Source organism: Atractosteus spatula, chromosome 11, assembly GCF_055471065.1.
Source record: "Atractosteus spatula isolate fAtrSpa1 chromosome 11, fAtrSpa1.hap1, whole genome shotgun sequence".
Lineage (NCBI taxonomy): Eukaryota > Metazoa > Chordata > Actinopteri > Semionotiformes > Lepisosteidae > Atractosteus > Atractosteus spatula.
Window position 1 is genome coordinate 6,055,887 of NC_142716.1, and position 64,349 is coordinate 6,120,235.

The 64,349-nt window shown below is 36.6% G+C and overlaps 2 protein-coding genes across 3 annotated transcripts; one reads left to right on the plus strand and one right to left on the minus strand.

Moving 5' to 3' along the window:
• The first annotated feature begins 9,503 nt into the window (after positions 1-9,503).
• On the plus strand, positions 9,504-37,484 carry tnn (tenascin N). Its single transcript, XM_088927828.1, has 20 exons — positions 9,504-9,905; positions 10,297-10,671; positions 14,633-14,896; positions 15,876-16,058; positions 16,210-16,299; positions 17,941-18,204; positions 18,789-19,052; positions 19,597-19,860; positions 20,627-20,890; positions 21,665-21,928; positions 22,669-22,932; positions 23,699-23,962; positions 24,468-24,731; positions 24,933-25,063; positions 26,530-26,668; positions 27,203-27,354; positions 27,483-27,579; positions 28,007-28,171; positions 28,801-28,964; positions 35,742-37,484. The coding sequence occupies exons 1-20, from the start codon at positions 9,506-9,508 to the stop codon at positions 35,895-35,897; spliced, it is 4,428 nt and encodes a 1,475-aa protein (XP_088783954.1). The 5' UTR covers positions 9,504-9,505; the 3' UTR covers positions 35,898-37,484.
• A 1,827-nt stretch (positions 37,485-39,311) lies between these two features.
• On the minus strand, positions 39,312-55,393 carry kiaa0040 (KIAA0040 ortholog). Of its 2 annotated transcripts, none has more exons than XM_088927874.1 (2): positions 55,376-55,393; positions 39,312-42,278 (listed from the first exon to the last, which is right to left on the minus strand). In XM_088927874.1, the coding sequence occupies exon 2, from the start codon at positions 41,598-41,600 to the stop codon at positions 41,265-41,267; it is 336 nt and encodes a 111-aa protein (XP_088784000.1). In that variant the 5' UTR covers positions 41,601-42,278; positions 55,376-55,393; the 3' UTR covers positions 39,312-41,264. The 2 variants fall into 2 exon arrangements, with proteins under 2 accessions (XP_088784000.1, XP_088783999.1); XM_088927873.1 differs by lacking the exon at positions 55,376-55,393 and adding an exon at positions 45,444-45,737.
• Positions 55,394-64,349: the final 8,956 nt, after the last annotated feature.

Sequence of the window (64,349 nt, forward strand, 5' to 3'; positions counted from 1 at the left end):
TTGATGTTACATTTGATTGAAGAGTGTATGTTATTAGTTTTCATCTCCTACAGTTGGAGTTTAATAAAGTCCGCTTTGTAAGAAATGTGGCATCTGTGAAAAATTTTGCTACTTAAAGCAGCTGCAGTAGAACATGGATCAAAACTTAAATATTCCGAAAGGCTAACATTGTAAAGCAACGCTTCAATGTGAAGACGTTGGGAAGATTTTTCTCTTAATAGCTTTCAAAGTCAACTGGCATTAGTGACCAGCACGTTTCTCTCCTGTAACTTGGAAACCTACCCAGTTTAGATGTCTCACTGCTCACTGCTCTCCTCTAATATACACCTTGTTTTTATATAAAAAGGTCTCTCGATTCTGTGAGCCTAGAAATATTTGAAGTATTTTGTAGTTTCTTTAAGTTAGTAAAAACAAAAACTCCAATATGCTAGGAACATCAAGAGCAATTTTGTGGTTGTCACATATGGTATTCTCTAAGACTAGCCTTGCCTTTTTAATTTGCTGATGAATGTATAGTATGTAATTAATGCAGAGAAAAATGCATCAGTCAGGTTTTTTTTTGTAAGCTCAGAAACACTTCTCAGAAAATGCTCTAGGCACCTTTTGTGTGCACAGCTCTGCCTTTTGTGTCTTGTTCTTTTTTTTCTGTTCAGCTTGTCTTTTTGTTGTTCTTCCTAACAAAACAATTTAATTAATAGAACTGGACCTATATTTTATTTCTTTTGCAGAAGCATACACAATTTAACTTTTTCTACACTATTCTCCAACTAGAAAAACTCACTTCATGTGACCTAAGTCCTCACACTAGACTGACTCAATTGGACAGTACATCTACTTAGTCTATTTTAAAGTAAATTAATACAGTAAGTTTATTCTATGTTGATAAAAAGTTAATTACATGAAATACACTCATTGTGGTTTTGTATGAGTCAAGAGGTTGGTATGTGACCCTCCCTTTGTATCAGTTAAGTTTGCTTCAAAAGGCCGCACAGATTGCGTGACTTTTCAGTTTCCGATTTTGAACAACATGAGACTGGACAACAAATTTACAAATAACCACCAGTTCTCCATTCCATCTTAATATGTAGCTGTATGCGACAGAAAATAAATTCTACAATTATGTCTTTTCGATGTCAGTTCATCATTGCTATAAACAGGGTTGCAACACATGGCTCATATATAAAACTCCCCAATTATTTATAATACAATCTTAAAAAGGAATAAATACAGCTGTACTTCTAGACTACCTTAGAATTTATATCTTGCATTCCTTGAAAGATTATAAAGTACTGTAAATATTGGTGGATGTCGTGACTTGTTTGTTTCTTTTCTGAGAGCCATATAAAGCATATTCTTAATCTGGCTTTGCGACCAATAGACAAAAAAGTTTCAGTGTTGTGTGTACTATTTCACTGAAGTCAACAACGTTTAATTGCCAATAAAGTATTCACTAAGAGGATAGTCAAGGAGAGTATTACCAGGTTTACTTAGAAACTGCCCAAACAGGGTAGTAAACAAGCTTTAACAAATAATGAAATACAGATGAGATAACTGAATTAAATTGCCTTCCTAGGGATGAATAAAGTACTTTGAATTGAATTAAATTTTGTTTTGTTCTTTTTTTTTATTTGCGTTTGTGTTTGTGCTTCATTTCTTAAAAAAGTTAATGAAAAGTGACATAGCCATAGTAATGAATGAATGAAGGATGGGGCATCTGTATTGACCATTTTCTGTGTACTATGACCTTTTTGTTGCTTAATTAAAATGCACTATTCTAAAAAATATTCCAAAATCAATCATCATTCTATTATCACATTTAAAATGCTGTAGAGCAGTAATTTAAAATTTATTTATTTATTAATACCTATTGCAACATGTTCTCTTGTACACATTGTTTTGAATAAAAATAACAATAACAATGTAAATTACTTCAACAACAAATAATAATTGTACAAATAAGGAAGTGGAAAATAGTGAATAATGTATTGAGCTACTGCTAAGGAGCATCTTTATGGACAATCATTTTGTACATCCCAATATGAATGGGCTTTATGCTCTTTAATGATATTTCTGCAGTGGTATGTTCACAGCTTATACCAACTCAAAGACATTTCTTCCATTGGACCATTAGGAAATAAATTGATGGGCTATATCCTTCTCCTCCTGGATGAAGAACGCCATAACCGAATGTGGTGTATTTCACATTATTTTATCAACATAAAGGGAATATAAATATGTTCAAAAGAAATGCAGATTGAAGTGAGAGGAACATAAATATCCAGGCAGCCAAAATCCTCTTCCAGACCATTAACATTCAAACACTCAAAAAATTGTTTGACTGGAGCATTCGCTCTGATATCCACTCCAATATGTAAACACAATTTGGAATTCAACACAACATGTCATCAATGGAAGAGTGTGAATACTTTTACAAAGCATTCTAGAATATAAAATATGCAATTTTTCAATGCACTATAAAGTAAAATAAAAAAGTAAGAATTAAAGCTTCAGTCAACTAAGAATATTATACCCTACATTTCCTACAGATGGACGACAGGAAGCAAAATAATGTTTCAGTTGCACAGTCCTGCACTCTCTCTTGCCTCCTACAAAAAGGAAGCTTTTAAAACTATTACTTTTATCTGATTTTAAAGACAAACTCTTAACTGATTACAGAACATCCTGAGTTAGTAAGCTCAGTTAATTAGAGGGGCAAATCAAATCTCTCATCACAAACAACACAAATGGCTCTTTCTCCAATTACATTTCAACTAAATAGACAGCTAAATGTATGAAAGGTCTTAGCAAAATGACACCCTGTGTATTTTGCAAAACACAGATACTTATGAAAAGCACATGTCAGGCACTTGAAAGGAAGCCTTTAGAGAAATTACATGCCAATCAAATTGAGAGTGATCTACACTGGAGTTCACACAGTATTTAAAAACAAAATAACAGCTAACAAATCAGATATAACAATTTTGGTATTACAGATTATTATTAATATTTATTATTGTTTAATGTTAATATTTGGTTCTTGAAAACAGAATTATCCCAATCAGTTTGAAATTGCAATAAATTGTTAAAAAACAAACAAAAAACGTCATATCTAGACATTCTTTATTTTTTTTAATAGAATTTTTGCTAGTAAACCTTCCACAAAACATTTAGAAACATCAAAATTCTAACCAAGAAAAAGATGTGGCATTTCTGCATTTGGAAATAAAATCATACATCGGGTAACCCCTTTAATTTCACCCCAGTGCTTTAATTGCAGGATACCTTATACTGTATTTTTTTCTTATTTTAATGATCAGTTACACTTAGACATAAGTTGTACATTTTTCAATGCATTAAATGTATTCACAGTACTAGTTGAGCTAATACTAGGAATATCAAAAGAATCTTGACTATTTGTAGCACCCTTGCAGTATGTGAATATATCTATAGTTTAATGTATAAATATAAAACAGCTGTATCATCTAAATCATTTGAAAAATGATTACCTTAAACTAAATTTATAAACTAGCTATCCACTAGGAGTAACATGTACTGACTCCAGTTTTAAAATAAACAAAACAGAAAAAAACATTTTTATTATATTGATATAATATATATCAATATATAATATATAACATATAATATAGATAACATTTTCTCACAGAGGACATTCACCATCTCTTAAGGACTTACATTTCTGATTTTACTGAATAAATTCAGGAGAGCAATGCTTGCTTAGTTACAAAAGAAACTATGAATAAATAAGTTGTAGAAATAAAGTTTCTCCATGTAAGTGTATTTTAGGTTGATCTTGTATGTGTGTTTCATTGGCTGGGGATTCTCCACTTGATCTTTGCTTTCTTTGGCTGTTGTACATGATTATTCTTTGTGAGGAAAAAAAGCGTCTGCAGCAACTCCTCCTGCTACTGTGGCAGGACTCATTTAGCCAGGGAAAAATAAGAAACCATATATTTCCCTCCCCAGCAACCAATGTTTCAAAACACAGATAAGGAGAGAAAGAGGGGAAGAGAGGCTTGCATTCAAATGCCTGATTTGTTCCAGACAGAAGGAGAGGAATTTCTCATTATCTCTCCTTATTTTCATTCTTTCATTAACAGGGCAGAGGACACGCCCAGAGTGCCCATTGGTCGCCAGGGGTAGGAGAGAAGGAGATTTAAACACTTCAGAAGAAGCTGCAGAAGGAATACATAGAAACACTGTTTAAAAAAAAAGTTCCCCCAGTATCCACAGTCGGGCTTGTCAACAGGTGTCAAAAGACCCTAAAGACACTAAGCTCAGGCTTGAAGAAGCAAGAGATTAACTTGTCAGAGAAAATTACAAAGGTAAGAAAAGGCAATTAATGCACTTTTAGTTTCTCTCTGTCTCGGCAGATGCACTAGGGATATATAAAGATGTGTATTGATTTTTTTGCATGGTATTGTACAAGGTGATTTTCTAATGAATAGTTTTTCACTTTTTATTCCTACATTTTCAATTGCAGGTTGAGTGTAGCAATGAATAAAGGCAGAGTACAGAATTTACTTCTTGTTGTTTTCCTCAGAGCTTGGAATAAACTATATTAATGCTGCATTCAATAGTTAAGGACATGCTGGGCTTGTTTTCATTGATTGTGCATTTTATCTCCTTAAACATTTGTTTGCGATGGTATTTATTTCCTATTGTTTTTTGTTTGTATCTTTTATGTTTTCTGAAACTTTTTTATAATTCAGTAATTTAATTTAGCCTCTGCTAAAATGGATTGAAGTTGTATGCAATGTTTTCATTTAATATAAAAGAACACTATTTTGGCAGATTGATGAAGTCTCCTGTAGGTCCTATTAAGCAGTGACCAAAGTAAAATATGTTTTATTTGCTTTTATCTATGTTTATTTTTTATTTTTAATATCTTATATACAGTATATATACATTCGCTAGAGAGGAACAATGTTTGACCAAAAGTTACAAAGAACTCAAATAATTATGGCTGATTAGATGGTACTGTAAATGTTAAATTATGAATTTCCTGATTTATTATGAATGAAAGTGATTAATGATTAAATTATTTGTTAAACATTTATGTTTGCATTCATGGAAAATCAGAAAAAAATATAATACTGAAATGAATTGCTACTTTTTGAATAATATAAACTAGGAAATCAAGAAACTCTTTTGCTTATAATATAAATGATATGTTGAAACAAAAGTTGTTACCAGAATTTGACTCGTCAGTGCTTGGAGTTTCATGTACAGTAGCTGTTTCTTCTCTTCGATTATACACACCCTAAAACTGGTAGCTTTAACATCAAATGCAATTCCAATAGAAAAGATCCTTAATTGGAGATTAATTCTGGGACCAATTGCACACTGGAAAGGTGCCACTAGTTTAAAATGTTGTGTGACATTCAATGCAAACTAGCAGCAGATGTCAAGCATTGCTTGCAGCTAACAGTCTTTGAACGGTTCATTATACACAATATAACATTCCACAAGCATTATGATGTTAGCAAGGGAAACAAGTGCCTGAAACTCTCTCAATCTGAACTTTATCAAGGTTTTGTGGTTTTAAATTTCAGCAGTGTAGGCTGGAGATGGGGCAGTTATTGGAGTCTGTCGCTTTGACTGCAATTTAATTGTTCTCAGATTCTTTTGATTGTCCAAAGGGAGAATTTATGAAGAAATATGTGCTGTAGACCACATATAAAGGAAGATTTTTTTGTGCGGAACATATAAATCTGTTTGTCATGTCAGTCCCAAATTATCCCGTTTGACCTTCAAAAACACAGGATGTTTTTCTTTTGTTGCTCTTTCTGTGTTTCTGTCCCTATTCCTCCTTTCTTTTTTAATTCCAACTTCCTTTCATACCCTTAAGCTGTTCTTCACAATGGACTTTTCATTATCCATTGGTCATCTGAGTAAGCAAATGAAACCAATTGCACTTGTGGACAATCACTGGCCTTCCTTTGAGAACTCCAGAGGATTCAGGAACATCTGTGAAAGCACTTCCATAAAATGGATGGATGTTCATTTCCATGAGCTGTAATAAGTAGCTTGAAATGGTTAGATTGCCATTCCAACAATTTCTTCATTACATTTTTAATTATTTTGTCTTGGCAAAGCAATCTACTTTTAGATCTCACGGGTTCTGGTGATTGGGTATTGTTTCTGCTTGGATCTTGTCTTCTGCTATTAATGAAGATCTCGTCTCAATTATGGTAACAGCTAATTTGATTGTTTTACAGAAGTCACACATTGATGTTCGTTATGGCTGTGTCTTCTGATAACCCCTTTAGGTACTGGAGGTCTATATACAGTATGTCATGACATGACAGGTTAAAAGACAGAAAAACACCTTGTATACACCTGCCATCGTGAAAAAAAATCCTCTACAGTTAATGAACAGCATACAGGATTACAAAACCTTCTGCAATGTTGACATAACTCATTATTGTGATAGCCTGAGAAGAAGAACACTTATTTTAGTCAGTGAATGAAAACAATTTCAGAAACAAATAATCAAAGCAATTTTGAATAATACACACATAAATGAGATGAAAACCCAAATTCTAGCCGTAGGCCTACAAACCCCACCAAGAGCCTGTCTGGAACTGACAGAAGAAGACAGCAAATCCTTTGTCTGATCTTATTGTATGTAACTGGCTAAATCTATAATAGCCCCACCTACTGGTTTGATTCATAATTTGGTAGAATTTATCCTTTTCCTTGAGGGCCAACCATTCTGTATGAGACTCTGCCTTCCCCAACTCCATGCTGAATTTGCTACACCCTTATTATGTGGCTGACAAAAATATAAACGTTCTTCAATAGTGAAAGCAGATGTGAAGCAGTAGCAGTGACATGGGTTTGGCTATGTTTTCCTGATTTTAATCTTAGAGAAAAATAAACAAGGTTCTGATTAACAAGGTACTGAGTGTTGATTATATGTTTGAAGAAGTTATAAACAGTGAGTTAAAGCTCTCTTCAGCAGTGGTGTGTGGTACTTTTAGGGAAAATATATTGCTCCTGATGTGGTTTATTAGCAGACTGTTATTGAGCCTCGAAACTATCTACCGGAACGATCTCAGTTCTCCTAAACTGCTGATGGAGAGCCATCTTCTGTAATTATCGTTTGAACAGCGATAGAAATGTAGCAGCAAGGGTGATGTCATGTTTCACTTTTTAGATGCCGTCTGTGGTGCTGAAACCAAGCCACAGATTTTCTGGCTATGTCGTATCGTCTTTGCAGACTTCCCCTTAAACTCTTTCTTTGTGGAAAAGCACACAAATATTACATTTAAAAGCAATCCGATCAGATGAAATATGCTGTATTAGCTAACATATTTATACTTACTTCTTTTTACACTGCTTGGTTTTATGGAAACCTTTCTATGATTGTCTGAGTGTATGCTTATACTTCACGAAGTTATTTTTCTGCAATCTTTACAAGAGCACATCATATCTAGTTACTGAGGCTTATGCCTTGTAATGTTTGTTTCATTGCAAGCTTTTGCCTGTATGGTGTCTTTACACTTTGGATATGGAGCTGAATCGTCTTCTTTTATAAGGTCTAATGGGTTTAAATTTAGTATCATCAATTTTTTTTGGTAAGAAAACCACTCCATTTGAGATAGTCAGTTTGCGTTTATTAAGTTTTCACTCACAAACCTCCAGCCTCGCCTGGGGGAGAATAAGGAAGTACGGACAGACTGCTTCAACCCACCCATGTTCGGGACACTCAACTTTCAACCTGTCACAGACGATGCAGCACCATGCAGAAGGTTCAGCACTGGGGAGAGAAGAAATGCACAAGTAACCAAGAGGTCACAGGATAGCTCTGCTAACTATTCCCAACCCTCAGACAATGGCACACCACACTGTGAATCCTGGTCACAAATGGCTGGTGGCGTGAGCCAGCAATGCCAAGATGTGAGAGCTCAGCATGTGCTTCGGCAAGCATCTTTACCAAAATGAACCGTTTCAGAGCCTCGTTTTCAAATCCTGCATACTATTCCTATGACTTCAGTGGCTGTAGAATCGGCTAATTACATTCAGACTCATAACAATCTGCTGCAAACCTGAGATCAATCTACAGTATATGACAGATAGCCATTACTGTATTCTACCACAGACTGCCACGTCACCAAACTTCCACTAGAAATGTCATGTCAAAGAGGGCCAAGAAGCATAAACTAATTTTGCCACACCCTTTGGGAAAGATTTTTTCTCAGATTCTGAGGTTTGCCCCAAATGAGCATTTTATTAAAACATAGATTTTTAGGGGATTTGTTTGGCCTTTTATTAAATATTACTTTTTACATATATAATTTTGCGTCCCTCTGAAGAAGAGAGTTTGGATGACATCACTGGCATCTGGCGCTGAGTTACATCGTTTTGCACTTAAGTGTGTCTTGATCCACAGAGTCATTGTGGGAAATCCTGTACAATTTTAGGCCTGGCGAGAACTTGGCTGGTCAGAGAACGTGAATGTGCAAGTCTGTGAGGTTTCCTCTAATTGTAGGGGTGCTTCCATATGATAGGCGAGGCTTGCTATTTCTATAATAAAGCATATTTTTAAAAAATGTATTAATATGTCAATGAAGTCTCTAAATTAAAGGTTTGAACTTGTTTTCTGATACCCCACTCTAGTTATTAACATTGCGAGCCAACAAAAACTATTAAGAAACACATACTGTATATTATACAGTTATTACATATGACCAGTACAGTACATCAGGATTTCATATTAGACTTTCATCTTTTATATTATACATTCAAATTAAATTAAACTTTTCATGTAATACAGTGCTATTTTAAAAATGGGAAATATTATGTTTTATTTACACTGTTTTCAAATACAGGGTATATGACTTAATAAACAGAATATCAGAAATTTACTATTATAATGTTTTTTTTAATAGAGATCTTTGACAGTTACCACCAAAAGCGTGAAATCTCAGTAGTCTATGAATTCCCCTTACACTGGGTGAAATTAAAAGTTTGCATCAGTAAGTAAAGTAAACAGGTTAAGTAAGTAGTAAGTAGCAAGATTGGTAAGTAAACAAAATCTAAATGAATCAGGAACACTCAGTATTCTGTCAATATTTTCAATAAGAAATTATGCTATTGTGCTTTGCTGTTTCTGTGAACACTTTGGGGTTATTTAGCTAGAATGATCAGAAACAGTACTGAAAACTTCCAGTAGGAAATCAATTAGGGTTATGAACCCTTTTCCATTCTATTTTCCCTGGGATTCTAAGAGACTTTCCAGATTTCAGGAGGGACTTTATATTGAATACATATTAGATTTGTCTATAACTCACTCCTTTTAGATTCTCTTATGAACAACAACTTTCATTGTAGTACATCCAGATTATTCAAATTTTCATTGAAAATCTAATGTATTAACCTACTATAAGTATTTTTTAGCTTTTTGTGTATCCACAACATTGCACTCAATGTCTTATGCAGAAATTTAAATATTTTTTTCTCTTCACTCTAAGCAGTCAAGATGTTCTTCAGAACAACTCAAAAGGTTAGGGTCTTGCTCCTTTTGGGTTCTCTGTGCATCTGTGGAGACTTCACTGCTGCTGACGACCCTGTCATCCCTGCTAACAATGGAGTCACTTTTAGCCACGTTTATAAGATCGACCTGCCTAAGGCGTCTGACTGCAAGGTGGAGATGGACACCATCCCTGTACAGGACCAGGGGACAGAGCAGATGGTCTCTTCGCAGGGCATGGAGGGAGATAACAACATTGTCTTCAGGCACAATATCCGCTTGCAAACTCCAAAATGCGACTGCGAGTCATCTGAGAGCTTCCAGGCCCTGTTGTACAGGATTAATGGTCTGGAGGAGGAAGTGACCTACCTCAAAAGCCAGTGCACGCAGGGTTGCTGTGGCGGAGGAGGTACTCATCCTGGTTCATTGATATTCCACAGGATAGGTTCCTTTGCCGCTATGAATCCATGGCTGTCTAGAGTAAGGGAAAACAAAATCAGAGCTGTAGGAGTTTACCACAAAAGAGGTTTTGCATGCATATTTAATGTTGTGTGACTAACATTTTGCTTGCAGTTTCATGATTTCAGGTTATAGCTCTTAAGATTCTAACAGTTCTCAAATCCCGATTGACTGATGAATGATCCAAAGTCCCCAAAAAATCTTTCAATCAGCATGACTCTAACTTCTCTTCCAAAACCAGCTTCTGTCACTGCATAAGGGTGATTTAACTTACTCATCTGAATGTCTGAACAGCAGCACTGTCACAGCTGTCTCAGCTTAACCTCACTGTTGTTTCTTAGGCTCAGACACCAAGTGCAGTGGCCATGGGACTTTAAAACAGGACACGTGTAGCTGTGTCTGTGATGAGGGCTGGGAAGGTGAGGATTGCTCCAGGAGGTCCTGCCCAAATGAATGCAGTGACAACGGACGCTGCGTGGATGGGCAGTGTGTCTGTTACCAGGGGTACGCTGGGGCTGATTGCAGTGAGCTCCTCTGCCCCAATGACTGTAACGACAAGGGCCGCTGTGTGGACGGAGTTTGCCAGTGCTTTAGCAACTTCATGGGTGAGGACTGCAGCCTGCGGAGGTGCCCTAATGACTGCAGTGGCAATGGAGAGTGTGATGATGGAACGTGCATCTGTGAGGATGGCTTTACAGGGATCGACTGCTCCAAGGGTAAGTACCTCTCTGTGTGTAGATACTGTACACTGACTCTTATTAATAACAAACATGAACTATATTAACACACATATGTACTCTTACACAAACATAACCCCAGGCAATGCTATATTTAGTCTTACTGGTAAAATACTGATCAGGAATACAGTACAGTATGTGAGTCCTGTGCTGTCGATACTACAGACTGCCACTTGAGGTCAGGGTCAAACAGCAGCGTGGAGCTCTGTTGCTAGTTGGTTTGGAGCTGAAAGTAGGGATTCTGGGACAGTTGGTGCAGAGATGGCTGGAGAGTTATTGAGTGGTTAGCGGAGGTAGATATTGGAGATAAACTGCATATGACTCTTTTTCACCATGTTTCAAGACTCAGTGTTTGTCATTCCAGCTGAATCGCCGTAGCTAATTAATGACTAACTGATTTCTTGTTTAGGCTTTGGGTTTTTCTCAAGAGTACTGTTACCAACAACTTTGACATACAGAAGAGAAATTCAAGTTGCTTTCTGAATAATCATTTCATTTCTTAGTAGAACACTGAGATTTGTATCCTTCTGTTGAGGTCCAGATGGTTACATTTCAGGCAGCACACGTGAAATAAGCAAGTTTTGAAACTCAAGACTGGTACAGGGCTGATACAAATTACCAATCTTATTCAACCCTTAAAAGGGGTGAAAGCAAATCTTAAAATATGTCCCAAATAGAAAATTGAAACCAAATAGCCTATGAATAAAAACTTGGCTCTGGCAAACACCACAAGACACAGCAGTCCCTCACGTCCTGGGTTGGTAACCACAGCTCTACAGGATGAATTTACTCAAATGTGTCTCCAGTCTCTCTGAATTTTTTTTACTGGGAGACACAAGTTAGATCATGCAAGCTTATCTGTCTTGTAAACTATGCGCAAATAGTTTGAAAAAAGACAAAAAGACAATGAAAACACGTTCAGGTTTCGTATCGTGTTGATCTTAATGGGGAACAGAAGAGGGTCAGAAGAGAGTAGGCTCAAAGTTAGATGCCAGGTGTGGTAAAATCGGGGCTTCATGACAGATTTAGCACTGGGCTAGATTAAAGCACCTTCCCAGGGCAGGGTGGCTGTAAAGTGCTAGACTTCCCAGAAGAAGAATTCACATGGAGCAGGAATGTGGGATGTTATGTCTGGGACTAACCTACAACACGAATAACTGCATAACCAAATCTCAGATTATATCAGAACTGCAAACGCTTATCCCTGTAGTGCTATGAAAAAGTTCATATGAGCAAAGATAAAATATTTCATCATAGGTTGTTTTTTGTTTCATGATTCTAGCCACTTATAACACTTGAAAATGCTCACATGTCCATCCATATTCTTACAATTCTTGTCTTGCTTGTTGAGAAGAAAGCATTGGCCAGTCTAAGTTTATGCGTTATTAATATTTAAAGGTGTATGAGTGAAATATTGCAATGAACTGGCATCCCATCCAGGGTGTATCCTGTCTGGGCTCCAGCTCCCTTGCAACCCTAAATCAGACAAAGTGGTTAGAAAATGGATAGATTAAATATTGTAATCTACAGAATTTCCAGCTTGTGCTCAGGGCTTTATTCATTATATTTTTCTTCTTCAAGGGGTATAGAATATGCTACATTCCCCTGTATTTTCACCTTGAAATGTTAGGCAGTATTGTCTTAGCTGTCTTAGATAATTGATCAGATTCTCCTTACCATGAAGGAACCTTGGAATTTATGTTTCCCATTCTATAAGGAAAATCAAGCAATTTTCATGCTAATAAGATTAGAGGCTCTTGAAGCTCTTGAAGCTCTTGCTCTAAAGCAAAACAATTACAGCATGAATTAAGTAGTAAGTGGGTTTATGACATGTGACATTTTTATATTCTCAGAGGTTTTATTAGAGTATACAGTGTACATTATCTCATGCTTTTATTAGCATTAACATGACTACCAGTTTTTAAAAATATTATGCTTATATTGGCTCATCTGACAGAAACAGAGCTACAGTATTCTTCATATTAGGCCTTACCAGAACATGAGAGCTAATCAAACTGAAACAAAGATTACGGCTATTTCTCTTCTGTCAATGCAATAATCAGGAGATTCACACAGAAAGGCTATAAAGGTGTACACTATTTTTCTACAATCACTTCAACACTACTATCTTTTTATTTAGTCCAAGGCATTCTAACATTTTCCAACATTCTCCATAACATTTAGAAAACACAACTGTTCTTGGTTAGATTTGGTTAAAAATCATTAAAATCATTAGACATGTATGACACAACCTGAAAACTGATCACCCTGCAGCAAATAAGAATCCACAATGAGAATAAACCCCAGCCCAAATAAATGTGCAACAAAAAGGGAAATCATTGTTTGAAGCATTGTAAATAACAATAATGAGATAAAATCTCTGAATTCCAGTGGCTTTCCCTACCCCAGATCAATGCCTATTCTACACATCTGCTGGACGTTTTTATACTACAGCTCATTCCCAAACACTGTCTTCAGGGCATTTGTGCATTGCAAGATGCAAAACCAGGATAAACATGGTTGTCATTGGAAAAAAATTAAAAGCCTCTTATTTGGTTTGCCATGGAAATAAAGGTCGGAACAAAATGAGGTGTAAAATCTGCTTAAGATTGTCGTTACACCTTAATAAAGATCCCTTTCTATATTACATTTCATTTAAACAATAGTCCCATTCTGCAGTGCCAAAACTTTTAAAATGACCGCAATGTAGTTACTAGAGGTTATTGTGACCACTTCCAAAAATCTGGAGTAACATGCCTCCCAAATTACATTAGCTCTATTTTCAAATCACAGAGCAATACCATACTGCTGGATTGGTTGGATTCTTACAGTTACTCTATAGCTGTGACAATTAACTTGTGATATTGCTCACTTGGTCAACCTTACTGCAAAAACATGCTTAAGCAAAAAAGCTATTGTCATTATTTATCATAGTGTCATTTGCGAATCTTCTGGTGGTGCTGTACATTCTGATCATCCCATTTCATTCACTTTAAGTACTTTAAAAACATCCCCATCGACAAAAGCATTACGCAAAGGGAGTGTTTTATACATAGAAAACACCAGTCTTTGTTAAGAAGGATGTGAAGCCCTTTGTATTAAATGCAAATAGTCCATTTTTGAGTGAATGACTTTCAGTCTTCAAGGTTTGTATACTTTAACAGTAGTCAGATGAGATTTTGAGCTTTTGGGATCAGTTCGCCAATCGCAACTAAATGGTTATGACTGCCCTTTTCAGTCTGAAAGATTTCCTTTGTGAGTTTCTCACCTATGTAAGCTATTTTACTTCTTACTGTCAGAGATTAAGTTATTTTTCTTAGCAGTCTCTCTGAATTATTATTTGTTCTAGAAGGTGTTCCTAGAGGGAGCCAACGTAAAATACAGAAACAGACCTATGAACTGTCACTAAATGGAAAGCCTGCTGCTGAACAGAACAAAAACACACAGTTTCCTGTACTCGTGGTGTGGAACAATGTCCTAACCTGTTACACAGACTTCCCTTCTAACTGTGGTCTCCTCATCACCAGTTTCTCTTTCCCCACTTGCCCATTTCTGGTTTTCACTTACTTTATTCCTAATGTTCTCCTCTCCTCTCCTATACTTTTACTCTAACCCACAGAATAATTTTGAAGTGGAAATTTGCGTCTAGCTTTGCTGACTGTCTGTCTCCAGGATTACATTTTGTTTTGAATAGTCCCCCTTTTAAATATTTTTGCATGTTTTCCACTGTCTTAATTGAGGGAACCTAATACATAAGCATTTTCAATGCAGCCAGACTTTCCATAAATTACTTTTCTTCATTTTGCAAAACCCCTGTTTGCCCACAAAGGTCTCAACTGAAGTAATACAGTTCCTGTGCTTTCAGTAGAATCGTGTTCTGTTATGTACATAAGCAATTAAGATAAAGCCAGCCTAAACCTTTTTATTTTGTTGGATTCAGTGATGGGCCCCAATGACTTGCGCTTACTGAGATCCTCAGAAGAATCCCTTTTGGTGGAATGGGACGAAGTACCTGGTGCCGAATACTACCTCCTTACATATCACCCTGAAGGAGATGAAGGCTCCATTAGGGAAATCAGAGTCCCCAGTGACACAAACTCCTATCTGATCACTGGCTTAACTGCTGGAGTCAAATACATCATAAATGTGTATGCATGGATCAAGGGCATTACTAGTGAGCCTGAATCATTGGAGGCCACGACTGGTATGAAAACTTTAAATTCCTCTCTTTACGTTATAAGGATGTCAATATAATGCTGATTTTGTTTTCTTTTAGGGCCACACAGTGCCCTTTGCCAGCAAATAAGTGGATTCAGTTAAGACTGAAGTATATACTGAACTTTGTGCACAACATGCACATTTTTCATACCAATAAAAAACAGGTTTAAAACTCTGTAGGAGCTCTATAGTTAGTTATGCCTGTGGTCTAAACAAACTTTATAATGTTAGGATAGGTTCATTTAAGCCTTTTAGTTGAATTTATAAAAAAAAGTCCATATAATTCATAAGACTCAAAGAAAAATGACAAAAAATACACAGATATAACAGCTCAAAGTTTTCTAAAATTGTATGAAACTACTGTATATGCACACTTTCATATTACAAAATGAAAAGGAGGTTTTGTGCTACCAGATTATTAAACTACTTTTTTTTGGCCAGCTGGCTTAAAGAGGCTATGGTTTGCTAACCACCAAGGTAATTAGATTTGTTTATATAATTATTAAGGATGCCAAAAAATACATTTTAAGAAACATATGTCAGTGTACCAATGCAAATTGCAAGATATTGTAACTCTGTAAGGAACACAAGCATTCTAGACCACTGGAATTACGCATATATACATTCTTTTTGTTGGTTTTTGTTATTTTATTATTAGCATGATTCTTATGTTAATGCAGAAATTGAGACAAAACTTGCTTTATCAAATTGTTTATTAAAGCTTACTATTTTGAATGGATACTAGAAACACAGCTCTTTATATTGTTTCATTTTTAGTATAATATTTTCTTTTTGTAGCCACACATACTGTATTCCCAAATTAAGTAAAAAAAAAAAACATCACAAAAAGTAAAATGTCTGAACCCTTACAGCAACGTAAAAGAACCATTTCCATGAGACTATTTATGTATTGTGAATGAAACAGTAAAAATGAGTGCATGCTCATATCTGCTTTTAATTTTCAGAAGTGTCAACGGTGCAGAAAATCAGAGTGGTCAGTCAGACAGAGGACTCTATCCTGGTGGAGTGGCCAAATCCCTCATCTGAAGTTGACTACTTCAAACTGACCTTTGTCACTCCCGAAGGCCAGGAGCAGGAGGTCAGAGTTCAGAAGAGTTCTGGAGCTAAAACCAGCTACACCATCACAGGTGACAATTAGAAGTTATCTGTATCTCCTTGCAGCATTATTTGTCCTGTCCCTTGGATAGCTTTCACAAAATGTGTTTAAAAATGACAGAGCTGAAAATTAAAAATGTAAAAAAAGTTGAAAAAATTCATGCTGAGCTTACTATTTTGCAGATCTCTTCCCTGGTACAAAGTACCTCATAAAAGTTCAAGCCATTAAGGGGAATACAGCAGGGAAACCTTCATCTGTGAATGGGCTAACAGGTAAAATTCCTGCGTGCAGTCTGACTGAGAATACAATGGATAGTGAGGAGGGGAGAAGGGGTTGATGCATGTATTTCTGCCCATGTTTATTTTCAAATCTACATTTTGGAAGCTCTTTGCACTGAATATTGTTGAAACTGTGAAGAATCCAGGCTGCGATGCAAACAAAAGTGTCCGAAGACCCAGGCACCAGGCGAAGGAAAAGATTGTAGTACAGAAATTGCAGGTGACCGGCAACTGTTCCACAGATTCCAGAGAGAGAAGACAGAGAATTCCATGGCCAAAAATGGGTGCCCTCATCTCTCTTGCTGGGTCTTGAGAAGCTTCATGGAAGATATTTTTTCTTCCATCCATCTTGAGAAAACAACTTATTCTTGATAAGGTTCAAGAAGCTGTAGGTTCAGCATGCGTTGGCTTCAGAGGACCAAATAAAAAGGTGTAAAAAGGGGTTGCAACTGAAACCAAAAAATGGCTTTGACAGGACTGCTAGAAATGACAAATGATATTGCATTAATACTATATTCTACTAAACAACAAATGCAGATTGGTGCCCAAGAAGGCCTCTGTACATTTTGATTGTCAGGACAGTAGTGAGATATAATAAACCTTAGCAGGACGTTATTTTAACAGGCCAGACCCATTAACTGACTTTTCCACTGCATGCTGCCAAAGGGTTATGAGATTCAATTTGTGACATGGTAGTTACTGATACAGTTGATTTGGATTCAATACGTTTGCTGAATTGACAAAAATCAGCAACATTTGAAGGAAAAAAACTTTATGAAAAACAGTTTTCTTTCTTTTAATGTGATACTCAGCTTTCAGTCATGTCCAACTATGCAGGTACACTGCCTTTTTTAAAGGAAGTTTGACATTCTGGCCAAATCCTTCACTAAAAACATCAAAGCACTGACTCCAGTAGTAAATTTTAACAAAGCTATTCATGAAGAGCTCTTAGGTGGTTACTGTATGTTATTATGATGGGACATGAACCTACCGTACATGGGACACTTAATGTCTTTTCCTAACCTCAACTAAATGTCCAATTAGAAGCTATTAGTAGACTTCTATGATACTATAATGTATCAAAAAGATTATAAAAATGCAAAAAGATTTTAACTTCTTACTACAAGACTGGAAAAACATGATGATTTGAGAAGTGGATAATCCTTTTGGCATTTTGGAACCTACTATCCTTACATCCTTTTTCCACAATACTTTGTCAATGACAGCAATCAATAGCACGACTATTATTTACCCCCAAAGTCTCTGAATCCAAAGGCAAAGGCTCTGTTAGCGTCCTCACACAAATGACCCTGCATCTACAGAATTTCAAAACACACAAAAAATGCTGACTTCTAAAAGTTTCAGAAACCACAATCTGGAAAGGAAAACTTCAGATTAAGTTACAGAACTGTGGTTGTCTACATTTTTTTGACAAATATGAAAGCTTTACATTTGTGACAGGCACTGCAGTTTGTTAGGTAATATTGCAAACTGTCGCTCTTCTAAAATGTGAAAGTAACCCACCGGTATTTTGCTATTACTCAGATGTTTATGACTCCTGTCACAGATTTGCAGCCTTTTCACTGAGAGATGACTGTCAGTAACACTGAAACACTACTGAAACTCCCTCCTCAGATATCGATGCCCCCACCAACCTGGTGACCACGTCTGTGACAGAGGACACAGCTACTTTGTCCTGGGACAGAGTGCAGGCTCCTGTTGATGGCTACATGATCAGCTACAGATACACTGATGGCCAGAGCCAGGACTTTCCTGTGGGAGCAGATACGACCTCCTACAAGCTGACAGGGCTGAGGCCTGGAGTGGAGTACACTGTCTACATCTGGGCTGTCAAGGGAGACCGCAGGAGCAAGAAAATTTCCTCACAGGCTGTGACAGGTCACTAATTTTTGAGAATTGTTTTAAAGATATAATAGGTCAAAATACATGTAAAAGCATTACTTTTGTTTAAAAGTTTTATTTAAATTGTCTTTGGAACCAGAAAGAGTATCTTTAAAGTCTGATGTGCCCCATAACCATTAATTGAAGCACTGCATATTAAAATCACATCACTTGAATCGCTGGTGGATCAGATGTTTACAGTATATCTGTTAGCTACTACTAAGCAAGTGAGTGAAACAGGCTAAATGGTTCCTCTTACTTGTCACCTTTCTTATGTTCTTATGTTCAGGGACTATAGATCAGGGTCCTGTAGAATATTATAAAGGGCAAGTCACAAAGACTCCTTTTACTACAACAATGTGATCTGATTGAAAATCTTAATCGAGCATGATAAAATTGCATATTATATCTTGATTATGCTGACAGAAAAGCAGGAAAAAATGAATTCTGTCAATGACAGACAAATGTCTGCAACAACAGTAGACAAAATATTACAAGCAAATGTTCAATGTTGCCTACAGGAGAAAAATACTTTAAAATCATGGGTATTAAGAGACAATTGTCAATAACTCTCTCCTCAGATATTGATGCCCCCACCAACCTGGTGACCAAGTCTGTGACAGAGGACACAGCTACTTTGTCCTGGGACAGAGTGCAGGCTCCTGTTGATGGCTACATGATCAGCTACAGGTATGCTGATGGCCAGGGCCAGGACATCCCTGTGGGAGCAGACAGGACCTCCTACAAGCTGACAGGGCTGAGGCCTGGAGTGGAGTACACTGTCTACATCTGGGCTGTCAAGGGAGATCGCAGCAGCAAGAAGATTTCCTCACAGGCTGTGACAGGTAATTTTTTGTCCTGCTGTTACAATGAAAATATGTATTTCTCCTTTGGCCCATCGAATGAATTATTAGCTAAATCAAACTCCCTCCTAGTCTTTTCCCTTTGATAATAAACAATGTAGTTCTTGTAGTTATCAGGACTGATTCTGAAGTAGTGATGATTAATTTTGCTTATGGGTGATCAAAATTGTAATACTAAATGGGTTTATTCACTGATTTGAATTTTGTCCATAATGACAAATTCCCAAAACATCACCAGACAAAAACCTTACAAGACAAAATGCTGTGTTCCCTACAGAATATTAATACTGTAAAACCTGTAGTCTAAAAATTAAAGACTGAGATATGCCTCAGTTCAAAATAGAACCTCTGGACAAGACGCTGGCCGGTAGTAACAATGACTTGAGTAGCCAAGACCGATAGGATCTAAAACAGTTAAGGACTTGAACTTTCACAGGCTCTCAGCCTTTCCATTGACAGACAATTGTGAAAAAATCTTATCTTAAATCTTAAATCTTAAATAATACTGAAACACCCTCTTCCTCAGATATCGATGCCCCCACCAACCTGGTGACCAAGTCTGTGACAGAGGACACAGCTACTTTGTCCTGGGACAGAGTGCAGGCTCCTGTTGATGGCTACATGATCAGCTACAGGTATGCTGATGGCCAGGGCCAGGACATCCCTGTGGGAGCAGACAGGACCTCCTACAAGCTGACAGGGCTGAGGCCTGGAGTGGAGTACACTGTCTACATCTGGGCTGTCAAGGGAGATCGCAGCAGCAAGAAGATTTCCTCACAGGCTGTGACAGGTCATTCTTTTTCCATCTCTTACAATGATAATTTGTATTTTTCCTTTGGTCCATTGAATGAACTTGTTTAGTTTTAACTTGCTGATACACCCAAGGATCTGATATACCGTAGGTATTTCTTGGAAGAAGAGATGCTATTGGTTTTAATATCAAGGCCAGATACCTTCTTCCAGACTCCACAATCCTCTGTGGAAAGAAGCACCTCCTGTTCTCTCTTGCAAAAACACTTCTCCTTAGTTTGCATTTGTGTCCTTTGGTTCACATTTCCCTGTTGATTTTATAGAACATAGGGTTACCTTTGTCAATGCCTTTCCCTTTGGGGATTTAAAATAATAAAATCAACCCCCCACCTAGTCTTTTCCCTTTGATGATAAATGATTGAGTTCTTTTAGCTATCAGGACTGATTCCAAAGCAGTGATGGTTAATTTTGCTTAAAGTTGATCAAAAGTGTAATCCTAAATGAGTTTATTCACTGATTTGAATTTTGTCCATTTTGACTAATGCCTGAAACATCACCAGACAAAAACCTTACAAGCAAAAGTGCAGTGTTCCCTAGAGAATATTAACACTGTAAGATCTGTAGTCTAAAAATGAATTACTCAAATTCAAAATAGGACATCTGGACAAGACACTGGCAGGTAGTAAGAATGACTTAAGTAGCCAAGACAGATAGGATCTAAAACAATTAAGGACTTGAATTTTCACAGACATTTAGCCTTTAAATTGAAAGACAATTGTGATATAACACTGAAACTCACTCCTCAGATATCGATGCCCCCACCAACCTGGTGACCAAGTCTGTGACAGAGGACACAGCTACTTTGTCCTGGGACAGAGTGCAGGCTCCTGTTGATGGCTACATGATCAGCTACAGGTATGCTGATGGCCAGAGCCAGGACATCCCTGTGGGAGCAGACAGGACCTCCTACAAGCTGACAGGGCTGAGACCTGGAGTGGAGTACACTGTCTACATCTGGGCTGTCAAGGGAGACCACAAGAGCAAGAAGATTTCCACACAGGCTGTGACAGGTAATTCTTTGTCCTGCTGTTACAATGAAAATATGCATTTTTCCTTTGGCCCATCGAATGAACATGTTGCACTTCTACTTGCTAAAATACCTAAGGACCTAATCTAGGTATTTCTTGGAAGAAGAGATGCTATTTGTTTTAATATCAAGACCAGATACCTTCTTCCAGACTCCACAATCCTCTGTGGAAAGAAGCACATCCTTTTTATTCTTTCAAAAACACCTCCTCAGTTTTAATTTGTGTCCTTTGGTTCACATTTCCCTGTTGATTCTACAGAACATAGGGTTACCTTTGCCAATGCCTTTCCCTTTGGGGATTTTAAATAATAAAATCAACCCCCCTCCTAGTCTTTTCCCTTTGATAATAAATGACTTTAGCTATAAGGACTGATTCCAGACCAGTAATATTTGCTTTTGTATTAAGGTGATCACAACTCTACACTTAAATTAATTTATTCACTTATTTGTATTTTATGTATGATAACAGAGGCCTGAAAACATCACCATACAACAACCTTACAAGCAAAAGTGCAGTCTTCTTTACAGAAATAAATACTGTAAAATCACTGGTCTATAAATTAATTACTGAATTATGCCTGAGGTTAAAACATAACTACCAGGTGGGAAGACACTGGCAGATAGTAACAATGACTTGAGTAGCCAAGACGGATAGGATCTAAAATAATTAAGAACGGAATCTGTCATGCACTCTTAGCCTTTTCACTGAGAGATGACTGTCAGTAACACTGAAACACTACTGAAACACCCTCCTCAGATATCGATGCCCCCACCAACCTGGTGACCAAGTCTGTGACAGAGGACACAGCTACTTTGTCCTGGGACAGAGTGCAGGCTCCTGTTGATGGCTACATGATCAGCTACAGGTACGCTGATGGCCAGAGCCAGGACATTCCTGTGGGAGCAGACAGGACCTCCTACAAGCTGACAGGGCTGAGGCCTGGAGTGGAGTACACTGTCTACATCTGGGCTGTCAAGGGAGACCGCAAGAGCAAGAAGATTTCCACACAGGCTGTGACAGGTCATTCTTTTACCTACTATTACAGTGAAAACATGCATTTCTCCTTTGGTCCATTGAATGAACTCGTTTAGTTTTAACTTGCTGATACACCCAAGGATCTGATATACAGTAGGCATTTCTTGGAAGAAAGGATGCTATTGGTTTTAATATCAAGGCCAGATACCTTCTTCCAGACTCCACAATCCTCTGTGGAAAGAAGCACCTCCTGTTCTCTCTTGCAAAAACACTTCTCCTCAGTTTGCATTTGTGTCCTTTGGTTCACGTTTCCCTGTTGTTGAGGATTTTAAATAATAAAATCAACCCCCCTCCTAGTCTTTTCCCTTTGATAATAAATGACTTTAGCTATAAGGACTGATTTCAGACCAGTGATATTTGCTTTTGTATTAAGGTGATCACAACTCTACACTTAAATTAATTTATTCACTTATTTGTATTTTATGTATAATAACAAAGGCCTGAAAACATCACCATACAACAACCTTACAAAGTTAAAGTGCAGTCTTCCTTACAGAAATAAATACTGTAAAATCACTGGTCTATAAATTAATTACTGAATTATGCCTGAGGTTAAAACATAACTACCAGGTGGGAAGACACTGGCAGATAGTAACAATGACTTGAGTAGCCAAGACGGATAGGATCTAAAATAATTAAGAACGGAATCTGTCATGCACTCTTAGCCTTTTCACTGAGAGATGACTGTCAGTAACACTGAAACACTACTGAAACTCCCTCCTCAGATATCGATGCCCCCACCAACCTGGTGACCAAGTCTGTGACAGAGGACACAGCTACTTTGTCCTGGGACAGAGTGCAGGCTCCTGTTGATGGCTACATGATCAGCTACAGGTACGCTGATGGCCAGAGCCAGGACATCCCTGTGGGAGCAGACAGGACCTCCTACAAGCTGACAGGGCTGAGGCCTGGAGTGGAGTACACTGTCTACATCTGGGCTGTCAAGGGAGACCGCAAGAGCAAGAAGATTTCCACACAGGCTGTGACAGGTCATTCTTTTACCTACTATTACAGTGAAAACATGCATTTCTCCTTTGGTCCATTGAATGAACTTGTTTGGTTTTTATCTGTTGATACACCCAAGGATCTGATATACCGTAGGTATTTCTTGGAAGAAGAGATGCTATTGGTTTTAATATCAAGGCCGGATACCTTCTTCCAGACTCCACAATCCTCTGTGGAAAGAAGCACCTCCTGTTCTCTCTTGCAAAAACACTTCTCCTCAGTTTGCATTTGTGTTCTTTGGTTCACGTTTCCCTGTTGATTTTATAGAACATAGGGTTACCTTTGTCAATGCCTTTCTTTTTGGGGATTTAAAATAATAAAATCAACAGCCCTCCTAGTCTTTTCCCTTTGATGATAAATGATAATTGCTATGAGGACTGATTCCAGACCAGTGATATAATATATGCTGAAAGCTGACCAAAATTCTACACCTAAATGAGTTTATTCAGTTATTTATATTTTGTCTTTAATGGTATATGCCTGAAATATCACCATACATAAACCTTAACAAGCAAAAGTGCAGTCTTCCCTACAGAAATTAAATATTGTAAAATCACTTGTCTAAAATCAATTACTGAGTTACTGAGGTTATACATAGCTACCAAGTGGCAGATAGTAGCAATGACTTGATTGGCCAAGACAGATAGGATTTAAAATAGTTTAAGGACTGAAACTGTCACACACTCTTAGCCTTTTCACTGAGAGATGACTGTCAGTAACACTGAAACACTACTGAAACTCCCTCCTCAGATATCGATGCCCCCACCAACCTGGTGACCAAGTCTGTGACAGAGGACACAGCTACTTTGTCCTGGAACAGAGTGCAGGCTCCTGTTGATGGCTACATGATCAGCTACAGGTACGCTGATGGCCAGAGCCAGGACATCCCTGTGGGAGCAGACAGGACCTCCTACAAGCTGACAGGGCTGAGGCCTGGAGTGGAGTACACTGTCTACATCTGGGCTGTCAAGGGAGACCGCAAGAGCAAGAAGATTTCCACACAGGCTGTGACAGGTAATTTTTTGTCCTGCTGTTACAATGAAAATATGTATTTCTCCTTTGGTCCATCGAATGAATTATTAATTAATGAAATCAAACTCCCTCCTAGTCTTTTTCCTTTGATAATAAATAATGTAGTTCCTTTAGCTATCAGGACTGATTCTGAAGCAGTGATAATTAATTTTGCTTAAAGGTGATCAAAATTGTAATCCTTAATGAGTTTATTCACTTGATTTGAATTTCATCCATTATGGCAAATGCCCAAAACATCACCAGATAAATACCTTACAAGCAAAAATGCTGTGTTCCCTACAGAATATTAATACTGTGAAACCTTTAGTCTAAAAATTAATGAGTGAGTTATGCCTCAGTTCAAAATACGACATCTGGATAAGACGCTGACAGGTAGTAGCCAAGACCAATCGGATCTAAAGCAGTTAAGGAGTTGAACTTTCACAGACTCTCAGCCTTTACATTGAAAGACAATTGTGAAATAACACCGAAACACCCTCCTCCTCAGATATCGATGCCCCCACCAACCTGGTGACCAAGTCTGTGACAGAGGACACAGCTACTTTGTCCTGGAACAGAGTGCAGGCTCCTGTTGATGGCTACATGATCAGCTACAGGTACGCTGATGGACAGAGCCAGGACATCCATGTGGGAGCAGACAGGACCTCCTACAAGCTGACAGGGCTGAGGCCTGGAGTGGAGTACACTGTCTACATCTGGGCTGTCAAAGGAGATCGCAGCAGCAAGAGGACCTCCACGCAGGCTGTGACCGGTAACTCTTTCTCAGTTCAGCTACTTTGACAGTTCGGTTCTTTCTTTTTAAGCCCTGTGTATGAATACGCAGTATCTATTTCTACATACATACTGTATGTGCCTTTTCTCTTGCTAGACACCTTTGCAGCTCTACTTTCAAACAGGGCTGTCTATTCGACAAATAAATAATCAGGTAGTGTTTCTCAATCTTTTGTTTCAGAGATTGATGCTCCCACTAATCTGAAAGTGGAAGATGTCCAGCTTAACAGTGGAGTGCTGACTTGGACCCCCCCTCTAGCTGTGATTGATGGCTATACCCTCTCCTACAAGACAGAGGATGGAAGTGGGCAGGTAGTATGATCTTCCCTGCTATATGTCTACAATCAGCAGCAAAAGCAGAGTTTCCAAAAGAGGCCACTTTGTAATACTGTGAGACTTTTTGGACACCATGTGTGAAACAAAAGTTTTAATATTTCAACATTAACCCCTCCCCCCATATTTTTCATAAATCAATTGTATTCAGCCAAATCTAAAAGCAGTGTCTAATCTGGGTGAAATACCAACCAATTTTAAAGACAAATAAAAAAATAGGATGTTATTGACTTGTTTTTATCACAATAAGGTTTGCACATTAATGGTTAAAGTTCTCTAGCTTCCTTCTAGTCATTCTGGCTCTAAATGGATTTTATTTAAAGACAGTGTTTTGTCTATTGGGTAGAAAGGTGCAAATTTTGTCCCTGTGAGTTTGTGGATCTTTTGGCTCTGCTTATTTTTCCTAAAATACCTTGTAGCAGAGCCTGTACAAACATAAATTTTCATGGGTTACAGATAGACAGACATTACCACAAAGCAATTTTTCTTCAACAGAAACCCTGCCATTGTTAATAAATGAAAGGGTATGTAAACTTTTACATCTCAGTAATCTATATACATGTTGCAGCAACAATTTGATATAGAATACTATATTCCAAAACTTGAAAAAATATAGCTTTTCCAATATTCTAGAAACTATTCTAGAAAAAAGACAACAAGATCATCCCAATCAAAAACAAATAATGAGATAAAGGATAATCAAGGGAGACGAAATGCTGCCACCCAATGGTCAAAACCTGAAATGGTCACAACATGTACTGTTTTTCACTAGGGACAACAACTTCCAAGAGCTGAATGCGAGGAATACTTTGTGTGATGAAGTTTGGCTTCACTCGCTTGGTTCATGGGTAGCCTTCTGGCCACAGGACGAGGAGGCTCAAACCCCATTCAGACAGACTAGTGAACCAAGCGGTAGCTGCCAGGTGTACAGTACATGGGGCGGAGCAGGGATGGTGGAGACGAATGCGAAGGGAGGCCTTTGTGTTCGATTTATGGAGCTAGTTTAGTGGTGATGGTGATTAAATACAGATGTGTGAGATTGACTTGCAGCTATTATCAGTTAATAACTTCCATTTCTGTCTCTCCTGACAATGCCTTCTTCTTCTATTATCTGTCATTGGTACAAATATTAACTAACTCTTGCCATATAAAGAGCTAATTAATCTAATTAATCATGTTCTCACAAAGACACTATAAGATTTGTAAGATACTTGGCAGCAGGACCTGTGCTATTCCTGCTCATTTGTGCTACTTCATTCTCAGTCATGTCAGAAAATGCATTTTGTATTGTAGCACAGAATTATTCCTTAGTATCTGATTTCTTGATTTAATGGCTAATTATTGCAGAGAAACTATTGATTTCTCTTGTCCTTGAGACTGTGCCTATTCAAACCCAGTAGACTCTGTCGTCTTGTGAGGTATGAGACTCTCTGTGTCTCGTGTAGATCACAGAGCGACGGGTGAGCCCAGGAGAGAGGAGGTTTACCTTGGATGGCCTGGAGCTGGGAAAGAAGTACATCGTCAGCCTGGTTGCCTTCAGAAGAAATCAGAGGAGCAGGACAGTGGAGACCACCTTTACTACAGGTTCAGTCCTCCCTCGTCAGCATATACTGTAGCGAAACCCTATGGTTTACCATAGCCTCGCCCTTTGCCGTAGTATTCATTGTTCCAGTTCCATTGCTCCAGTTAAGTTTAATACACTGTGGTATTGATCTTTAGGATGAATCTGTAAATAAAACACAATATAATATTAAAGACAATATTAATCTTTAAATCTTTGGGATGAATAAAGTATTTTTGAATTGAACATCAATTCAACCTCATCAACATCAACCTCAGATTATACTGTCCCAATAACTTAACTTGGTAACTAGGACTAGTGAGTAGGAATAGTGAAATTTTTGCCAACTTTACTGGCTGTAGTTGATAAAGTCAGGCATTACTGTTACAAAAAGTAGAAACTGTGAACCAGTGCTGATGGCCAAACAGACCTAACTGTTCATATAGGGACACCTGTGCCCATATGTAGGGGATATTACTGTTTTTTTAGAGGGACAAAATGGAACAATTGGGTTTCAGTATTTGTTTTTTTTTCTTCCCTATTTCTCTCTGTTGCAGTTGGAGTTCTCTTCCCCTTCCCTATGGACTGCAAAGAGGTTCTGCAGAGTGGGAACAATTCTGATGGAGTCTACACCATCTACCTCAACAATGACCGTTCTAAGCCAATGGAGGTTTACTGTGACATGACCACTGACGGTGGCGGCTGGATCGTACGTTCACCACCTTTCTAATATAAAAAACCTCCACAAATTATTGTGGATCATGATCTGTAATGCAGCAGAATGATACACATTAAGAGTCTCTGAAATAAACCTTCCTTCTTTGTCACCTAAAATAGGTCTTGCAAAGACGCAACAGTGGAAAACTTGATTTCCTGAAACGCTGGAAACAGTACATTCAAGGCTTTGGGAACCTGACTGATGAGTTCTGGTTGGGTCAGTGCAGTGATTACTGTATTGCAGATCAGCAGCACAGTGCTTAGTACCTCCATGTGTAACTGTTGTAATACCAGATAGCTGGTACTCACAATCAGCATGTTAGTATTATTACAGTATCTTACTGTATGTTAAGTACAGTGTAATATATAAATGAGAGAATGCTTTAAAATATATAAATGGAATTTAATATCAAAACAAATCTTTCCATATTTCACAATTAGATTAAAAAGTATTTTTTTTCACCCATGGGTGCTAACAATGTAATTGAGGAGTAAGCCAGAAGATGAAACTTCATCTTCACCTAAAATATAGATTAAGGCAAAACTTCATTTTTAAGCCTAGCAATTAATCAGATAATCAGTGCGTATAAATTAATTTACGAAAAATAAATTTACGAATTGATTTGTTGTTTTTTCATCTCTAGGGCTGGAAAAGATATATGAACTTACAAACACCAACACCCAGTATGAACTGCGTGTTGATTTGAAAGCAGGTTCTGAGTCTGTCTATGCTGTCTATGACAACTTCAAAATTGCACCAGTGAGGCAGAAATTTAAACTGACTATTGGCAACTACCGAGGCACTGCAGGTTGGTATTCGCCGTACTTGTTTTTGAAATTTGAATGGCCAGTGCAGGGACATCACGGCAGCGTCTAACAGCGTAAGTCTGTTTAGACATGTAAGCAATTTTTCCTACAGTGACATTCCTTCCTTGATATGAGCTCTGTAAAGTGTTGAAGGGAGGAAAGTGTGACCACAGCACCCTCTGTTGGTAAAAGATAGTAATGTGTGTGAGTAGAACAAGACGCAAGATAAAACGTTAATACTCGATGCACACATGGGTATAGCCCTGTTATGATGTGATACAGTGCATTGTTAAAACCTTAAGCAATCTGAGATTGAACTTCTGGTGCCCAGATTTATTTTATTCTCCTAAGGGACCTTCACAGACAATATATTTGGTGCTGGAGGATGTTTTTCTTTTTCACTAAATGTTAAAGAGAAGTTATGAAAGTATATACAGTATATAGGGTAATTTGGGGCAAATACTCCTTTTGTCACACAGAGGACTGAAATTCTACAAACACATCAGCTTACAATACTTACAGAGTAACTGAAACAAGATAGAAGAGATAAAAAGGCAGTAAGCACAAACAGAAGTGAAATGAGAAAAGTACCTTAAAAGCTTACAGAAAACCACTTCTTATTCGATTTCAGGTGATGCAATGACCTATCATCAAGGCCGACCATTCTCTACTATAGACCAGGACAATGACATTGCTCTGAGCAACTGTGCTTTGACTCATCGTGGAGCCTGGTGGTACAAAAACTGTCATTTAGCAAACCTGAATGGCAGATATGGGGACGATAGGCACAGCGTGGTAAGAGCTTTGACCAAAAACGATATATTCTTTATCCAAACTTTCACAACAATGCCTGTTGCTTAGTTTCCATTTCACATTCTTTAAAAATAAAGAATGGCATTGTGGTGTATATCAATGAGTCAGGTTACAGTACATTTCAGGGCTGCTCTACAGTTCCATGCATTTGTAACTTCTGCCAGAAGGTGGAGGCAGAGAATTTTTAATGAATGGTTCTGAGACGTGAAAAACAGTAAGATTGTAGATCTGAATGTAGTGAAGTGCCAGCAATATATTTCAAGGTGCGTAAAACTACATTTAAGCAGAAATGTTTCTTCCTGTTTTCCTAAATTTTAATATTACTAAAAACCTAATAATATTATATATTAACAATAACTAGTAATAATGTTGAAGCAAACAATGGCTGCAATGTTACACTGTATATTTAGCTGAAATTACAAAACTGAGAATTAGTTTTCCTCCATTTTACAGTGTACAAATCAGTTCAGTTTCAATCACTCACTTATTCAAAGCAGGCTAGTTTTGTACTGAATCAAAACTGGTGTTCCCAGAAATGTGATATGGCATTTCCAGACTCACTTGTTTATAGCAGGGCTGCACAATCTGGGTCTTGGAATGCTGGTGTGTGTCGGCAGGCTTCATTCCAACTCATCTATTAATGAGCTAAACCAGCAAGTTATTGGTTTAACTGGACCAACTGAACAGCTTCTCCCAGCTCTTGAGCTGCTGCTGCTGCTTTAAAGAGACCTACAGATGCAGCCATTCAAAGTGCGCGTTACAGACACGTACCGCAGGTGACGTCGCTCAGTATGACGCAAGATGACGCGGGGCACCGCAGTACGTGATTGGTTGACCGACAGGGGCACTCGTGGTCCGTTGGTCTGTCGTAGAAAGACAGTAAACGTCTTTGCTGTGCCCGTTGTAGGTATTGAATTTTACCACTGAAGGGAAATCTTAGTAGCTGAGCATAAAAAGAATAGGAGCATACTGTAACGCGTGTGAAGGTCATAAACGATATTAATTTTGGAACATAAACATACAGTGTATAGCTGGTCTTGGTACTTTAAAGAAAAAAATACACACCAGTATTCCATTTCTCCCTAAACATTTTAAGCTTCGAAGTCTTTAACTAACGCGATACCGGAGTCAACAAGCATACTTTTAGAATTTGATTAAAAGGGAATATAATATGGAATCGCGTATCTAAAGAATTTAATAATGGTATTCGTGTGCTGCGACAGGGCTGTGTAGGGCTGTTTCGCCTGCCTGTTCATGTGAGCTGTCTTGTAGACGTGACTACCAGCTGACAGGTTGTGTTTTCGAATCCAGCTGGTGCTGGTCTTTTCTTTTAACAAACATTTCTTCGAAAAAATAGAATAGCGATATTATGGACAATCAATTGACTTTTATATTTCAAAATATCGCAACATGATCGATATTTGCGATATTTTGAACATATCTTCCCTTCTGACAGCGGTGCCTGCTTCTATTGTGTGTGTGTGTGCAACAGAGTAAATTTTTAATAGCGTTTTAAGCGAATAGGTAATTAGATTGCTCGTAAACCTAATCGCTTTTTCTACATAAACACAGCATGATTACTCTCTGAAAATGCTTTTCCTTTATTTTTAAAGTAGGCTCAGATTTCAACTATAGATCGTATTATTATAAACTTTCTTGGAAAAATGTATTTTATGTAAACCATGTTTGCTATTAATTCATTTAGGGCTAAAATACGTTCATTGTCTTCCAATCGAGTCGAGTTGACATTGGAAGCCTGCCACACCCGGACTGTTAAACCAACGCATTAGCACGTCAAAGCCCATTGAGGGTATTGAGCCAGTATTGGCTTTAGTATTCCCCCCCTCTCCCCTCAATTCAATTCAATTCAAGGTGTTTTATTTGCATGACAGATGGGTACAAGCAGTGTTGGGTATGTATATTGTAACGCTTACGGCAGACAGGCACTGTGTAACAGCCGGCGCACCAGAGCAGCGCACCGAGGGAGCGTCTGCATTTATAACTTGGTTTTTAAAATTAGTCAAGCAATATGAAGCATCTTCTTTTACTTTTGAGTCCCTTAAATACATTGAACACAGCTTTCTCACCACTTAAGATTGCTCTTGATACCATCCTTACACAAAGCAGAAGGGAGATTTTAGTGCCTGAGCATAAAAAGAATAGGAGCATACTGCAACGCGTGTGAAGTCCATAAACGATATTAATTTTGGAACTTAAACGTTCAGTATATGGCTGGTCTCGGTACTTTAAAGAAAACATACACACCAGTATTCCATTTCTCCCTAAACATTTTAAGCATCGAAGTCTTTAAGTAACGCGATACCGGAGTCAACAAGCATACTTTTAGAATTTGATTAAAAGGGAATATAATATGGAATCGCGTATCTCAAGAAATTAATATGCAATAACTGAGTCAAGGGACTCAGAGGATCCAAGGCTAGACTGAGTATAATAGGCTTCGGGCTTCTATTGTGACATCTACTGTAAATTACAGAAATGTTAAAAGTAAACAAAATAAAGTAACTAAAATGTGGTCTAAAATCACCCCTTTAGACACCCCTTTTACTTCACTGGTGTCAGATATGAAAGGCAATAGTCTCCCGTTCTGTCTGCTGTGTGTTGCAGCAGAGGGACTCCCTGCCGCTGAAAGGGGCAGAGTAACTTGCATGCCCTCTAGTACAGTTTACACATGCACGACTTTAAAAGCTAGCAAGACAGGTTTCGATTCACATTAGCTGGCGAGCCTTGTTAAAAAAACGAATGATAATGTAACATGCCACTGTTCATGAACAAAGTTATACTGAGATTTCCTAAGATACGCGATTAAAAAATAAATAAATAAAAATTTGAATCTCCCGCGGAACACATTCCATAAGAATCAGTGGTTTTACAGTATATATCGCCTTTAAAGGTGGCTTCTCAAAACGCTTTACGGGATAAAAACAACCAGAACAGCAGCAACAACAATATTGTATTTCGTTGCACTTTGAAAACCAAGTAATAACTTAACTATACAGTACGTGCAAACGTTTCGTATGTTGCTGTCGTGAATGTCTGCGTACCCATAAGTATCTTATTTGCCTTGAGTCTGTCTACAGTATCTCTGTCCCACTACCCCCATCTCTCCCTCAATTCAATTCAAGGTGTTTTATTTGCATGACAGATGGGTACAATTCTTGTTGGGAATGTATACTTTGATATTTACACCCGGCGCGGCACCGAGGGAGCGTCTGCATTTATAACTTGGTTTTTAAAATTAGTCAAGCAATATGAAGCATCTTCTTTTACTTTTGAGTCCCTTAAATACATTGAACACAGCTTTCTCACCACTTAAGATTGCTCTTGATACCATCCTTACACAAAGCAGAAGGGAGATTTTAGTGCCTGAGCATAAAAAGAATAGGAGCATACTGCAACGCGTGTGAAGTCCATAAACGATATTAATTTTGGAACTTAAACGTTCCGTATATGGCTGGTCTCGGTACTTTAAAGAAAACATACACACCAGTATTCCATTTCTCCCTAAACATTTTAAGCATCGAAGTCTTTAAGTAACGCGATACCGGAGTCAACAAGCATACTTTTAGAATTTGATTAAAAGGGAATATAATATGGAATCGCGTATCTCAAGAAATTAATATGCAATAACTGAGTCAAGGGACTCAGAGGATCCAAGGCTAGACTGAGTATAATAGGCTTCGGGCTTCTATTGTGACATCTACTGTAAATTACAGAAATGTTAAAAGTAAACAAAATAAAGTAACTAAAATGTGGTCTAAAATCACCCCTTTAGACACCCCTTTTACTTCACTGGTGTCAGATATGAAAGGCAATAGTCTCCCGTTCTGTCTGCTGTGTGTTGCAGCAGAGGGACTCCCTGCCGCTGAAAGGGGCAGAGTAACTTGCATGCCCTCTAGTACAGTTTACACATGCACGACTTTAAAAGCTAGCAAGACAGGTTTCGATTCACATTAGCTGGCGAGCCTTGTTAAAAAAACGAATGATAATGTAACATGCCACTGTTCATGAACAAAGTTATACTGAGATTTCCTAAGATACGCGATTAAAAAATAAATAAATAAAAATTTGAATCTCCTGCGGAGCACATTCCATAAGAATCAGTGGTTTTACAGTATATATCGCCTTTAAAGGTGGCTTCTCAAAACGCTTTACGGGATAAAAACAACCAGAACAGCAGCAACAACAATATTGTATTTCGTTGCACTTTGAAAACCAAGTAATAACTTAACTATACAGTACGTGCAAACGTTTCGTATGTTGCTGTCGTGAATGTCTGCGTACCCATAAGTATCTTATTTGCCTTGAGTCTGTCTACAGTATCTCTGTCCCACTACCCCCATCTCTCCCTCAATTCAATTCAAGGTGTTTTATTTGTTTGACAGATGGGTACAATTCTTGTTGGGAATGTATACTTTGATATTTACACCCGGCGCGGCACCGAGGGAGCGTCTGCATTTATAACTTGGTTTTTAAAATTAGTCACGCAATATGAAGCATCTTCTTTTACTTCTGAGTCCCTTAAATACATTGAACACAGCTTTCTCACCATCCTTACACAAAGCAGAAACTGTCCGATGACTCACAGTACAAGTGGAAAGATTACAGATTTTAATCGTCTTTAATTTTGTCTTTAATTTTGCCTGTGGAGTGTATCTTATTAAGCTCTAAATTGCATTTTGAGCGCGGTTTTTTACTTTTTTTTAATTGCATTTTGGGCGCGGACAGCACATACAAGGGTTAATGAACTGCGCCAAGAAATTTAAAATAGTATTCTTTAGGTGTGAGGGTAGGAGTGGACCGCAGCAGGCATAATCAGCAAACCAGGAAAACAAAGAACAGGACAGGTGAGATGTGTATCCAGAAAGCGAGTGATCAGAAAAAGGAAATGGAAAACGCAGAAAAAGAAAACGCTTTACAGGATAAAAACAATAACAACAGTAGTGGCTGGGCAAACGATTTTTTTTATCGAAATACAAATTGAGATACTGTACTGTATAATGATGTGCATGAACAAAGGTATACTGCAATTTTCCTTAGATACGCGATTAATGCTTCGTAGGAGGAGGCGGTCTTTTCCTCTTGTCTAACAGTTTGTCCACAAACAAAACATTCCTGTTAGACAAAAGGAATTGAAAAAAAACAATTTTGTCAATGAAAACCGGTGTGTGTGTCTCTCCCTGCTGGATGTTCCTCTCACAAACTGCTGAATGAATAAAATAATTTTATTGAAAATGCGTTTGCGATTGTCTGGTATTTAATCTGGTCCCTTTTAACTGTTTTTCGATCTACTGTATTGCTTTGAGATGCCACTTTTAAAGGCGATATGTAAAATAAAGTTTTTTTTATTATTGTTATAGAGAAACATGATCAGATTTTCCCTGGTTCAGAAAAAAGATCTAAAGTGCTACACATAACTTTCTTAATTCGATGTATTTAAAGCAGTGAACTACTGTAGGTGTCACATAACATTCAGAAATACAATCACGTATTTGACAAATAAAAACGATTATAATCTAATCCTTCCACGTTTGATCCCAAAATCCCAAGAAATATAAATCTTGACGGGTAGAAAGCTATGCTGAAAGTTTATTAAGATGCTTAGAAGACAAAGATACTGTATCAATTTATGTTGCATTAGCCTGATTATGATTAAAAAACACATATAATTAAACACGCGTTTGCGATTTAAATCAGAACACGATTTAAATCAATATCGATTCCATATTATATTAGCAGAAAAGCTTAAAACTACCACTTTTTCACACGCTATTTCACATGCTAGTTAAATACTTCGATGCTTAAAATCGTTAGGGAGAAATGGAATACCGGTGTGTATTTTTCCTTTAAAGTGCCGAATCCTGGAATCTGACTGGCTGACACCCCTCTGAAGTGGTTCCATAAAATCTGGTATACGGAAAAGAAAGCGTTGATAAATACAAGTGTCTTTTAATACACTCTTTGCTGTGCTCTTGAGGATCCTTGTGATATTTTAAGCTCTAGTTGAATGATAAGTGTCGCATTTTAAATCATTTTCGTAGTTAGAAATTATGAAACGCCCTGTTAAAAGCAAGGAAGTTTTTATGCCCGTTGAAGTAAAACAAAATGCCTGACAAAGTATGGCTTGGACAGATTCCAAGTGCTTGTACAAATGTGCTAAAGAAATTATACTTTGAGTATACAGCTTGTCTAAAGTCATCCATTATTAATACTATTAGTAATATCTTCAGTAAAGGCTTTGATGCATAAATATTTATGATAAAGGTAGGCTGTGTACTTTTGTCCAACTGAGCAATCTTGCTTTCATAAAATATACCAACATTTTAATGACTGATGATTAACATGCTGTAATACACAGTTCAAAATTAAAGGCTCAAATGCTGTACATGAGAGGTTAAGCTCCCCCTGGCGGTTTTACAAGGCGACGCCGGATAGTTAACCACGTGACACCACGTTAACTGCGTCATACCGCGTGATACTGTGACACGCCCACCGGGGTATGCCGCGAAATACCTCACGCATTTTGAATGGCTGCATCTGTAGAACACCTGCTGACATACTGGCCCTCCAGGACCAGGCAATTCTTCTAACCCGTCAGTGTAGGACATTCCTCCCTGCCTGGAATGCACACTCAGCACACTGTGCATTGTAAATGTGGATATTTGTCCTACGCTTAGGAACTGTTTGTCTTTTTGCACTCCCGTTTGCCACATGGTGTCTCTTCTTTTTTTCTGATTTCAGGGGGTGAACTGGGAGCCCTGGAAGGGGCATGAATTTTCCATACCGTTCGCAGAGATGAAAATCCGACCACATGTTGCTTCTGACACCCCTGTCCTGGGACGGAAGAAGAGGTCACTTGGGGGAAGGGGAAAGAGTAGAAGGCTAGAATCAAAATAGAAAAAAAAAACAAAGCATATATAAGCTTAAGGACTGTTCAATTCCAGAGAATTTCAGTGATTTTGAAGTCCATCTAAAAAACAAACAAACAATGGCATTACTTCATTTATATGTAGCACTTCATATCAGAATTCTTCAACTCTTGTCCTCTACTGTCCTCTCATCAGATTCCCTTCTTCTTCACAGTGGATTTCACAATTTCATTTCATAGCTTTTTGGTGTTACATCTATATCACAAGGTGTTTGACTATCAGACATTTGCAGTTATAATATAATGAGAGGCTGGGAGCCAATTGAACCACTGAATCCAAAGACACTAGTGCAAAACCACTAAAGGCGACCTGTATTAGAATAAGAGTTAAGCAGTAGCTTCTAATTGTAATGCCATTACATCACAGATTGTCGTGTGATGCAATTACAGATCACAACCCTGTGCTATAGTTACAAAACCCTCAGACTCTGTTCTGAGCTGACTGTTTGCATAATGAACATGACAATCTTTGCCTTTTTTATTGTCAGAAATGTGAATAGTTCTTTGTTACAGGTCCAAGTTTTTTTTAATAGACTTTTTATTCAACAACATATACTGTAAGGCTATGAGACGTTCCTTATATGAAATCTATGAAACATACTCCTTGAATATCTGGTATTTATGATTTTATATAACTCTCAAAATACAAAAACAATCATCACATAATTAGCAGAACTGACAGCAGCCTAATTTATTTGGAATGTGGTTCATCCTCCCACTGTTTAAATCCTTAAAGTCTAAAGTAAAGACAATGGATCTAGGCAAAGTATTTTTTTAATAATTAGATTTGTAGATAGAAGTGCCTGATGCAAAGTGGACACCAGATTTCTAGAAATCATTGACATAGGATAATACTTAAGCAGTTATTTTCCTGCAAGGATAGGAATAGAGATTCCTTTTCAGTTCATATTCAAATCTCACATTTCAAATTGAGGGTCTCAGCTCAAAAGATATGTCTGAAGCCTTATTCTTCTCATGTTAGTCTTTTTGCTGAAGATTCCCTTCTTCAACATTCCTCTTGTTTTTACTCCCAGACCCTAGATCTCCCTTCTTCAAGAGGCAGTAGCTTGTTATTGTAGGTGTAGGACCATTTTCTGATACTCTTTTGTATACATTTCAGTACTCCTGGACATTTAAAACACAGGCCTAAACCTGTTCTTTGCTATGAATAAAACTATGAATACTGTCATAATTCAAATTTTACATAAGTGGTACTTGTTCTTTCTAAATTATCAAAATATTTTTGTTTCTGTGAGGATCAAGGTATATACAATAGGTAATAAACTTACTTTGAAAACAAGAAAGTCGGAAGAGCCTCCTCATACAATTACAGAATTGATATGTACTTATTCTTATAGTGACTCGTTTGTTGTTTTCTTATCAATCTGCTGGTCAACTACCAATGTAATTCTAGATACAAGGGGTTTGATTTTAACCCCAGTATATTAACTTTTTTAATTTTGTTGTTGAGAATTATTTTGACTTCTTCTTCTAAGTATTCCAAGGCTTGTATAATATGTCATCACTTGTGTAAATAAACCATTAAAAAATCAACCGAACAGTTTCTAACCTTTCAAGATTATTGTGAAAGTACAATATTTCTTTATTCCAGAATATTAGAAAAATATACAGATGTATAAATACGCAGTACACAGTTATCAAAGGTGTGCAGCTGATTCACAATAATGCACAAGTCTCACATTGTTCAAGCTGCGTTTTGTAAATGTGATTCTGAGTAGCTGAATCACTCAAATTACAGTCCAGACCTGGCTCAGAGCAATGGCTGTCTGTCTTACCTTCAAGGTTTGAGGAATACAGGTGGGGCAGACTTGACATCATCCACTGAGGTCTGCCTAAAGAGGTTCCCTGAAGAGTTATATTCATCAGGGATGGAAAACTTGAATGAACTTAAAGACATAGAAGAACATAAGAATGTTAACAAGAGAGAGGAGTCCATCTGTCTCATTTACAGTAGCTGATAGTAGCTATCTGATTATCTCATCCAACTGTTTCTTGAAAGATGGCAGGGTGTCAGCTTCAACAGTGTGGCTGGGTAGCTTGTTCCAGACTCCAGCAGCCCTTAGTGTAAAAAGGTACCTTCTGTTCACAGGTTTAGATTCATTTCTCCATAGTTTTCACTTATGCCATCTGGTTTGTGATAGAGATGTTGGATAATCAATATGAAGATATTTAAACTGCAAACAGGACAGTTTTAGTCAATGGCAGTGATGTCTAAAGAGATAATTAAAAACAGATGTCATGTGCATTTTTAACTTTAATGCCTAGTTAGTCTCATTGGTTATATTTGTCATCTCTTTCAAAGGTGGCAGTTTGGAGCTCCCACTACATTTAGAAATGGTGAAAAAATAATTCATATATGGAAATGCTAAAAATGTGAAGTACATATTTTTGTCAGAGTGTCTGGGTGGGGATTTTACATGTGTCATTCTGCATGCTGAAAGCCTGTAGTGAATTAACACAGCAAGCCTGGTCTGTGCTCACAGGTGTCAGGGCCTGCAGCTGGTTAAAAGGATTTCTGCTGGGTGTGTCAATGAAGAAAAACAGAATTTCGACATTATTTCTTTGGCACTTTGTAATTCCGTCAGTGCTTTACTGCTAATAAAGTTTAACTGCCTGCCACAAGCTGATATCGTATGGGACAACATATGAATATAATTCCAAACAATATATTGTTAATATACTGTATACTGTAAAACAAAATAATTTGTTTGGAAGCAGTTCTAGTGCTGTCACTATCTTCTTACTTTTTTGTGACTGTGACTATTACCTTGCAGATACATACAATGCTGGTGTCCAAGCCACTTTATAAAATAAGAAGGTATGAGAGGATACAAACAATTAAGCGACTATTCTGATCACCTACTTCACTTGATTGCTACCAGCTAATGGATCTTAATGTGCCACTTCCTGAAAGAAGCCAGGGTGTCCACTTCAACATCGTGCTTTTTTTCAGACCCCGACAACCTTCGATACTTTAAATTTAACATGTACCTCCCCAGTAATTTCCACTAATGTCCCCTGGTTCATGTTTCACAGATGATTCTGAAGACGTCCTTTTTGTTGACTTTGTGAGACTCTTTGAGGATTTTGAATACTTGAATCAGGTCCTCTTCTCCATTTCTTCCCAGTTCAGGACTGAAAAGTTCAAGTTCTTATCACTGAAGGACACGTTTCAGTGCAGGCTATAACATTGATTTGCTTAGACATTTTCACATTTGTCTTCCCAGTGGGGTTTTCATATTGGTGAGTTAAGGTTCAATGGACACGTGGAACTTCCTCTTTCAATTGTATTACAGTACAGCCCTTCGCAACAACCATATCTGTTACATTTTTAACATGAAAAGTTCCACATACACAGATTATTTCAGCAGTTAATAAATGTTTATTTAAAAATATTCACATATTATTCTCAAATAAAACTGAAAAATTAATACAACTATAGAAAAATACAGTATTTTGTCTTTGTTAAGTTTCTAAAGTGTATTGTACAAAATTACAAATAAGAAAACATTTCCAAAGCTGTGAATCAATATACTGTATAGCACTAATGGTCATGCAGTAGCTACAGCAGTCATTCCATATCATTTTGTAACATGATCATGTCCAATTGTTTTTGAAGGAGACAGAATCCTACCCATGAGACAACACCGGCTTGCATAGTCTTGTTTTTATAGAAATAACCTTTATAGAAGTAGTTAGATCACATGTGCTTCTCTTTAGGGGCCTATTAAGCAATAAATATTACAAATCTGCTGTCAAGCACCCTAAATAATTCATCTTTTACTTCAGTGTTCTGTTGCTGGAAAAGTGTCGGAAGTCTAATCATCATCATCATATGTAAGAGGCATAAGCATTTATTAATAGCTTAACCACATAAGGTGCACATTGTTCAACATCAAAAATGTAGTTAAATTCTTAACTACTAGTAAATGCTTTTTCTCCCCCATAACAACATGCTAGTGCAAAGTAGCAGTCAGACTTTCTCAGTGAAATACATGAAACTCTCAAGGGCCTTAAGCAAACTAGAAAAACCAATGTGACTCATCTTCAAAACTAAGAAGTCTATCAGTATTCAGCCTCTGCGAAATATCACCATTATTCTATGAAGGAAAGTATTAAAAGTGGGAAATAATGTAGAAAATAATTTTAGCTGATACAATAGCAGAAAACACTGAGGCAGGCAGCTACAAAGCGAAGTCAGCAATGCAAATGTACCCAATAAGGAAACTAAATGCCAAGTCAAATTACATTCCAAGCTTTGAATAAAGGACATCTGGAACTCGAAAGTGAATAGAATCCCTTTAGATCTCTTTCTAAGCACCATGGTACTGTGAATCTAAAGTAAGGGACTTATTGTGGATGGTCACACAAATATGCCTGTACTTGTACCATCTGCCTGGCTGCGGAATAAGTCTAATTTAACTGGTTGCCATCTTCTATATAGACAACAATATGCCTTATTAGTAGCCATTGCATGTTGTATGAGAAACTGCATATAAAAATAAGAATTTCCACACTCAAATACAATACAACTACACACAATTGTTGCTCACAAAAATACAAATTCTGTAACAGATGCAATAGTTCTTTTTGGAAGTCATACTTGTTTCATATATATTTAATTCTTTTAAACGTCTTTTTAGTGTTTTGTTTTGACTTGAAATATTTTCTGATTATTAGCCAGAATAAAGACATGCAAGTTCCTTTATTGAGCAGATGTCTAATACAGACTAAACCAAACACAATAAAACTACTGGAAAGGCAGTTCTCTTAAAAGGGAAGTGAGCGAGTAATTTCAATCTGAGAATAACATGGAAACAGCCAACAAACTGAAAAATGTTCATATTTAGCTCAAAATTAAAACAAACAATAATTGTGGTTCACAGATAGCCGTGAAAACCCCATTGAGCTCTCTACTAGGAAGTACAGAAATTCATGAGACTTTGCATTCTCAGGCATAGGCTTTACCGCTGAGCACTTGACTTCCAGGAAACCCACATATGCTCAAAGGAGTCTCATGCATGGTTGTGCCCAGATTTAGGTCAAATTTAGGAAAATCAGCCCTTGACCCTTGCACCAATCTAAATGTACTTATCGGCACCAAGTCTAAAAAAATATCCTGGAATTGGTGTTCCTCCAAAGGGTAACATGATTGCAATGCTGCTAGTTTCGATTCCTCTTTAAACACATGACCTTATACTGAATACAGTGTAAGTGCTGTGTTTAAGGATGTAGAGGCCGAGTAGAAATAAAGTAGAAATAAATAAATCAATAAAAATCAGCAGGTTCAAATGTGTTCTCATATGTTGCCCATGTTAGACCGTTGTCAGTGCCATTCTATCTGGGGTCATTGGCCCTGCTTTAACAGAAATCCACAAATCTTCATTTTTGGGCTTTTTCTTCTTTTTCTTCATTTTGTCTGTCTTTGCTTTGGCTGACTGCTCATTGCCACCACAGCAGGCACAACAGGAGCAGCACCCAGTCCGCCGGTTGCAACAGCAGTGACAACACACCACTACAGAGGTAAAGAGCACCACCAGAGGCAGAGCCAGCAAGACCACCAGGCACACTGTGTTGTAAATCCCTTGATCGTGCTTGGATATGGAAGTGCTCCACAAGTCACTGAAAAATTTCAAAATCTCGTTCCTCATGTTTCAACACTTAGGCATATAAAATTGCCCCAGAGCTCATGAACAGATGGGAGAGGAGAAGCGAATGGTGTTAGCAGATAAAAACACAACTGGAAAAGTGCAGTGGTGTCACAATTTAAACAGGAAGCGGGTTTCTGCTGTGACAGGCTTTTTTCAGGACTGTGTTGGTAAAAAAAGAACAAAAGAAGTGAAGAAGTGTCCGCAAAAGTCTGCAAGGATCAGTTCATTTTCTTGATGTTTTCAAATCGTGGATGATTTCCTCTTGTGTTTTTGTAACAGTTTTGATTGTTGTTGTTGGTGCAAGAAGGTGCTTCCTATTAACCTCAGAGTGTCTGGTGCAGGAAAAAGGAACTGAACAAGAATTTCGAGGTCTAAATAATCTCTTTACTCCTGTGTGGAGTATGCCAGTCTTCCAGCTCTCAGTTGACAAAAACAATAAAGATTAAAGACAGTTTTACTGCCTGAGTTCAGTTCAGATTCCAGAGTAAAACATATAGAATTTAGGTCTTGATGGTTGAAGGGTTTTCAGAATCAGCCTATTTACTCCCAGCGAGATTCCCTTTGGAACAGCTCTTTCACGAGTCTCCATCTGCTTTCCAGCTCTATTTTAAACCACTCTATTCAGATCCAACAATGACTGGAGAATTCACTGAGGAACTTGTTCATAAAAGGAAAGATCTGTGGAGAAAGAGAAAAAAATGAATAGATTTTTTCCAGTCCCTAAATCCCAGGTTACAGTTTTTATTTTTCTTTGCTTTCATTACTACAATGAGAGCTGTAATTTTACTTTGCCACCCAGCCACAAGTATAAACACTTATACCTCAGTCGAGATAGTCCAGAAATATTTTTCTGGGTTCTACCCACAGTACAGTATGTTGGTCTTGATACAGGTTTCTTGGCATGCTGATGTATGTGTATATAACATATGAGCAGGTGTCCCGTGTGTGACATTAAAATCTTTTGAATTTGTTGTTTCAAGTTGTTCATTTAGCAAAGCATCGCTAAATTAAGTTCGTTCCATGAGAATGATATATGGGTTGGTAAGACGACAAAACCGCTGGGTTCTTGCAGTTAATCTCCTCTGAGCCACAGCAACTGCAGAACCTTGTCAGTTGCTACTTGTTTTAGCCACAAATGTGTGAAATTGCTGTGCCTCTAATTGTATAGTCTTCCTGCCTGTCATCATTCACCATGAACAACAGGAAGCTGCACTTGCTGCTACTGGAAACCATTGAGGAGATAGCGGTGCCAAAGAAACAAAGACACCTGTTTTTTTCTGAAAGGAAAGCTTAAAGATGCAAGCATCTACACTTTTTAATTTTCAGATGTTTATGATGCAGTAGAGCCACAAGGTTTCATGTATATCAATACAGAATTCTTCCTTTTCAAGAAATTGGTGGAATGTCCCTTGTGTAACAAGACAAGCCCTAAAATACTCATAGCTATTAAATGGTGCGGATGTTGTTAATCGTCAGTATTTAGGCTTACTTGATTTATTATTGTTATCCAATAATTCTGATCGCCAATTAGTGGAGTCCTAGGCTCAAACCTGCCTTGCAATTATTCGTTTAATCTTGAGTTTTAAACTGTTGTTTATATATCAGGGTTTCTGTTTCATCAGCATTTTGATTTAAATTTTGAATTAGTTAATCCATTGAAAACCGGGCTGAATTTGAACCTGTAAAGGTGTTAAATAGCAAGTGAACAGACCACACAAACTGAAAGAGGCCTTTCAACCCTCTTTCGAAAGTGAGCCATTTACGTATTAGTGCTCATTTGGAAAACCTGAAATTTAAAAGGAAGAAGGTGGTGATCATGGATAATTTATCATACTGTTGAAAGTGGTAACACCTAACCACATTGTTTTAATTTTGCCTTAGTGATTCAGAGGTGTCAGCACAAAGTATATCTTGTCCAGATTTCAAAACAGTTTCAATGGAAAGAATGCACTATGTTTTGAAACATAGAAGAAAATATGATCACAGAATAATTAGATCTCATTTTTTAAGCTCATCTGGATGGATGAAATATCTGCCCTATCAAATTATTTCAGAGCCAGCCTGCCTCATTCCTTCCAAGACTTTTCCAAAAGGACATGTCTGCATGAGTCAAAACAAGTCTTCATTGCCTTTGTGGGGATCTCAGCATTATGTCCTTGACAGAAAATATTTAGAACATTACATGTAAAAGGAAAGGTGTCACCAAGAATTACTGCCAAACTTCACCAGCCGCCTTCAATAGTCTGTTAATTTCAAGTTAAAGCTTAAATAAGTACAGTATGTTTTCCAACTACAAGTAATGCGGTATGAACTTCTGACCTTTTCTAATGTCAAAACACAGTCCCCTCATAATAAACTCTTGGCTTGTCAAAAAGATTAAAACATTTAAGGAATCAGAATCACAAGGGGTTATTTTTCAGCACTCCACTTAAGATATTTAGTTCAGTTATCTAGATTAGTTAGAAGTAAATATTCCTCTAACTAAATTAAAAACCTGTTTTTCAGTGATGATTAAGGTAGTTGTGTATCTTGGAAATGTTAAGTCTTTTCATGGGAAGGGTTTCTACTTAAAATAAATCTTGAAACCCTTCTTGAAACTAGATGAGAGCTTCTTGCTGCACCTCAAAACTTATGTTTAGTTTATACTTTTCACATTTTAGATTAAACAAGCAAAAAAGTCTGTGTATAAATATCTTAAGGAAAGAGAGGCAGTATATAAATGTAAAAAACTGAGACAAGCTTTGAAGTTTTTTTAATGATCAAACACAAAGTAAACATTTTTTTCATTTGCCTGACCAGCTGGCTTATGTGACCTTGTCTTTATTTAGATAATGTCACCTTGAGATACACAAAGTGCTTAATTGCTTAACTACTTTGCATTTCCTATTATTTTATAAATTATTTTATTATTTATCACTTACTGTCTAATGCACATTTGTGGGTTACTGTGTCTAGGAACTTTGCTAAACTAGTGCTGTGTACAAACGTCAGGTAAATATCTTTAAAACTGCTGTCAAAAGAGCCTTCACAGGCTCTAAATCAGATCCTTTTTTAATTTTTTCTAAATTTTTCTTTGTCTATTTGCTTTTTTTTGTGTGAGCATAACATTTCTATGTAAATCATTTTCAATGTGGCATAATCCTCTACACAAGAAATCTCTTATTTTAATAATTTACCCCCTATATATCAACTGTCGACAGTCTACGTGATTCCATTCACAGAACGATAATGTACTGTGGCTAAAAATTAAGCTTTCTTTACTTCTGATAAAAATGTACCTTACTGTTTGAAAACCAATATAATAAACATTGGTCTGCACTTATGGGCTGGGAATCGGAAAAAATATTTATTTTACCCATTTCTGTGTATTCCATCATAGCACAAGAAACTGCTCAATGTACAAGAGTCTGCACAGGTTATCCAGATGTGTGCAGCTCATACTGAAAGCCAGACTGGATACTGAAGAATAAGTCATATCAACACCATTTTAGGACAATGAAAATAGAATCTTGATATACTTTCCATTAATCTTGTTTATGAATATGGAATTCTATGTATGCAACATTTCAATGGTTATGTGGAAAGAGTTTTTTTACCAACAAAAAGAGGACTTCTATAGAGAGTATAGAAGTAGGATAGAATTGATCTTTCCTAAATTTGTCTTTGCTAATCAAGAGCTGGTCAAAGGATACCAATGACATACAATAATATAGGCTATAGGTAATCCGACTATCCGATCTTCAAGAAAAGAAAAGTACAGTATTAGCTTCCTAAATCCACAACAACAAAATACAGAATTTACCTTACATAATGTGATAAAGGAACAAACCATTAGGCACTCACCAGCCAGTAAACGAAAACGTTTTTCTTTCAATACTTTGTTTCCTTTTTGATTTTCAGGTTTAAGCTTTTCGCTCCTCTTTTGAAGAGGCAGCACAGTTCCACTCCGAAGGCATACTTAAAGACACCACTCCCACTCAAGTGCTGTGTACAGACCTGCCTTTTCCTCCACCTGGCCTTCGATTCACTCGTATAGAACAGCCCGCTTTTCAGACAAGGCAGCGTGTGTTCATTTCCCATACCTAAGAAAGAGCCCTCTGTTTCTGCTCACACTCCCTGGCTGACACGCTGCATTCTTGTGGTTAGTTTATACACAGAACTTACCCGTGATGTCATAGTGCACTGCTTCCTGTAAGCCAGTGTGCCAGAGCTAACAAGAACCTTATCTAATGTGGCCTTTGCTGAATGCTCATTATTGGTCTAACAATTGTCACAGCTTAAACTTAACTTGGTTAAAAAAAACTCACCAAAATGGGTGGTACCTGTTCTTTAGGGAGCACGTCTGCCTTTGACAGGTTTGAAGGTTAAATAGTGATATTGTACCTTGAATATGGCACTTTCACTTCCAGAACACTAAATGTAGGGCATTGTTTATTAAGTATTAACTAGTAATAGAGTGCACTACAGTGAGAGACATATTACTTATTCACATACCATACATTCAGGAGCAGTGTTTTGCAAGTTTGGCGTCTGAATTTAGGATTAAAATCGCTCAATACTGAAAGCAAAGGAAAGCTAAAATCCCCAAAGTGATAGAATACTACAGTTGATTTTACTATGTTCTTACCTTGGTATCTATTGATCACAGATACATTTTGAAATTTTGTGTTGCAAGCTGGTTTTTAAGCATTTTCCTCTGGGTTTTCACATAGACTTTGATTGTGTTCAGTCCTTCACATATTTTACAGAGAAACATTATTCTATAAACCTCATCACATTGCATACACAGACACAACATGCCATTATTTAATGCTTTGTTTCAGAGCTAAGAACAATGTCAGAAATGGACAGCTATATTTGTGATGCACACAAAGTACCAGGTGAAGCAATTTTACAAAGGAAAAGAACATGTGCTTTCATTGCTCTTGGACAAATGCAACAGTAATATGATTACCTTATATTTCTTAGAGTGAACTTTGAAGATAACAACACTACTGTGCAAACATTTTAGACACAGGATTCACACATACAGTATACTGTGAACTCTGAGCATCAACAATTTATTCAAATACCTCATTGGTGTATTCTACTATTATTAAAACCTAAAAAAATGTTGTTAAAAAATCTTTAATTCAAAGTGATCAAAATATTCACAACTCAAAAAATCACAACTTGGGATAGATTATACATGAGTAGCACAAAAGTATTATAGCATTTGCTAATCCTTAAGAAATACTAAGGATCTCATTGTCAAATTTTCATAGCCATTAACATTACTTGTTGTCAGGATTTACTGTTAGCTTTAATCAAAAAGGCTACAATTTCAGTACAGAATTACGCATTAACATGGAAAAACATTAAAACAACAGAACAACAGTAAAAGCTAAGGCTTCTGGAAAACGGTATGTATGATGAGTACAATAGATTTAAACATTCCAGGAATGTAACTTTACAACTCTTAGCGTCCACCTAACTTAATTTTCTCTGCAATTGACTGGTATTTGCTGTGAACACATCATTTTATATAATGTTTAAATTTCAAAGGAATAATAGTGTTTAAACTACTACAGATCAACTACTAATCAATCATTAATGAGACGCACTGAGTGAATTTAAATGTACAGTTCCACTGTACTGTAGCTTTAAAATGAACTAAAAATACAGTACATACACACAAATATGGCACCAACATCTAAAAAGTATTTTAAACGTTCCTCCCAATCACACCCTTCTGTCACGATGAGAGAAATGAAAGTCAAGCTATTCTGTGTAAATATGCTCAAGGTGGAGTCTGCTTCAGCGCTAGGAAAGTGGGTGAAGCAGAAAAAATGAGAGATGTGATGTGTATGAGTCACATTTTGCAGTGCTCCTCCATGTGTTTTGTTGCCTTCTCTGATCACATGGTTCACAATTGCCAGTAGCAGGAACATGCTCTAAGTGGCAATAAAAGCTTCTACTCTTAATGTACCCCAAGGCCAGAAATGCAGATGCAAATCCTATTTATTCAGTCTGCAATCTTGCTATTTATTTATGGACTGAAATGAGGAGTATTTGAAAAGCACCATCTGTGTTCTGATCTCAGCAAAGTTCTAAGCACAAACACACTAACAGGTATTCTATCAACATCTTTGTATTTCGATAACCCTGGGGCAATCAAGACTTGATGGGAGTGCTACAGAAAGCTAAGTCTCTGTCAGATTTCCCCAGTTCAATGGAGATCTATACAGACCCCCTCCTCCATTTCCACCCTCTCCCTGATACCTGCTGTATAGCCTCCTAGATTATACCTGGATTCACTTCTGCCCTTGTGTGTAATCAGATAACCCACACCTCATATACAGTATACATTTTTTACCAAAGTAAAAAGTGGGTGTGTTGAGAAATGTACTGGGCAGATAGGTTTAAAATGCCCTCTGATCACGAAAGAAAAAAAATGCCCATGAAATAATTAATCCATTTAGTGTAGAAGCCTTTTTCTTTCTATGACTACTCAACTAAATACCCAAATTACTTATGAACAATATAACAGAGCATTTTTTATGAATGAACATTATGTAATGCTGGGTTTTTGCTTTAACAGCTTTTGTTATGGTAGATAGTTTGGGTGGAATTATGGACTTATGAATTACAATGAGGCAAAACTCCCTCAGTATTTAACATGAACAAAGTTTACCTTGGTTGAACAATGTTTTTTTGGTTGTGAAACACTCATAAACCACAAATGTGTAATATGTAATACATTTAGTTTGTTTTTTTCACAACTGTTAAAAAACAACAAAAAATGTTTCCTGGAAACTCCATGTTGTTACATTTTCAGGGTAGGAAATAAAATAACCTAATTAAATTCAACTGAAACTCATTTATAACATTATACTAGAGTGGTTTCTCCAGCTAACATAATATTACATTGAAAACAGTTTAACTATGTATAGAAAACTGGATGACTCCCAAAAGAATAATTCATTTGACTTCATATACAAATACTGCACAAGGATGCCAAAGCCATTTTAGAATTATAACTTTCAATATCTGAGTTTAGGAAACGGATAATTATCAGGCATAGAAAAAACATATAAGTGAGGGCATCTAAAATATTGTTACGAATAGGGGTTATGAAAATGGTGCAATTTCAAAAATAGTGGATTAATCAATAAATAAGTTAAGTAATTGTAAACATTTTACCAAGAATATACCAGAGCAGTTGGTATAATTGGAGGAAATCAAGTTCCTCAGGCACACTGGGTTAAATAAATATTTATTAACAATGACAATACACACACTAAACAACACAAAACATAAATATACAGACAAGTTACACTATGCATGAATTTACTAACCCGGTGTTCCAGAGACCCATATCTTGACCATCCAGAAAACCTCAGACTGCTAGCAAATATTCAGCTCTTATATAACACCTACAAATGCCAAAACTAAACAGAATAGTGCTACGGTTAAATCTCTCCCTCTGTAAACCACGGTGCTTAATGAGAACCTATCTTCCTATTCTAAAAACTGCACCCACCAACCAGGAGAGACAGTTTTTAACCTTAGGATTTTCTATACAGGAAATCAGAGTTCCCTAAAACAACAGGATAGAAATAACAACAGAATAGAAATCTGTCTTCAATCTGCCTTTCCCGGTGATCTGGACAAGGACCTCTAGACTCTCTCTGTCTCTGTCTTATTTCTGTCTCAATTTTTCTCCATCTGCCTGTTTTATGATGTGTTCTATGTGTTTTATGATCCTATACTGTTGAATGACATTTAATTATTTACCCAGAACTTAATTAACTAACATAAACCATGGTAAAATTTACAATTACAATGGATCACTAAATCTCACACCCTTATATCACAGCAAACATCTCCTTGCTTTAAAGCTCCCAATAACTGGAAATGTTGACAATAGCCAGGTGTTACCCATTGTATCGAGATTCTTCAAGACAGTTCAATAGTCACTTACAATATCCTATAATAACATTTACAAGAAAACACAGAATAATAATACACTGCAAAGAAGGAACATGCATCTTTATATGGTATTACACATAACTAGTATTAGTAGGACTAGTATTTTTTATTTAGCTCAACAGAACAGTATCAAGTGTACAATTTAATATAACTGTTAGCTTGATAGCTAAACTGAACTTTTGGTTTGGAATATTTATATGCATGTAAGACCTTGAAAGGAAATCTCCCTAAATCAGAATGAAATCTTCTTGAAAGTCAAGAGCCAAATATGCAGATATTTATGTCTCTGTATGATTTGTGGTATTTATTGGAATGCTGAAATTGATGTGCCCAGTCCAGCTATTCCACGGTCACTTTTAAGGATGTAGAGGTCTTTATGAGTTCAGAACGGCTGTATGAAAGAAAGAAACTTCAAATATATGACTCACTTACGTGCGGCTTCCTGAGGTTTCAATGTGTCATTTGCAGTCAAAATATTTTACTATTTCAGAGCATTACATGCCTGCTGTGGGACAAAACAACCTCTATGATCAGGAAAAAAATAAAAGATAAAACAATGAATATGGAAGGAGTGACACTACTCAGAGACTATTTCTGCTTTTGCAATTCATTCATAGGATATGGGCATTTTGTATTGTTAGCTAGCTTCCTATATTAGGCACTGTGCAATGAGTGAGTCAGAGTGGTTGCTAGTTTATGTTTTGGTGCCTGTAGGCAAGGTAGCAGAAGCTCAAACTTGCCTGAAAGACAAAAAATACATTTTCACGATGCTTTGGACAATAATAGTGAATGGTCCATATTTCACTTAATGCTCTAAACATTGAGACTGAAGATGAACAAGCATCTAACACTGTTCATATCACACATGCACTGGTGCAGATATTCATGCGGCTAGTTTTCTCAGTGACGTATGTTTTTGTCATGGAAATTAGCAAATTATCTTTTTTATTCACAAAAAGAACAAAGAGGAGATGAAGCAATAAAGTATTTTAAGGTTTTATTAAGCTATCTGGCAGAGTGAACTAAATTGTTTTTGCTGACATTGAAAGAGAATTTGGGGAAAATGTTTAGATTGGCAGGATTCTGATGCGCTGCTGAAAATAGACTTGCCATTTCTAACCAGTTAACCAAGCAACAGAGATGATGAGTCATCTGTATGCAATGAAGTACAGTGAAAAGGAAACAAGGAACATACTTTATATGTGCATACTGAATTTGTCAGGAATCATACACAGCAAGTTTACTTTTTTGTCCTTTGATTCAAAAACATTTTACGTAGTGTACCAATACAACAATATACAGTGATATAAACAAGTACTCAAAACAATTGTTAACTTGTGGGTTACAATTTTAAGTATCTCAGTTCATATCTATGTGTTGTGCAAATCGATGTAACTTTTATACTGCTGGTTTTGAGACATTTACATGGCTGCTTATTATTATAATGACTGATCTAGTGCTATATATTCAAATGAATTGTGGACCACCAGGATTCTTTAGCAAAATGTGACATGAATATAATATCTCTAAAACATGCAGTGTTCAACATTATGATCCTTACTATATGTAAATGACTTTTAGATTTATGCTAAAATATCTACAGTTTAGACCAGTGAAAAATTTATCAGATTGTTCCACTTCTTAAGTTGTTCAAATTTATTCATTAAATCTTGATATTGCTTCCTGTAAGAAATAAATTAATAGAAAATCTACGATAGCACCTCCCTTCTTTAACATGGGTAGGAAAAAAAGTTATCTTTAGTTATAGATGTGTGGAGCCACAAGTATGAAACTAAACAACATATTTTATGGATGTGTTAATTGTCACAAACACATTTCGGTACATCTCACTGATCTTTATCGAGTTTTACAGAATGTTTATAATTCATAATAATGCTTGATTAAGCATTTTTTCCCTTTATTTCTTAAAGACAGAGGAAAGGAAATATGTAAAGTATAAAGATTGTTTTAAGTAGATTGTACAGGTGCAGCATTTCTTGAAAAATAACAAATGGAAAATTCTACTCATGCAAGTCTTGAGTATTATGGTAAAGTATGTGGGCTTAGACAATTTTTGGTCATGGTGGAATTTAAAAATAGGTTTCAAACACAGAAATATTTTGAAGAATTAACATGAAGAGGTGCTGTATTACTGTGTAATCCACTGCATGCTGTAGTTCTGTATTACCATTGTAGAAAAATGCCTTTGACAGCAAGCATCCTTAATTTAAACAGGCCATGATTCAACATTATCAACAGAGATATACAGACTTATATCAGTCATTTGGCACCATATAGTACTTTATCAAATAAATAGAGCTTTCTGTCTCTTAAACTAAAGGAGGCTCTGTAACTGCACACGGAAGGCTACATTAGAATCAACAAAGAAACCCTGCTACTACCATGACAGTAGAATGCTTTGCAGTTCTGAACACATTGAGCCCACTACAATGGGGTTACATGCTATATTTCCAGAGCCACTAATAGAGGTGGATTAAACTTAAACTGCTTCCTGGGCATCACATGTGTTCAATATATAGAGCATGGGTTTATCACAATCTGTCCTTCAGATGAGACGTAAAACCAAGGTCCTGACTCTCTGTGGTCATTACAAATCCCAGGGTGCTTCTTGAAAAGAGTAGGGGTATTACCCTGGCATCTTGGCCAAATTTGGCTTTTACCAATCATGACCTTCTAATAATCCCCAACTATGAATTGGCTTCAATACTCTGTTCTCCTCCCCACTGATAGCTGATGTGTGGTGAGCATACTGGCGCACTATGGCTGCCGTCGCATCATCCAGGTGGGGCTGCACATTGGTGGTGGAGGGGAGTCCCCATTACCTGTAAAGCTTTTTGAGTGAAGTGTCCAGGAAAGTGCTATAAAGGTGTAAGGGATTATTTTTATTATCATCGCCATTTATTGTACAGTATTTTGGCATGGTTCTGCTATTTGTATGTTTTTTGCAAGGTACTGCACTGTACAGTCCTTGAAGTGCATGTCTTGCAGTTGGAGCAGGGCACTATCTCTTTAAAGAAATAATTCACAAGTCTGGCAAAGTGTCAGTTCAGCATAGACATTATTTTTTCCTGACTTTCAACTGGGAACATGAAGCATGCTCATGCCACATCACTCCCCTTACACCACACCTTATCAGTCCTCCATACAAACAATTCACACTCACTCCCTAATTAATAAACATATCAGATGAATGGCAAGGAAGGGATTTTTAAGACCATCCCTGCAATAGACCACATAAGACATTTGGGATACAATCCTCCTAAACCTCCACCTGCTCCAGGACATCAGGAGGTCTACATGATTTCTACCCAGGAAGTCCTGCTGGCCCAGAATGCACAAGCAACCTCAAAGGACAGGAAATGAAGACCAGTGATGCAATGTAATCTAATGTTCAATAAATACCTTTTGTAAAGAATGGGTTTTCCTCACTGAAATACTGAAAAAAGTGCTGTTATAAGAATTTCTGGAGCTGGAGGAAATATTTTTATATCTATGTATTTCTTGGCTCCTTAATACAGTGGTGAAAGACAGCAACTTCATGCAACCTTAAAAGGACTTTTCGGCTAAATATGCCTCTAAGCAATACAAACGTCACTGGAAAGTTTATAAAAGGCAGAACTACAAATTGTCTGCAGGCTCACTGCTGGTTGTCTCATACTTCCATTAGGAAAGCAGGTTATGGCTGAGGCAATAACAAAATAGTGAATTGAAAAAGAAGTCTAAAGAAGCACTCAGATGTAAGAAATACTAAAAACACACTGATGAATAACAGACTTTGAAATTTAGACCTTGGTAAACTTCACAATAAAAGTTCTTACTTTTTAGATCAGAATCACAACCTTTTTTAAATTCCATGTCATATTAGCTAGAGGTGTCAAATGCAGTTTTTTTTGCAACTGTTCTCTCACAGAAAACCACAAGATACTGCTTCCTGCCAGTTCACAGCCACTACCAAAGATTTTCTGGGCTAAAGTTTAGATCATGTTTCACAATTCAGTATTGTGAAACACTGTATGTACAGTACTATAGATTATGTCTTTAACAATCAAATACAGAAATGTATTTAGCTAACTATTAATTAGGTTTTAAAACTATTACATAATATAAGACACTCAGTTTTAGTTGCTAAACTGAATTGACAACTAGACTAAAATCTCAATCAAAAGATTCAGCCTGTGCTATAAGTATTAGCTGTACTATTTTTTGTGTTAATGCACTCTATTTCACAATGAAGTTTTGATTAATTGAATCTGTCAATCCAAGAGGAAGGATGGGTATTGATTGCAAAGGGCAGATACTATAAACAGGTGGCCTGCAAACACCAATGTATTTACTCACAAAAGTAATAATTAATTCCTCTGCTATTATGTGGGTTTTTGTAGGAAGAACTCTGTGTAGATTGCAAATGGCAAAGGTAACACAAATGTAATGGAATGATTTAAATAATGCTTGCAAGCAGAAATTTACAACATAAGTTATTACAAAATAATAAAAAACTGGAACATCTATCATATCTCTTATCTCCTGTCATTTCAGGGTGAAACACTTCAGAGGTTTCAAACTCACCTAAAACAGAGAAACGATTCCTATACATACTTTACAGACGAACATTTGTGTTCTTTTCTAAAAAGCCATGAAGAATGAACATTTCTAAACAGTCATCCTTCAACTGAAATTATTTAAAGGGAAAACCCATTAAGATGCTGAAGGCTGTAAAAACAATCCTTGTTACTGTACATAATGAATACTGTATGTATTGAGGAGGTGAGCATGCCAAAGGTCTTTTTTACTATCTGCAAAATGCAGAAAACTTTTGTGAAAGGTGAGTTTGAAAACCGAGTCATCATTGTAACCTTTTAAAGACAGAACATTTACTTAAAACAGGTGGATACTTTTACCATAGTGCTAAAATTTCAATAAACGCTAGAGAAAACTAGAAAAGTGATACAAGTGAACTTGGCAAATACAGAAAGCTTTTGAGTTCCTGTGGTAGCAACAGGCATTCTAATTTGAGTATACCTTGCACCTAGATAAGATGTTACAGTTTCATGAATGTGGTTCTCACTTGAAAACCAGCTCATCTGATACATAAAATACAAAAACACAGAAGATTTTAGTTTCTAAAGAAGCCACAGCTTTCTAAGATGGTTTATGGAGCACATTCACCGTTTGCTCTGTTATTAGAGCAGTAAATAGTTTCTCAAAGTATTAAAAAATGAAAAAAAAATTTCCCTCAGATTATTTTATACTGTAGGAATTAATTATATAATATCTAATATGCAGTACATAATATATTATTAACATATTGATTAATAATTATAATGCATATAATAAGGAATATTACAAATAAAAAAACAGTAAAACTAGCACTGCAATATACTGGATCAGAGCAATAATTTTCACCCATGTGATGTGTACACTCTGGCTACATCTTTATGCATGGTTGACGTACTGTGTCCAGTCATAATGATATAGCAACGTGCCTGATCTTGCTATGCTAATAAAAAATGACACTTGGCACTGTAATAAAAAAAGACTTTTAAACTTTTTATAACATACAGCCTTATCTGGTATTGGAAAATAACCCTTGTATGATATGTAACAAAATCTCTTACACTGGCAGAAAATAGGGCTTGAGACTGTATAATCACTTTAATGTGCTGCTTTTGATGCTTGCAAACCAACAGATTGCAATACAGTGTGAAACACAAGCTTCTTCATTGGCCCACTTTGCTTCGAAGCACCCCCAATTTAAAATAAAATAACAACAGAAACCATCTTACCTTTTGTGTGATACCAAAACATCCCGGGCTTCCCATGAGACCATTGCTTTAAAATGAAATCTTCCGTGACCAGCTCAGCACGTCTGTTATCATTGCGCACAACATTTTTTTGGTGATGCTGTGTTTCTAATCCATCACCACGAAATTTCCTATTAAGTCGACGTGTTTATGGCACTATTAGCAAGCCCTCCAACGGGGATGGTACAGCAGTCCATTCACATGTCAGCAGTAATTTAGTTTGATGGCTCACTGATTTGTGAAACTGCCCCGAGTTTCTGGGCTGTTTATATTGCCGTCCTACAGTACATCAAATACACTCCAGAAGGCATCATTTTAAATGGAGGACTCTGAAAAAATTCCAGTTTTGACCTGCAACTATAATGGTTTTTGTGTTCTTCCTTCTTGTTTTGTTCCCAGGATCAGAAGTTTCTTAGAAGTACACACCTAGATACTTTCAGCACTTTAGCGTAATTAGCCTGATGACTATTAATAACCAGAGATCTATTTCACGCTCTTGCACAAACCAGTAGCAGGCAATGAAGACATGCAAGCCATAGTAGATTAAAATAAGATTAAAAGCTCCTTGGTGTCTACATGTGGTCCTTCATCAGTAAGTGCATTTTTAAAAATAAGAGCAGATGTTTAAAAGGGTAATATGCATTTTATTTTCTAGCAATAAGCACTCTGTACCATTTTACCCAGAACTCCAACACCATGCTGTATGTTGGTGAATATGACAAAATATAATGGAAGCTTCTACAAAAAACCTTTGTGCTGCTCAGATCTCTGTTAAAACATACTTTTATGAACACAACGTTAGTTGCAAGTGCAGACAAAACTTGAAGATTAGTGTGAAGTGTTTTGTGGCATTCTAATCAGAGTACATTTGGGATGTGATAAGCATTTGTTTTGGCAATTTTGTTAAAATAAATTCAAGCTAAAACCTATCTGTCTATATCAGGTGTGTCAAAGTCACTTCCTGCTTATCGCTTTTGCTTCCAATATGAATAATGTTTGAAAATAATTTCTAAATTTGAAATTTAATTTGATTTTCTAATACATGTTTCTTGAGACTACAGTTACTTGTTTTGATAGACAGTTGTGTTGTAGTACAGACACACATTAATACAGATTGTTGGCATCCATATACTTAAAAATAAAAAATATTTAGAAACATATTAAAAAGCCCAGTTTGCACTGTGGCTACAGAACAGCTGCTAAGGTAACCTGAAATCTCTTGATTCTCCATTTGCTATGAAGTCTGGCTCTTCAGCATTGTGATGTCAGCTTTTCTGTTTCCTGCTTTAGGTATCAAAATTTATTCCATCAGACTGAGGTGGTCTGCACAGAGCACTACTCTTATGCATATTGCATTTTCTCCTTGTTCTCCTTTCATGTAAGAGTCAGGGATAGATGGTCTAAGTTCTTTAAAAGCTTTTTTAAAAATAGAAGTTAACCAAGGCTGTTTTACTAAGCAATGACCGACCCACATATTCGGAGGGATTCCTTAAAAAAGCAATATTGTATGTGTACAGTGTGTAAAAAGGGGACATGGTTTCACTTAGCTTTGTAGTAGGGCCCTGCAAATTTTTTGCTGAACTACAAAGCAACATAATTGTCTATCCAAGACCTGAAATCTTTGATCAAACAACTGCTGTGAAATAGATCTAAACAACAATTAGGCAAGCGGCAAATGAAATTCTGGTTTCTTATAAACCACCCCATAACTTAATGTACCTCAAATCCATTATTGAAGGATCATTAAATGCACACAATTATAAGGGGACACCATGCAATTATGTGACTGAGTGCTGACTACTTTAATATTTTTGAAATCAGATTAATCAATGTGACTCCCTTTGCAGACTTTTTTTGAGAGAGTTTTTGGACTGATCATTGTGACAATTGTGTTTTGAGCTCACCTGGAAGTTTTCCCGAGTGTCATGAAAAGATGAAAAAAATAGCCTGAAAAGGACTTGTACTGTAAATACAGCAGTCAGTTGTAAAATTGTCAAATTTCAGAAAACACAACAAGAATAATTTAGTTGAAAACATTTCAACTAAACATTGCAACATTGCTTTTTAAAGCAGCATTCATTTCAAAAGCCTTGCCTTTCATTGAATAAAGACAGCAAAATTACAAAAAAAACATCGCCGTGTTCCTCCAAGCTAGTGGACAGTGCTCTTTGAAAATGAATGTGTATGTATAATTATGCTATCCGTAAGTACCTTCAATAATAGATTTCCACTTTATTTAAAGAATTCATGCTGCTTCCACATTGCACTTTAAAGTGCCAGCAGGTTGCACTAAAAACATTTTTACGTAGTGCTGAATTCATTCACATAACCCTGAAGTTTGACAATCTGAGCCAAATAGTAATAGACAAAGCATCAAAATAAACCTTTTCCCCTTCTTTACTGACATTTCCAGCACGATTATTACTAAAACATAGCTTTCATACATTTCTTTTTTTATTAAAAAAAGAAGTACCGGATATTGATTCCTGCCGTTGGGCTGTTATTAGCAAGACTGAGGTGGTGGAAGATGTGCTGGAGATTCAGAACATGTGATTAATTATATCACAGGACGCATGAAATAAAATTTGCATGAAAATATGGGTTTGGCGATTTCTCTGAAAGCTCCTCTTGCTTTCAGAGCTGAAAACACCTGACCAGGGCTTTGTACTACATGACTGCATCGTTTCTGAGGCATTCCAGCACCTTTCCATTACTACAGCTGAGACAAAGCATGCAAAGGACATACAGTCGTTAACTTTAGATATGTTGTTATATATGTTATCATTTTGTTTTAAACAATAAACTAAAAAACAAACAAACAAACAATGAAGAAACATTTTTGGTCAATTTGAATATTTTATTAATATGTAGAAAATATATTAAAAAAGGGCCTATACAGTACATGTCTTAATTCAAGCTAAAAACTCAGCTAATCCAATGGTTAAAGTTAATATCCAACATTATTCAACAAAATAATGACATTTTGTGTAAAAGATTTTCCACGACCTAAACCTTCTTTCACTGTATTATGTAGTAAGCACCTTCACGACATGCAAAATTATTATAGCCTTAAGTGAGCCACAGAGTAAAACTGACATTTTTTCCCAGAGGGCCTAATTTTAGTTCACTAAAATCATTTAACTTTTTCATTCCCCTTCTCTGCAGTTTAACATCAGTTTATTTCTCCACGTTTATGTACAGTAAAGAGGAAGAATCAAATACAAGAACTGAAAGACTCTAAAGCACTGAACACAACAAATATGACCTTATATACTGTACTGCCAAATATTTCAGTTCAGCCCCTGTTTCAGTTATGATCACCCTATGCTTGTCGGGATTGCTCTCCAAATCTTTATGAAGTGACAAAGTGTGGAGTTTTGTTAACACTTTTGATGATGACCTTATGTACCTAGCATTATGCATCCAAAGAGGCTACATAGCCGTATAATTTTTATAATCAGTTTTCTCAAAGACATAACAAGTATGTGTTCATTGATGATCATAACCCTAACCTAATACCACTACAATTCCAACTCTAACACATACTATCTGCTTTGAGAAACACCATGTATTGTTACTATTGATATATACTATTCATATACTGTATATATAGTCTTTTGGAGCTCTAGTCATAAATGATTATTATAGAATTACATAGCCTCCAAAAAATTGTAATGGCTCCATAGGATTCATACTTATTTTGCATGCTTACAAAAAGGCCTTTATGGTGTGGTCCTGAGATAAAATAATCTCAACCTTGCAACAGACCCATACTCAACTGTTGGGCATCTTCAAATTTAAATTTAAATGACTGGGTATATTAAAGGTAAATATGTTGTTTTAATACTTTAGTTATACAATTTCTTTTAAGACCTTCATATGAAGAACACAATTTTTACATTAGATTCCTGGAAAAGCTTGTTTTGTGCACATAGGTCCTCATATTGTCTATTCAAGGAGTTTGTTTTTGCTTTTGTATGAAAATACAGATTACATAATGGTGCAGAGAAGGGGAGGGGGTGTCTGAGGAACTTTAAACTCCTGTACTGCTATTTGCCAAATGAGCACAAGCACGGGATTGCTTTGACTGGAGTTTTTGCTATGTCTGATTTCCTCAGGGTTTCTGAAGACTGTAGCTTTATTTCAGTAATATTTAAAATGAGGTTGTGCCAAATAAGTAGACAGTCAATTGCACAAAACAGCCTCAGCCATCAGTTTTTTCCTAGTTTATAAGCTTGCTAGGGTACTAACATTGCAGACATAATACTGGAGCATACGTTATCTGAATAACTACATGTTTCTGGTTTCTCTATGTGAATAAAAGTGCAAGTCACATGCCACATTTATTTTTTTTAGAAAATAGCTACTCAAAATAGCTACATATTATGTGGTATTTTATAATACCATGTAGCAGAAGGGCATGTACATTTTAGATGCTCAGAGTACACAATATTTAAAAGACATGCTACATTTTGACACAGTAAAATTAATTGCAGCTTTATGAATCTCCAATGCTACAGACATTCCATGGAGAAAGACATTACCTTCTACAATATTACAAAATCTGGTCTTGATCCAGACACATGCTCTACAGTATAACAAAGGCATAACAGAATAGGCACACAGCCCATATCTCATTAATGGGATTTTGTCAGCGAGTTTGAGTGTAGCGAACAGGTCTGATAAAAGACCCCAGAGTTAATCAACTTGAAGATGTGAAAAAAATGACTGGTCTATCTAAACAATCTGTCTTGACTCATGAATGGGATAGATTATAGTAGCCAGCTTTAATAAAATCTAGAGACCCTGAAATAATCACTGTGTAATTTTCCCAGTTAATGAATGCTGGAAAATAAGATTTTATCTCTAAATTATTAATCAAAAGGCCGAGATACAGACCCATAAGGAAGCCTTTAAAGCAATTTTTCTCTATGGCTCTGCTTTCACGATTAGCAACATCTCATTTACTGGTCTACATCCTGCATCAAAGATGTGCAAAGCATTGTGGACTTGGAGGGAGGTGTAAAAAGCAGAAATCTGTTGAAAATAGGTACATCCAGGTAATGTAATTGTTTCAGGAAATTATTTAAATGGAAGAGTAAGTCTTAGAAACATCCTTGATTCCTAAAGGCTATAAACTGATTTTTCCTTTTGTTTAAAACAAAACTTTCCAAGCAAAATTCCTAGACAGCAACTAAACCTATAAAAGCTTTACTTGCCATGTGAATAATGTAACTTATTTTAATCACAAATACATGGAAAGCATTCTGTATGTCCCATGACAACATAGTTAGAACAAATATTCATTATGTAACCTGAGCTACAAGTAAAATCTGGGCAACTGGTGCTCAAATGTGGTCTGTTCATCTACCATAATGGAGGCTTGTGTGTGCATTTCCACACTTGAGAGTAGTTCAGATTCTGAAGATGAAGATTAAGGGTTTATTCCTAAGGAAAAAACTTTTTAAAACGCTTAAGTAATTTTAAAATTGTTAGTGGGGAGCTCAGTTTCAGTGGAAATGTTATTAATGTCAGAATAATGCCAATCAAATAAAGCCTTTTAGCTCAGTGGGTGATGAGTTGGTTTGGTCGATTACAATATACTGTACATCTATAATGTTATTACATTTTATGTTATATATATACTGTATGGACGTTCTAACTCTGTATTCAAAGGGGCTCATTAATCCTGCCAAGACCAAAATACTTTGCACAAAATCTTGAGCACATTTTGATGAATACAGCATATATAATATGTAATATACATAATGAAAGTATTATAAAAATCCCAATGCTACAATAAAAGACTCATAAGTAGAAAGCTCAGTTGTCCCTCTTAAATTTTAGCTTCAGGAAACAATAATAAATTGTTCAGGGCTAATGTAAAGACACTCCATGCATTCTCTTGTTAGAATTTGTTGTGCATAAGCAGGTGTCCATGCCAAACATACTGGATTAAAAAGAAAACAACTGAAGTGCTATGCTGGATCAGGTGAAATTTTGTTGCAGGCCACTCTTTGGGGCAAATGGAGGCATATGACAGCTCTGTAAGCTATCACAGAATGGAAAATAATTTCACCAGTGGTGGACACCAGGCAGCGCAGGTAGTACTTGCTGGCAGCAAAAGTAGTTTTCTCCGAGAATGTGCTTGGCATGACACTGTGTCTATGCACATTAATTTCTCCTGACATTTGTTGTTCAATTTTACAGCTGTAAGCAACGGAGTTTGTTAAATAACATAAAAGGTACACTCTAAGTCTCCAGCAAATCTAATACAATTTAGTGCATTGTCTGCCTTGCACAAAATATATAACATTTTAGCCTTGAAACGTTTTCTTTAGATTTGGCAAATATACAGACATACAGACAGGTCACCGGCACTCACTAAATATTGTTATATTCAGAGAAACAATAAATCCAAAAAGGGAAACCAGCTGCAGTTTACTTTGTCTGTTTTTCAAAAATAATTATTTTTTGTTCTTGTTTCTGATAGATATTTACTTCCCCTTGTATGTGCATATAGGACAGCCACTGCATTGCCACAGCTTAAACAGACGATTAATTGATCAGGTCAGATTTCACTTGTTACCTCATGACTTGTTACCCCATATTTTGCGGGGTGTAAAACTGAACTTGTGGCTGGCATGAATTCAATTAAAACAAACTTTGATTGTTCTGGATGAAGAAATTATTGGTTCGATCCAAGATCAGTGAAAATATGTGGCAAAATCTTCATAGATAGATAGATAATACTTTATTAATCCCGTAGGGAAATTCATGCCTTTTTAGTACTTACTAGTGAATCAGTAACAGGCCTCCTTTAGAAGTACACAGGGAGTTATGATCTTATATTCAAGGAAAAAGAAATAAATACAAAGTGACAATAAATCTGTTTAAATAATACTCGGAACGTCTCCTGCCTAAAAAAGGCTGTTTCTTTTTCAATGATTACATTTTATTACATAAACTCATTTGACCTAGTATAAGTTTCCATGTTTTGATTTTTCATAGACTTTCAAACTTAATGTCATCTCCATTTGGTCAGTAGTCTTATGATAATAGTGAGAGTCTGTCAGTTTTAGCCCTTTCTCTGCTCAACCTGAAAGCTACTTTCACTCATTTTGTTTAATGAAGTGCCAGTGGGTTTGCTCTTTTGCTGAACTAATATCAACTTCTGGGAGTTAGTTTAAGCTTATAAAAGTATGTAAAACCCCACCCCCATCCCCATCTAGTCCCTCAGTATCAGTATCTCCTTGTAAGAAAGGCAATACATGTCCTACCTTTAGAATATATCTTTAAGTAGATACTAATAAATGATATCATTTCATAATCATCATTGTTATTATGACATGGGAAATAACAAAAAAATGTGATAAATACACTATATACATCCGACCGAAGTATTGATGTCTTGTATTGAGAAGTAAATCATGCTATTTTTAAGCATTTTTTGTCTCTTTTACTTTTTTGTTTGAATAAAAAAAAAATATCTGAGGTACTTCCCAGTTTGAAGTACTTCCCTATGCAGTGGTTTGAAGATAACTGTTTTAAATAAAGCACAGAAAGTCTCTGTAAAATCAATTCACTTTTAAGACCCTTTCACTACTGTTTAATGTTAAATGCCTTGTTCAACTTTTTATGAGTCTTCCAAATACGTGAATTGTAGTTCACAGGTATCTAACTGGTGGAACTGAACAAAAAATAAGTCTATTTTGATGGAGCAGCTTAAACTATTTTGGTTTAATAATTAGTCACCCTTGAGCTCAATGACCTGTCCAAGAAGTGGTAGTTGTAAAGCATTAAAGCAACTCTTAAATCTCACAGTAGGTCTTATCACAGCTTGCTCTACTTGGCTATGCAATTCCTTTATCTTTCTTCATTGATGATACTCTGAAAAAGGAGTAAACAGCAAAGTTATTATGCTCTGTCTTATGCTGTGTTGCTAGTCCCCACTTAATATTTTTTTAAAATTCATGAACCACAGATTTTGAAATACTGTACTGAATTCCAGAATATAATAAACCATTAATATCTGAGAACATGCCGTAAAGGATGGTTTCGAAAAATGTTTTTTTTTAATTTTTAATTTCTGTTTCAGCTTTTATTTGGTAAGGGGCACTTTGCAATGAATTTCCACAAAGCATTTTCATAATACATTTTAGGAGAGCATCGGAACAGACAGAACAACCACTGGGCACAGAGAAGAGAATAACAAAAAAATTCCCCAGGGACTACAGATGAAATTCCTGGGGTCTGATGCCTAGTAGTTTTGCATCTAATTTCCCTCCAGGCAAATTAGGAATGTGACAGTCTTGATCCTGATTTTACGGAAGTAAAACAGGAAGCACATTACATTGTGTTCATATTTTGCTTGTATTAACCTTTCCAGTAAATTAGTAGGCAGATGCATTCCTAAGCAAATCTAAACTTCTTAGGATTTCTTAGGAATTCTTAAAGCATTAGGGAGGCACTCAATGACAACACAAAAAAACCCAAGCTACAACAAAAAATCAGTGCACGCAATACCAGCAATGCTTCACTGCTAAAATAGAGGCATAAATGAAATTATTTTGAGAACAAAGCAATTTAAACTGTCTCAGTTATACAAGAAGAGTGCAAACTAATTTCCCAGACATGTAGCTTACTATCACAGACATGAACAGACAGTAGCCTTTATATTTCAGTTTTCACACTCAGGAAATGGAACGTGAGAATAGAATCTAACTAGGATGATGAAACTGCTGGCTACAGTACTCACGGTATGAGTCAGCTACTAAAGGTAAGTCTTCGTTGCTCACTTCTCTGATGATTAATTTAGAAAATGTTCTTATGCACCCAACTGGGAAGAAAAAAACAAAGCACCCCAGCTCCACACCCATGAAAGATAAAGCTAAAAACAGAGATCTGTACAGAAATCACAAAACATCGGTGTTATATTAACTAAGTTTTTTTTTCC

Excerpts from the sequence above, each read along its gene's own strand:
- kiaa0040 (XM_088927874.1), bottom strand. The coding sequence starts at position 41,600 with ATGAGGAACGAGATTTTGAAATTTTTCAGTGACTTGTGGAGCACTTCC.
- tnn (XM_088927828.1), top strand. The coding sequence starts at position 9,506 with ATGTTCTTCAGAACAACTCAAAAGGTTAGGGTCTTGCTCCTTTTGGGT. Across the intron at positions 21,929-22,668 it reads TTCCACACAGGCTGTGACAG|ATATCGATGCCCCCACCAAC; the intron begins GTCATTCTTTTA and ends CTCCCTCCTCAG. Across the intron at positions 25,064-26,529 it reads CAGAGGATGGAAGTGGGCAG|ATCACAGAGCGACGGGTGAG; the intron begins GTAGTATGATCT and ends TGTCTCGTGTAG.